The following is a 60757-nucleotide window of genomic DNA, read 5'->3' as shown; positions in this document are numbered from 1 at the left end:
CTTTAGCACTGGAAAATGGATAAACTTCAAAAAGCAAGATATTCATTACATTTATAACCACAGTCTGAAAACCAAGAAGAAGAATCCAAACAGTATGGATGTTTTCTAGATGACCTTTCGAACGTCATTTTATTTCCCTAAAATTGAAACAGCAGTCAGCTGACGAAAAGACAGGGAATATATCCTATGCATATTGTGTCGTCTATTGTCAAGGCAAAGGGATCATTGAAGTATTTCAAATAAACTCACCATGTTGTTATTCTATTTGAGTTCATTTTAATTAACATAGCATTATTTGCATTAAAGTTTATGAGTTTTGCTAACAAAATAAGCTCTGTTTAAAAGCTTTGTTGTAGATCGGTTTAAAAATGGGGACAAGACATCAGGAAAGTGTAAAGCTTTGTTTTCCAGTTTAGGAATTCCAAACGTATTAACTGGGGCCGGTTTTGGGGGTTGTCAGTTGAGATTTGTCACGATTTCCGTAAAGATGCTGTGTATATTTTCACATTAGAAACCCGAATATACATCTGAATGCTTGCAGACTGTAAAGTTTTAAAATGTTTTGACGATTCAAAGAGTTTCCAAAGATTTTCTTTGTGTTTGGGCATTAAACTACCTCCCTAAATGGGCCCTATCTTTGCCGCAAACATCTGACTGCTTTCCCTTGTTGGAAGCTGCTTCATATTTGGCAGATATATACTGTATATAGACTAGATCTTTGAATCAGTTAGTCATTCTGAAGAGTGAAGGCGGGATATTTCCTGGCACAATGAGATTTTGCAGCTGGGTCACTGATCAAATTTACCTAACCTCTGGACATAAATCGGATAAATCTGAACATTGAATAGTATTCCCAGCAGATCACTGGCTTCCCCCTATTGTCATTTAGTTAAGGGAAACAGTGGTTTATAGTTGAACTCTGAATGCAAACTATTTCACCACAGCATCATGCACTGCACTATATCTAATTTGAGGTATTTTTTCTTCACATCCACATGAAATGTTCTTCAGTATTTTGGAGAAAATGGGAGCGAAATTAAAGAGCCTATCCTGAACATTTACATATCAGCTTAAAGCCCCGACCGCCCCGACGTGGCAACTTCAACAGCCTGACCGCAGGAGAAGACGGCAGGGGAAGAGAAAAGACATTCTGGCCTTCCATCACAGTGAGGAGGGGACTGGAGGAGACTCACTGTGATGGATGTTTCTTTTTTTAATTTTGTGTTGGTTTGTGGTTGTGTGTGTAATTGCTTATTTTATTGCTCTTATTGTTGGACTGTGGGTGACGAAATCTCGTCCAAAAGACTTGTTTTTTTTGGATGGCAATAAAGGTCATTCTGATTCTGATTCTGATTCTGATTCCTATCTCTTTGGTAGAATTATTTTTTACTGATAACTGCCATGGTCTTTGCCTATTTCAGAATGGGCTTCCGTTAGTTATGCAGTTTTTTGGGAGAAAAGATGAGGACAATAGACAATAGACAATAGGTGCAAGAGTAGGCCATTCGGCCTTTCGAGCCAGCACCGCCATTCAATGTGATCATGGCTGATCATTCTCAATCAGTACCCCGTTCCTGCTTTCTCCCCATACCCCCTGACTCCGCTATCCTTAAGAGCTCTATCTAGCTCTCTCTTGAATGTATTCAGAGAATTGGCCTCCACTGCTCTCTGAGGCAGAGAATTCCACAGATTCACAACTCTCTGACTAAAAAAGTTTTTCCTCATCTCTGTTCTAAATGGCCTACCCCTTATTCTTAAACTGTGGCCCCTGGTTCTGGACTCCCCCAACATTGGGAACATGTTTCCTGCCTCTAACATGTCCAACCCCTTAATAATCTTATACGTTTCGATAAGATCCCCTCTCATCCTTCTAAATTCCAGTGTATACAAACCTAGTCGCTCCAGTCTTTCAACATATGACAGTCCCACCATTCCGGGAATTATCCTAGTAAACCTACGCTGCACGCCCTCAATAGCAAGAATATCCTTCTTGGTGTGGAGGTTAGTCAGACAGAGGACATAGGCCTGGCAATGCTGCAATACTACATACACAGGTATACTTATATCTACCTCCATTTGCAAAGGGTTCAGACATTGTGGGTTGAAGGGCCTGGTTTTATGCTGTACTGTTCATGTTCCAAAGGAAGATGACAGAATGGCTTAATTTTAAGACCATCCTCATCCCAACATTATTTGGACCAGAAAGGTGCAACAACGAAGCTATCACCATGATACCTGTGTGATTCCCCAGATTATGTTGAACATCAGAATAATAAGGTGCTGCCACGCACCGGAAAAGTAACTATTCACAGCCCTGTCACAGAGGGTTTTACATCGCTGAATTTAGCCCAGTGTGTCCACATTAATCTCAAAATAAAGAGGTGTTTGGAATAATTCCATTTCACCACTCTCAGTCTATAGACTCCTAAATGTATTGAGGATTTCTGCCTTCATGAGCCTCTCAAAGAGTGAATTCCAGAACTCCATCACCATCTAGAGGAAAATATTATTTTCCCAACAATTCTTCTAATTTTTATGCCGTCTGGTTGTTGATGTCAGGTAAGGAAAATAGGTTCTTCCTGCCCATACTATCTACGTTTCTAGTTATTTTTTACACCTGAGCTAAAGCACCCCATTGTTCTAAAAAAATCCACACAACCCATCAATTTTCCGAACTAATTGCAGCCTTGAGTCTCTGGTGCATATTTAATAATAATAATAATAATAATAATGCATTACATTTATATAGCGCTTTTCAAACACTCAAAGACGCTTTACAGGGATTACTAGAACATAGAGAAGAAAATAAATAGATAAATAAGTAAACGAACAGAAAAAGGAGACAGAAGGTGAGGTGACGGTCAGTGGTTGAAGGCAGTGCTGAACAGGTGAGACTTCAGTGATGTTTTGAATGTGATGAGTGAGGAGGAGTCTCTGACGGTTTGGGGTAGTGAGTTCCAGAGGGTGGGAACAGCGATGGAGAAAGCCCTGTCCCCCCAGGATCTGAGTTTGGTCCGGATGGGGGGGGACAGGATGTTGGCAGCACAGAGCGGAGGGTGCAGGTGGGAGTGTGCCTGTGGAGGAGGTCAGTCAGGTAGGATGGGGCCAGATTATGGAGGGCTTTGTAGGTCATGAGGAGGATTTTGTACTGGATTCTCTGGGGGATGGGGAGCCAGTGCAGCTTGTAAAGGACGGGGGTGATATGGTCACGGATCGGGGAGTGGGTGAGTAGACGGTCCAATATTGCTTCACTTACAATTCCTGTCATTCTTACCCAAATGTACTCTGATAGTGTTCTGCACGGCCCAGCATACTGCTTCACCTCACTTGTATTGAGCAACACCCTCCCTGGTATAGTTAACAAGTGTTCTTTTAACAGCTGGTGTTAGGTTCACATCAAAGGTTATGCAGCGTGACATTGTGAGAGGATAACCATCATGTGCACAAATCATTTGTCAATGTTGCTTCTGCCAGCCCAGTTCGTCACAGGCCTATTATTTTCTTCCATCCAGTCCATCCTAATGCTGTGTTGCATCAGGAAAGCTGGAAGTATTGTCAAGGATCCTTATCACCCCAGCCATTTCATTTTCTCTCTTCTACCATCTGAGTTAGAAGGTTAAAAGCTCAGACATCTGGACTTGATAATAGCTCCTTCACCATTATTACCAGACTCCTGAATCAATCATCTCTTTCACATCCCATTTCTGGAGAAGTTGCCACGTAGTGTACTTTAATATTCTTTTGCACTTCTCAGATTTGCACTACAATCTTGCATCACTCTGCTGCTTGTCATTGTATTTCTTGCTGCATTTGGCATTTCTGTCTGTGTACTGTTTAGTCTCTGACCTTCATGTGAACACGGAATTTTATCAATTGTAATATATTGTTGCAGATGAAAATTAACTAACTAATCTCATCTCATCAATGACATTCCATGCAAGGCCTTCAAGGGAAAATTGTTGCATTTGAAAATTAACTAACTAATCTCATCTCATCAATGACATTCCATGCAAGGCCTTGAAGGGCAAATTGTTGCATTTGAAAATTAACTAACTAATCTCATCTCATCAATGACATTCCATGCAAGGCCTTCAAGAGCAAATTGTTGCATTTGAAAATTAACTAACTAATCTCATCTCATCAATGACATTCCATGCAAGGCCTTCAAGGGAAAATGCAGCTGAGTGGGAAGGAATACTTCCTCTTAAATGCACCAAATTTCAAGGAAATCATAGGTGCCGTTAGTGAACAACTGGAACAGTTTAAAGCAGAGAGTTTATTGCATGTTGGAATTCTTGTGCAATGTATTACTGAAGGGATGTGTAGGAATGAACTGCAGATGCTGGTTTACACCGAAGTCAGGCACAAAATGATGGAGTAACTTGGCAGGTCAGGCAGCATCTCTGGAGAGAAGGAATAGGTGACGTTTCGGGTCAAGACCTTTCTTCAGGCTGAAGATCGGGGAGAGGGAAACTCGAAGTATGAAAAGGTACAAAGAAGAAATGAAGATTTGGGTTTAATTTGTTCTTTTCATACCTTTCATTCATTTGTTCTTTTCACCTTTCAATACCTCGAGTTACCTCTCTCCCCTGACTCAGTCTGAGGAAAGGTCTCGACCCAAAAAGTCACCTATTCCTTTTTATCCAGTGGTGCTGCCTGACCCCCCCCCCCCCCCCCCCCCCCCGAGTTACTCCAGCATTTTGTGTCTATCTTCTATTACTGAAGAAATCTACATATCACGTGTGGGTCTCCAGAGGCACTTGAGATATTTGCTCATTGTAATGGTTGGTCAATTATTCATGTTCTACAGCAGCCACCTCCCAAGGCACCTCTCCTTGTGAACTTACTGTGCAAAGAGTATCTACCTTTTCTGCTCAACTTCCTGTGCTGTAGCTGTGAACCACAAGAGACCAGACAGAAACTTTACTTTCCATGATCTTTTTTTAATGAAGCAAGATGATCATTTCTTGCTCCTTAAAATGTATCCCATGACCTCCTCCAGTATCTACAAACTTATTCCCATTTCTGAAGGATAGGGAACACCCCAAATGTTAAAATTATGCTCATTTGGACATTATAACATCCATTTGGTGTGACATGGGTTCCGCTTCATTTCTGATCAGGACTAAAAGTATCAGATATTCACAAGTTTTTTCAGCAACTGTTTAGTTTAGTTTAGAGATACAGCGCAGAAACAGGCCCTTCGGCCCACCGAGTCCATGCTGACCAGCGATCCCCGTACATTAACACTATCCTACACTCACTAGGGACAATTGACACATACACCAAGCCAATTAACCTACATACCTGTACGTCTTTGGAGTGTGGGAGGAAACCGAAGATCTCGGAGAAAATCCACCCAGTCACAGGGAGAACGTACAAACTCCATGCAGACAGCACCCATAGTCGGGATTGAACCCGGGTCTTCGGCGCTGCAAGCGCTGTAAGGTAGCAACTCTACCGCTGCGCCACCGTGGCCGCCCAACTGGTTATGGCTCCTTTCCCAATGCTGTGATCATGGTCATCTCCCTTTAGACTGTCAGGTAATTTCATGGTCATGGTGCATGCAGGGTCCCGACTTGAAATGTTGAACATCTCATTGTTTCCACAAATGATGCTTGACCTGCTGTGTTTCCCCAGTACTTTGGCCTATCTACATTTTACATCCAACAAATACTCAAGTACTCTCAATTAAATATCTGCTTCTATTGTGAAATAAATCAACAGTAAAGCAAAACTCTCTTAACGTTAGTGCTTTAAACTAAGGGAACTTGAATAAGGATGCAAACCTCTGACTATTGTAAATAAAAGCCTCAATGACTACTGCCCCATGGCACTGACTTTGGTCGTTATGAAGTGTTTCGAGCGGCTGGTCAAGGCATACTTTAACGCCTCCATCCCAAACACACTGGGCCCCCACCAATATGCACACAGGCAGAACCGCTCCACTGAGGATGCAATCGTTTCTGCCACCCATCTAGTCCTGTCTCACCAACAGAATAAAAACACTTATGCACATCTGCCGTTCATCGGCTCTAGCTCAGCGTTTAACACCATCATCTCCCAGACCCTGATAAGTAAGCTGAGCTCTCTTGGTCTGAGCACCTCAATGTGCAATTGGATTTTGGACTTTGTAAGTAACAGGACACAGATGGTCAGAGTCCACACTCGGTCATCTCTCAGTGCCACTGTGAACACTTCTCTCAGTGCTGAGCCCACTTCTGTTTACACTGCCGACCCATGGCTGTGCCGCCATACACCAGACCAACCACATCATCAAATACGCGGACCACACCACAGTCGAGGGGCTCATCACCAACGGCGATGAATCCGCCTACAGGGGTGAGGTGAGGCAGCTTGAGCTCTGGTGCAGAGACAACAACCTCTCTCTGAATGTCGACAAGACGAAGGAGATGATTGTTGACATCAGAAGGGCTGGAGCAACTCACTCCCCCTGCAGGTCGATGGCAGGACTGTGGAGACAGTGCACAATTTCAAGTTCCTGGGAGTGCACATCACAGACAATCTCTCCTGGAGTCAGAACCCCTCCTCCTTAGTGAAGAAGGCTCAACAACACCTGTACTTCCTAAGGAGGCTAAAGAGAGTTGGTCTGGGTACATCCATTCTCTCCAGGTTCCACAGATGCACCATCGAGTCCATTCTGACCTGCTGCATCACTGTCTATCATGGGACCTGTTCAGCTGCAGACAGGTAGGCCCTGCAGCGTGTTGTGAAGACAGCCCAGCACATCACTGGGACCAGACTCCCTGCTATCAGTGACATTTACAGAGCAAGGTGCAAAAGTAAAGCCTGCAGCATCATCAGGGACTCCTCTCACCCCTTCCAAGGTCTATTTGACCCGCTGCCTTCCAGAAGAAGGCTGAGGAGCATTAGCTGCAGAGCCACCAGGTTCAGGAACAGCTTTTCCCCTCAGGCTGTTTCCTCTACTGAACTGCCCCACCTGACCATTAAGAACATATTAAATTAATGTATAATTCTTCCTGACCTTTGCCTGGAGTTAATGATTTTTTTTGCTGATGCACAAGGATTCAAAGTTCCACCTAGTCAATTAGTTTTACTTCTCAGTCAATCAATGTTAAGTAATCATGAGGCTCAAAGGTCAGTCATCTGGATAACTACAGCGTTCATGCAAAGACCCTCCAGAATCGCAGAGTTACCTGGGTGTTTTTAAATAAAAATATCATACTTGCAGTAATATTGCACGTTGAATTAAATTGTGCTGCATTTAGCAGACACACCGAGAAAAATATAACTATCATGCATACAAATTACAGCGTGGTTTCTCTCTCTTTGTACTTTAATGTGTATCAGGGAATGGAGTGGCTGCTTCAGATGTTGGCTTGGTGAGTAAAGGTTGAAAGCACCTGATGATCTTTACAATGCTAGTTTGTAAAAGTTGATGGTTTCTGATGTTTTTTTACAATCCTAAGAAGTATAGCTATCCCTGCACATTTCACAATATAAGGGCGGCACGGCAGCGCAGCGAGGGCGGCACGGTAGCGCAGCGGTAGAGTTGCTGCTTTACAGCGAATGCAGCGCCGGAGACTCAGGTTCGATCCTGACTACGGGTGCTGTACTATAAGGAGTTTGTACGTTCTCCCCGTGACCTGCGTGGGTTTTCTCCGAGATCTTCGGTTTCCTCCCACACTCCAAAGACGTACAGGTATGTAGGTTAATTGACTGGGTATATGTAAAAAATTGTCCCTAGTGTGTGTAGGATAGTGTTAGTGTGCGGGGATCACTGGGCGGTGCGGACTTGGTGGGCCGAAAAGGCCTGTTTCCGCGCTGTATCTGAAATATGAAATATGAAATATGAAATATTTTAGTCCCAAATGCTCATGTTGGTACATACCACTGGATATGCTATTTATGCCATTTTGCCATTACCTGTGAACTAAGGTACTAATCTAACAAAAGTTAATTGTCCTTACACAATCAAACTCACAATCAATAACACAGCACAGCACAGAAGAAGGGTCTCGACCCAAAACATCACCCATTCCTTCTCTCCAGAGATGCTGCCTGTCCCGCTGAGTTACTCCAGCTTTTTGTGTCTATCTTCACAGCACAGAAGGTACCCATTTGGCCATCCATGTGCATGTGTCTTGTCAAAGGGCTTTATAGTAACACGCGAGTTCTATCCCCATAGTCATGCAAATATTATTGTAGGAGCCATTTTGCGTTTATTAGCTATTTTAGCATATTGTATTTCTTTGTATCCTGCTGTATTGTTTTTTAGACACCAAGAGGTTGTCTTGAGTTTAATATTAAGCTTGCGTATAATTATACCATAAACCAAGTGAAGCCTGAAACCAGTCGTATTATTTCAGGTTTGGAAATATCTAGCCTGGACAAGGATGATTTTGTTCAACTGTCTGATGTGTTTACCAATAAGACCATTCCTGTTTCGCAGTCAAACATTCCCACACAAGAAGACCTGAAGCAATGGCCTTACTTGAAGGTTGTCAAGATTTCTGAAATAGACTCGGGCATTGAACTACTCATCGGAACTAATGCTTCAAAGGTATTGGAACCTTGGGAGCTGGTCAACAGCCAAGGGGATGGACCTTACGCCGTAAAAACACAGTTGGGATGGGTTATTCATGGTCCCCAGAGAAAATACCACGACAGCAGGGATAGAAATGGCTCTCGGCTGTGGCTGTCGATCGAATATCCATTGTGAATCTGGAGGAACTTCTGGTCAGACAATACAATCATGACTTCAATGAAGGATCCGGCAAGGAAAAGGAGGAAATGTCCAAAGAAGAAGTAAAGTTCTTAGACATTATGAATCGTTCAGCAAGGATGACAGATGGACATTATTGTCTAGACTTACCTCTCAATCAGGAGAATACCAGCATGCCAAACAACCCTTGCAGAGCAGAGCAGCGTATCCAGAGCTTGAAATGCAAGTTTAATAAGAACTCGACCAAGTGGACCCGTTGGGCCCATTCCTCATTGGGTGCCCATCGTGACGTGGGAAAACTGCGTTTGTTCTTTAAAATAAATGGCATTTTTTTCTTAAAAATAAAATGAATCTTATCTGAAATGTTTTTGCTTTTTATGGTTAAAATCCTCTCTTGGCTACGGTACTGTTTCATATTTACGACTGGAAAATGATAGCAAAGAGGTGCATATTGCATTTATCATGGGAAAGGCCAGAATGGCGCCATTAAAGCAGATGGCAATTCCCAGAATGGAGCTTACAGCTGCAGTCGTAGCTGTCAGAGTTGATACAATGCTACGGAAAGAATTACAGCTTCAACTGGACAAATCCGTCTTCTGGACCGATAGCACAAAGGTGCTTACGTACATCAACAACGAAACCAAACGTTTGTCGCAAACAGAATCTCTTTTGTAAGGGATGTTACTGATGTATCACCGTGGAGATACGTTGGCCCAAAGGTGAACCCTGCAGGTGAAGCATCAAGAGGACTGACAGCAGACCGCTTCTTAAGTTGGAAGAGAAGAAGATTGAAGAAGATTCTGTCTTGTGGGCAGACTATTGGAGGCTGTACCAGATGCACAAGGTTTGGTGTGTACTGTTTGAATTCAGACTAAGAGCAACACCTTGGAAAGACCAATAACATAGATATGTCTGCACCTGGAAGCTGATACTTGAGCACAGCAAAGACTGGTGGTCTTGAAGATTGAAGAATCACTATGGTAGATTAGATGCCAATATATAGTGCATGCTTTTGATTATATATGGTTTATGGCTCCTTTTAATGTTAATCGGTAATTTTTGCGTTATACACATAACAATTAGGGGCCGGTGTGTAGGAGCCATTTTGCGTTATTAGCTCTTAGCATATTGTATTACTTTGTATCCTGCTGTATTATTTTTTAGACACCAAGAGGTTGTCTTGAGTTTAATATTAAACTTACGTATAGGACTGGGAGGTGTGGCTAGGGTTATGAGTATGAATTCTTCCAGCTCTGACATAATGCTTTAGTGTGACAACGAGGAGTCTGCTGAACACAAGGTTCAGTAGCCATACATGAAGTGCCTGCTGGATATAAGGTCTGGCAAGTCTGTGTAAGTCATGAAGGAATGACGATAAGATATTAGATTCTTACCAAGTTAATGACAACAGATATGTCAATATGTTTTATTGCAACTTCTAATAAACGACTAACTAACTGAAACGTCATGAAGATCTCTGTTGTTATTTACGTGAAGAAGTGTCGCTCCCGTTCCTTCATCATACAGTAAGCTTTGGAGCTTTATAAGGAAGACGGAAGCTGCCGTAACAATTATTCTTATAAATATTATTCTCTTCCTGTAGATCATTACCTTTCAGTGTAATTATTGAACCTGCTCTCATTATCTTTTCAATAAGTACATTCCTGATAAAAAAAACATCTCTGTAGATAGACCCAAAATAACTCAGCGGGTCAGGCAGTATCTCTGGAGAAAAGGAATAGGTGACGTTTCGGGTCGGAACCCTTCGGCAGACTGAAAGATAGAAGTGGGGGAGAGGTGGGGGATGCGGGATGAGAACTAGAGGTGAGAAAGAGCCAGAACAAATCAAACAACTTTTTGCTTTCTCTCCATTTATCCCTTACCTACAGTCACATTGCTAATTATTTTTAACTGGCGTCTCTGGTTAGCAATCCACCCATCCTTATTTCTTCTATCAAAATGACACAATTCTTTGGCACATCCATTAAATATGTCCTTAACTTTTTCTGGCCTAATAGAGAACAATCTTTACTTCTTTAGCTGCTCCAAGCAGCTAACAACTCAGCTTTGATTTTATTCTGTGCATCCGCTCCAAGTGTCTAGGTATCCTTTTTAGAGTATGCTAGAAAACTGAACATAATTATCATCTTACCTCAATCTAATCAGTAAATTATACAAAAATCAACACAAATCACTTTCTTTTTAAAACTTACTCTCAGGTTCGAAGGTGGAAGGCCAATATTTAATACTCTTACTCAGCTTGCCTTCAGGCACTGTGGAGCCTTCTTAGATTAATATAAAGATACCTGAAATTTCTGTGTTATCTCAGTGGGTCAGACAGCATCTGTGGTGGGGATGGATAGGTGACATTTTGGTTCTGGACCCTTCTCCAGTCTGGAGATTCAGGATTTCAGTATCTGCAGTTTCTTGTGTCTCTATAAAAATACCTCTTCAGTACTGGCTGTTCCACAAATTTGACACAGTAGTGTTGCAGGAATGATAAAACAGATCTAAGTTAGGATGGTGTATGAGTGGGAAAGAATTCAAACTCAATCCAGGGCATGCTGTAGTTGCTAGAACAGTAATGTGTTTCTTTTATGCTGCAATACTTTTGCCTAGTATTCAACTACTGCAGAAGCTAGAAATCTAAAGTGAAAACAGAAAACCCTGGAAAAAGTCAAATAGCAAAATGTGAGATGAAAACCACATTAACAGTTCAGGTACAAATAACCTTTCATCAGAAATGGAAATAGACAGATGAGGATGAACATTATGATGCAGAGTACGGAGTGGTGAGAAGTGCAAGGAATTAATAGTGAGAAGTGCAAGGAATGAATAAAATGTAAAGGTTTGTGATAAGGTTTAGATCAAAAGGCACCAAAATAACAAAAGGGGTGAATAATTAAAGTAAGAAAAGTGCAGAGGAGGTATAAATATAAAATAATTATTTGAAATTTCCACAGAAATTAAACAGAGAAACCTAGGGTTAGATAATCAATTAATAAGAAATAATAAGGCATTTTAATGATGACAGAGTCACAGAATCATGCAACATGGAAACAGGCTCCTTGGCCCAACTGGTCCATGCCGAACAAGATGCCGAACATCGAAGTTAGACCCATTTGCCCATGTTTGGTCCATACTGCTCTGAATATCTCCTACGTATCTGTCCAAATGTCTTTTAAATGTTTAACAACACTTAGTAGTACCTGCCTCACTACCTGAATCAAGCAGTTTGTTCCATATACTGGGTTACTAGATTAATTCCCAGAATGGCGGGACTGTCATATGTTGAAAGACTGGGGCGACTAGGCTTGTATACACTGGAATTTAGAAGGATGAGAGGGGATCTTATCGAAACATATAAGATTATTAAGGGGTTGGACACGTTAGAGGCAGGAAACATGTTCCCAATGTTGGGGGAGTCCAGAACCAGGGGCCACAGTTTAAGAATAAGGGGTAGGCCATTTAGAACGGAGATGAGGAAAAACTTTTTCAGTCAGAAAGTTGTAAATCTGTGGAATTCACTGCCTCAGAAGGCAGTGGAGGCCAAGTCTCTGAATGCATTTAAGAGAGAACTAGATAGAGCTCTTAAGGATAGCGGAGTCATGGGGTATGGGGAGAAGGCAGGAGCGGGGTACTGATTGAGAATGATCAGCCTGATCACATTGAATGGTGGTGCTGGCTCGAAGGGCCAAATGGCCTCCTCCTGCACCTATTGTCTATTGTCTATATACCTATCAACATATGTGTGAAATGGTTGCCCCTCAGGTTTCTATTAAATCTTTCCCCACTCATCTCAAACCTATGACCTCTACTTCTTAATTCCCCAACCCTGGAAAAAGACTCTGCACATTCACCCTATTTGTTCCCCTCAAGATTTTAACAAATCTCAGCAATATCACCCTTTGCCTCCAAGGAATAAAGTCTGAGCCTGCGCAGCGTGCCTCCCCCTTTGGCTCAGGCACTCAAGTCTGGCAATAACCTCGCATATCTCTCCTGCACTCTTTCCAGCTGAATGTCATATTTCCTGCAGCAGGGTGACCAAAAGTGAACCCATTACTCCAAGTGCAGCCTTAACATAGCGTCCCAACTTCTATATCCATTTCCTTGACTGAAGAAAGCCCGTGTGCTGAAAGCCTTCTCCACCACCCTGTCCACCTGAGGTGCCACCTTCAGTGAATATGTAAACGGTGGGGATCCAAGGCGATAAGTACAAAATCAAAGAAATTCAGCGTAACTTTTATAAATCATTGGCTACAACATAATTGGAATTATGTATTCACTCTTGGATGTTCAACTTTAAGAAGAATGTCAAGGCCACGGGGAGATTACAGAGGACGTTCATTCAGATGCCAAGAATCAGCCATTTTTGTTACGAGGAAAAGGGGAAGTTAGTCATTTTTCATTAAAATAAAGAGTTTGAAGATTTAACAGCGGTGCTGTTAAGTCACTATAAATTCGCCATATGTGACCTTTCTGTCCAGACATCCCGCACTGTTACAAGAGACAAGTACAAATTTGAGAACATCTTCAGTCTGGGAACATTGTAGCCTGCAGGGTGTAAATCAAGTTATCCAAGTGTACTTGTTTTTTCTGTCCGTATCAGAACTGATCATTTCCGTGTGTCATCATCTGGCCCAATTTTTTATTATTCAATTCCTCTCGTCTGACTTACTGGGCACGTCCCACAACCACCATCATTTACAGCACAATACACTGGCAAAGAAGCTTAATGTATGGTAAGTGAAAAACCAAAAAAATGCAGAATCCAGAAATCTAAAACAAAACAGAAAACGCTGCACCTGTGGGGAGGGAAATAGTCAATGACAATAAACAATAGACAATAGACAATAGACAATAGGTGCAGGAGTAGGCCATTTGGCCCTTCAAGCCAGCACCACCATTCAATGTGGTCATGGCTGATCATTCTCAATCAGTACCCCGTTCCTGCCTTCTCCCCATACCCCCTGACTCCGCTATCCTTAAGAGCTCTATCTAGCTCTCTCTTGAATGCATTCAGATAATTGGTCTCCACTGCCTTCTGAGGCAGAGAATTCCACAGATTTACAACTCTCAGAGTGAATTTTTTTTTCCTCATCTCCGTTCTAAATGGCCTACCCCTTATTCTTAAACTGTGGCCCCTGGTTCTGGACTCCCCCAACATTGGGAACATGTTTCCTGCCTCTAACGTGTCCAACCCCTTAATAATCTTATATGTTTCGATAAGATCCCCTCTCATCCTTCTAAATTCCAGTGTTTCCGGTCTGACCCCTTCGATGGAGGAGACAACAAAAGCTTTCAAATCTGCATTAAATATTGAATTCTACAACTTCAGATGACTTGATTTCTTGGTCTGCATCAGTTATTCATCTGTAATATTGGGTCAACCTCTCTTTGTATTCCTTCCTTCGGTTTTCTTCTGGGAGTGGAGGACATGCCCAGCCTGATCTGCTGGCTTGTCATCTGGTTCTGCAATTGCAACTTCCCCATTCTTTTCTCCAAGTTCACTTGTCTCCAACTTCTCCCATTCACTCATTGTCCAGATAACCTTGTTTACAACTTAACCCCGTGGTCGTTCCGGTTTACTTATCATAAACTTCCTTTGTCTTCTTTTCAGTTCAAACAATGGGTCTCCCACCGGAAACATTAACTGCGCGTTTCTCTTCCCACAAATACACCCTGACCTGCTGGGTATTTCAAACATTTTCTGTTTTTGTTAATGTGCTGGCAACTATCCTCATTAAGCCTCGTTTTATTAGAAATATTCCCGTTGTCCTACTGAAAATTATCATATCTCTCTTTCCCAGTTCTGATGAAGAGTCCCAAACTTGAAATGTTAACAGTTTTTCCTTTCACGGATGATACCTGAGTGTTTCTAGCTTTATTAGTTTGTGTTTGAGATTTCTAACATCTGCAGGACTTTTTTTCCTGTGTCGTTAAGTGTAAATTATTTGCACAAGGCATAACAGCATAGCGTTAGAAGGTCCACCAAAAGAACAAAGGGATAGACTGAGACATTCTTTACTTTCGAAATATATAAGATACCAAATGCCCAAGAGGTAACAATGGTGCACGTAGAATTTAAAATACTTATTTTCTGAATACATTCTTGGCCACCTCTGTTTGTTCCAGTCTCTGTAAATTGGGCTCATCCAAAACTCTGCCCTGGCGCGTAACTCTCAACAAACCCTGTTCATTGATAAACCCAATCTTGTTACAGTTGAGCACCACATAAAAGAATCATCTTTATTTTCATATGCCTCTTTAGAAGTTCCCTGCCTTTTCCCCATGATGTCTTCTAGGCCCAACCCCATGGGGATCTCTGTATGTCTCTACTGTAACCTCTTGATATCTTCAAATATAATTGGGATCCATTGCTCGTCTTAACTTCAGCCAAAGCACCAAGCCATGCAATTATTTTTATAAACCTCTCCAATTCCCTTTCCTCCTTTAAACTGCTCATTAATCTATCCTTTTGATGGCACTTTCATTAGGTGCCTTAAAATGTAAGTACAACTTGGTATCATATTTAATTTGCTACTGCTCCTAAGACATTGATTTTTCATTGATTACACCAGGGTAGATTGAATGTCTTTCTCTGCAGTAAAAGTTCATAGATCGACTATCACTGTACCATATACACCTCACATTCATTCTCTATTAATATTTGACATTGTCTTGTAAAGCAAGAATGAAAGAAAAAATCAAAGTGTGGCATCAAGCAGTACTTGCTTTTCAATAACCCAGTCAGCAATGAAGGTTTTGTTTCCTTCCAGAATCTGATTGTTGAGGTGAAGTGATCTTTTGACATCAGCCCAAAAATGGAATCACAAATGGTTAAATCACCAATCTGAGTGAAACCCGTGTTGTAACTGCCACAGATGGAGATGATTGTAGTCGCTGGACGTTAATTGCCACCACTGTACTGCTGCAGAAATGTATCAGGACAATGTCTGTCCAAAATATGAATGATCTTCATCTCACCGTTAAGACAAAAGGAAAGCAATTTGTTTTGCGATCACAAAGCTTCAGCTCCATTATGTCCATTAGAGAATGAAACAATCCATGTTTGTATGTCCATGTCTACAAGGTGTTGACAACATTTAGGCCTATACTAAGAATTGGCAGGTAAAATTCACACTATGCAAATAAATCTTCAACAAGTAAGCAGCTGCCTCACAGCAAAAGAGACCCGGTTCGATCCTGATCTCGGGTGCTACCTGCGTGGAGATTGGACGTTTTCCCTGTGACAGCGTGGATTTCCTCCGGGTGCTCCGGTTTCCTCCAACATCCCATAGACAAGTAGTTTCGTAGGTTAATTGCCCTCTGTAAAATTACCCCAAGTGCATAGGGAGCAGATGAGAGAGTGGGATAACATAGAACTAGTGTGAACAGCCAAGTGCTATAAATATAGCAAGATTTCCAGGTCAGGATCATCTGTGCAGGGAGAAACAGAGTTATGTTTCGATGACCTTTCACAAGAACAAGGAAAACTTTTAAATGACACATGTTGTAGGTAGGAACGAAAAGGAGGCTTGGAAAGAACAAAGAAAATTATAGGATGCAAGTAAAAGATATTAAATTCTACTAGACCAAGTGGACCTGTTGGGCCCAAACCTCTTCTGCATTGGTGCAGAACCCTATCCTTTCCCCCTCCCTCCTCCCTATCCACCCCTCCCGCTCCCCCCTCCTCCCCTCTCCTCCCCCCTTTCCTTTTCCACACAAATGGAATAGATGACGGAACAGAATGTCATCCTTCAGTGCAAAAAAAAATTAAAGTCACAAATAAATTAACACTGCGTAACATTTAAAATATAAAATCTGTCATTTATTAGCAATAGAAAATTGAGACTACAGCTTACAATAATTCAAAATTACAATTCATTAAAATGACATGCCTTACTGGTAGTAAGAATAATGATCAAATGCATGCATTTGCTTTAGTTTTATCAATTATTATTAATAAAATGGTAGACATTTAAAATGTATTTCTATCTTTGGCTTAAAAACGATTCAGTTCACATGGTGCTCAAATGAATATATATCTTTTTAAAAGTATAATTATTTATTTCAATATTGCCATTAATATGAAAATAAAATGCAAGATATTAAATATTTCAATGTTCATGGACGCTCAGCGCATCTCAGCAATCACAGCAAAGGAAGTTGAATACGGTGTTGTATAATTATTCGCAAATTCTTGTATGCCAAGTATAAAGTAATGCCATCCAGCACGAAGCACTTTAACAACATTCTAAAGAGATTAAGAAAAATAATTATTTGGGTGAGTGAAATATGAGAATAACTGAAAAGCAAGTAACGTGTGAGTATTATTCCTTTTTTAAATTAGCAAATGTCTAACTTAACAATCACTTCAATTCATACTCCAGCACAATATACCACAAATAGTGTATTTATGACAACACATAAATACCAAGAAGGCCCCAGGTCCACAGGAAATTATAAATACAGGCATCTCGTCTTTTACATGGGGCTTTCATTTTTGTTATTCCAAACATATGAGCACGTAAATCAGGCTTTGGTATTAAACGAACAAGTGCATTATTCTGAAAATGCATGATTCAAACACGCATAAAGTGTGAGGTGCCTATACATAAATAGGCATAATGCTAATAGATCAATTTAGCTGAAGTTTTTTTTCATTTACTCCGTAGATAGTAGGGTAGCAAGAAAATTTAACAGAACAAACACTATAAAACGTCAACTCTCTCAAAAGCTAAAAGGGGTGTAGGTGGTAATTTTTAATGCTTTGTTTTTAAGTAGATTATGAAACAAAACACAACTATGCCTGCAGTGCCAATTAATGTTATTTTTGCAAAATGATGGAGGCTGGGTTTGGACAACTTCTGTTAAATGTGGTAACACCAATCAGCACCAAAATATCTGTTACCCTAGATACTCTAGCTTTACCCTCAGGATAAACGAAAAACACATAACTGTACAAGTTGTCAGAAATCAAATGCTAGATACTTCCATCAGAACCCCTGGGAATGTCCTGTTTCACTGGCATGAAAAACCCACCAGAGGAAATGGTGCAGTGGTGTGTGGACAGGAGATGATAGTCCTGGAAATATTAATGCCAGACCACATTAAATCTCCTGGCATCTAGTTAAATGTGGGGGGGGGGGGAAAGCATCTTGAATATCACCTGCCTCCTCGCTCAGCTCATGAATCTGTGCAATATTAACATGCTTTGTTACATAAAACAGAAAGTTAAAAGAATTTAGCAGATTAAGAAGCATCTGTGGTTGCACTTCCAATTTGCATTGTTCTCACCATGACAAAGGAAAAGACAGGTCAACTTGGGAGTGGGAAGGAGAGTTAAATTGACATGACCGGAAATTCAAGATGGCCATGGCAGACAGAGTGCAGGGCGCTGCAGAACGAGCATGGTGGCAGTGGTAGAGTTGCTGCCTTACAGCACCAGAGACCTGGGTTCGATCCTGACTATATGTCTTGTATGTTTGTATGTTCTCCCTATAACCACGTGGGTTTTCTCCGGGTGCTCCAGTTTCCTCCCACATTCCAAAGACGTGCAGGTTTGGTAGGTTAATTGGCTTCTGTAAATTGTTCCTAGTGTGCAGGATAGAACTAGTGTATGGGTGATCGGTTGTCAGTGTAGACTTGGTGGCCCGAAGGGCCCATTTCCACGTTGTATCAATAAAATAAACTATACTAAAACATTAATTAACCGAAGTAGTGATACAGAGGAGGCCACATCATGAGCAGCACTAACCAAACAAGCAACCTCACTTCTGAGGATTAAGGCAGCAGAAATAGGAACTTGCAAGTTTCCTTTCAATTCACACTGCAAGCTGACTGGGTTGTGGACCATTTCCTCCATTGTTGCTGCCTCTAATACCCTTACAGTCTGAAGAAAGGTTCCGACCTGAAACGTCACCCATCCTTTTTCTCCAGAGATACTGCCTGACCTACTGAGTTACTCCAGCACTTTGTATCCCTCTTACTCTCTACATATCTAACAGCATCGTGAGAGTATCTTCAGCAGAAGAATTATAAGAATTCAGGAAGGTGCCTCACTATTATATATTCAAGGACAATTAATGATATACAAAAAATACTGACAAGGCTGTTCCCATTATAACTCAAATGTGGAACAATTAACTTGTTCACCATATAAATCTGTTATTACCAAACCTGGCAGCCAGATTTGACCCCAAGTCTCTTATTGCCTGGACTCCAGGGACCCAGGAGTCTGGGATCTATTTTTGGCCCTTACTCATCTCTTCTCATGATTTAGATCTAGATTAAGATTAGTTTATTGTTATGTACATCGGGGAGCAATGAAAGTCCATGTTTGCATGTGGCTCATAGAGTAAATAGAGAGCTTAATGATAAATACAACAATAAATATAATGATAAGTACAAAATAGCACCCAGGTCTCTGGTGCTGTAAGGCAGCAACTCTACCACTGCCACCATCCTCGTTCTGCAACGCCCTGCACTCTGTCTGCCATGGCCATCTTGAATTTCCGGTCATGTCAATTTAACTCTCCTTCCCACTCCCACATTGACCTGTCTTTTCCTTTGTCATGGTAAAGACAGTTGTAGAAAACAAAAGTAAATACTATAACAGAATAAGCGAATGAGGTAGAGTTAAGAGTAAGAGAATGTGGCAGCCCCTTTATCAAGGGGATATGAAAGAGGTGATTGGTTCAAGAGTCTGATAGCAGTGGGAAAGAAGTTGTCATTGATTTGGACATGTGGGCTTTCACACTCCTGTATTTTCTCACATAAGGTTATAAGATATTATGGCTTCAGCGTGTAGATAGAAACAAGCACAGGTTTTCAGTACATGCGGTTGTTTTAAACTACAGTCCCATGCTTTGAAAGATCTGCAGCCTATCATATCCAGTTCGCAAACAACTGTGACACAGCTTCGTATTTGCTGTTTAAAATGTTAAACGATACTGCATATTGCAAAACAGTCCTGCACTGTATTTAACTGTTCACAAACTCTATCCGATCCTCGTCGCCATTGTAAGATACAGTGCCCTCCATAATGTTTGGGACAAAGACCATTCATTTAATTATTTGCCTCTGTACTCCACAATTTGAGATTTGTAATAGAAAAAAAAATCACATGTGGTTAAAGTGCATTGTCAGATTTTAATGACGGCCATTTTTATACTACCAGGGCTACATTTTGGTATCACCATGTAGAAATTACAGCAGTGTTTATACATAGTCCCCCCATTTCAGGGCACCAGAATGTTTGGGACACAGCAATGTCATATAAATGAAAGTAGTTATGTTTAGTAATTTGTTGCGTATCCTTTGCATGCAATGACTGCTTGAAGTCTGCGATTCATGGACATCACCAGTTGCTGGGTGTTTTCTCTGGTGATGCTCTGCCAGGCCTGTATTGCAGCCATCTTTAGCTTATGCTTGTTTAGGGGGCTAGTCCCCTTCAGTTTTCTCTTCAGCATATAAAAGGCATTCTCAATTTGGTTCAGATCGGATGATTGACTTGGCCACTCAAGAATTGACCATTTTTTAGCTTTGAGAAACTCCTTTGTTGCTTAAGCAGTATGTTTGGGATCATTGTCTTGCTGTAGAATGAACTGCCGGCCAATGAGTTTTGAGGCATTTGTTTGAACTTGAACAGATAGGATGTGTCTATACATCTCAGAATTCATTATGCTACTACAATCAGCAGTTGGATCATCAATGAAGATAAATGAGCCAGTACCTTCATCAGCCACACATGCCTAGGCCATAACACCCCCACCACATGTGTTTCACAGATGATGTGGTATGCTTTGGATCTTGGGCATTTTCTTCTCTCCTCCATACTTTGCTCTTGACATCACTCTGATACAAGTTAATCTTCGTCTCATCTGTCCACAAGACCTTTTTCCAGAACTGTGGTTGCTCTTTTAAGTACTTCTTGGCAAACTGTAACCTGACCATTCTATTTTTGCAGCTAACTAGTGGTTTGCATCTTACAGTGTAGCCTCTGTATTTCTGTTATGAAGTCTTCTGCGGACAGTGGTCATTGACAAAACCACACCCGACTCCTGAAGAGTGTTTCTGATCTGTCGGACAGGTGTTTGGGGATTTTTCTTTATTATGGTGAGAATTCTTCTGTCATTAGCTGTGGAGGTCTTCCTTGGCCTGCCAGTCCTTTTGCGATCAGTAAGCTCACCGGTACTCTCTTTCTTCTCAATGATGTTCCAAACAGTTGATTTTGGTACGCCCAAGGTTTGGCTGATGTTTCTAACAGTTTTATTCTTGTTTCCCAGTCTCATGATGACTTCTTTGACTTTTATTTCCACAACTATTGTCCTCATATTGAAAAACAGCAATAAAAGTTTCCAAAGGTGATGGAAAGACTGGAGGAAAGACTAGGTGCTGAGAGCTCTCTTATACCCGCATTAAGGAGGCAATTAAACACACCTGAGCAATTACAAAGACCTGTGGACCCATGTGTCCCAAACATTATGGTGCCCTGAAATGGGGGGACTATGTATAAACACTGCTGTAATTTCTACACGGTGAAACCAAAATATACAATGTGCACTTTAACCACATGTGATTTTTTCTATTACAAATCCCAAATTGTGGAGTAGAGAGGCAAATAAATAAATGATGGGTCTTTGTCCCAAACATTATGGAGGGCACGGTATTACGGCTTTAGCATGTAGATAGAAACAAGCACAGGTTTTCAGCACACACTGTTGCCAGTGTGGGTCTTCTTTCGTTTCTGGTTGGCCTTGTTTTGTGCTCTTACCTGCACTTGATCATCATCCTCTGTTTCTTCAGCTTCAATAATGTGATTGGCAACAAAGAAAGAAAAGGGAATGGCCTGGGTAATGGGCATCCTTAACAGTACTTCCAGCCGGGAATAGCCTGGGTAATGGGCATCCTTAACAGTACTTCCAGCTGGGAATAGCCTGGGTAATGGGCATCCTTAACAGTACTTCCAGCCTTCCTGATGCAACGCACCATGAAGATGGACTGGATGAAAGTGACAAACCTATGGTGGGCAGGCCTGTGTTCCAAATCCAAATTCCAAAATAGCTTTATTTGTCATTCGTTCAGAACAAGATTACTTAGCCAGCAGTACAAAAAACACAAGACACAACCCCAACACAAACATCCATCACAGTGACTCCGAACACCCCCTCACTGTAATGGAGGCCAAAAACTTCCCCTCTCTCTTCCCCCATGCCCCTCCCACGTACAGACAACTCAACCCCTACCGAGGCGACCGACCCGCACAGCCCCCGCAAGGAGATGGAAAGTCCACGCGGCCGAGCCGCACCGGGCGCTGTTCAATCCCGCGGCCGAGCTGCACCGGGCGATGGAAGGCCCCACGGCCGAGCCGCACCGGGCACTGTTCAGTCCCATGGCCGAGCCGCACCGGGCGATGGAAGGCCCCGCGGCCAAGCCTCGCCCCGAGGAAGAGACCTAAAAAAAGAAAGATTTCTCCAACCCCCCCCCACATACAACCCCCCCCACACATACCCCCCCCCCCCCCCACACATACACAACCAAAAACAAAACACCCCAACACCAACACACAAACAAAAAAAGGACAAAGGACAAACAGACTGCCAGCGAGCCGCAGCCGTTAGGCGCAGCCACATCACTCCTCCTTCTCTCCACTCCCCAGCTTTCTTAGGTCAACAACCATCTACTCTGTCCTGCTGATGTTAAGGGCTAGATTGTTGTCCTGACACCATGACACAATGTTCCCAATCTCTTTCCTGTACTCTGTCTCACCATTGTTGTTGATCTGTAAGACCGTAATGATATCACTGCGAACTTAAAAGATCAAGTTGCTGCTGTACTTAGCCACACAGTCATGAGTGTAGAACGAGTAGAGCTGCACTCTACTAAGTGTACTGAGCACACAACCTTGAGGGACACAAATGTTGTCGGTCAGGTTGGAGTAACTGTTCTGACCAAGGAAGTCGAGAAGCCAGTTGGACGTGGAGGTCCCAAGGCAAAAGTCCAGGAATTTAGAGATAAACTTATTCGATACTATGATGTTGAAGGTTATACTGTAAACAATGAAGGTAGAGCTGCAACCTGACAGAGATGGTCTTATTGTCAAGGTAATGCTGAACTGAACGTAGTGCAAGTGAGATGGCGTTCTCTGTGGACTTATTTTTCCAGCATGCTAAATTACAAGGGGTCTAGATTGTCGGGGTGACTGATGCTAATGTGTCCCATTGCCTGTGTTTAGAATGACCACCAAGCCAAAGAGTGGTGATGGGTGTATCACTTATTTAAACAAGCCCACCAGCAGCCACTCACTCTGGGCGTCTGGGAAGTAGGAGGGATGGCCATTTCCTGTGTGCCTGTAGCATGTGTAGGAAAGAACTGCATTTGCTGGTTTAAATCAAGGGTAGACACAAAATGCTGAAGTAACAGGTAGCATCTCTGGAGAGGAGTGGGTGACGTTTCGGGTCCAGACCCTTCTTCAGACTGATGTCAGGGGAGTGGGCGGGAGATCGAATGTAGTCGGATGGGGGAGGGGGAGCAAGAGCGGAGATTCGGGATATCAAGGAGACCCTAGTGAGAGCCTAATCTATAATGGAAGATTATAATGACTCCCATAACTATCCAGACTACACTTCTTCCCACCCTGCTTCTTGTAAAGACTATCCCATACTCCTAATTCCTCCATCTATGCCGCATCCGCGCCCAGGGTGAGGTGTTCCATACCAGGACATCGGAGGTGTCCTCATTCTTTAGGAAACGGGGCTTCCCCTCTTCCATCAGAGAAGTGGCTCTCACGAGGGTCTCCTCTATATCCCGCAGCTCCACTCTTGCTCCTCCACCCCCCCCCCCCCCCCATTCATACCAAGGACAGAGTCCCCCTTGTCATCACCTTCCACCCCATCAGCCGTCACATACAGCATACAATCGTCCAACATTTTCACCACCTCCAACGGGATCCCACTATTGGCCACATCTTCCCATCTTCATCCCTTTCTGCTTTCCGCGGAGACCGTTCCCTCTGAAACTCCCTGGTCCACTCGTCCCTTCCCACCAAAACCACCCCCACCCCAGGTACTTTTCCCTGCAACCGCAGGAGATGCAACACCGGTCCATTTACCTCCCCCATCGACTCCATCCAAGGACCCCGACAGTCTTTTCAGGCGAGGTAGAGATTCACTTGCAGCTCTTCCAACCTCATTTACTCTATCCGCTGTTCCAGGTGTCAACTTCTGTACATCGGCGAGACCAAGCGCAGGCTCGGCGATGGTTTCACTGGACACCTCCGCTCAGTCCGCCTTAACCTGCCTGATCTCCCAGTTGTTCAGCACTTTAACTCCCCCTCCCATTCCCAATCTGACCTTTCTGTCCTGAGCCTCCTCCATTGTCAGAGTGAGGCCCAGCGCAAATTGGAGGAACAGCACCTCATATTTTGCTTGGGTAGCTTACACCCCAGCGGTATGAACATTGACTTCTCTAACTTCAAATAGCCCTTGCATTCCCTCTCTCTCCATCCCCTCCCCCTTCCCAGTTCTCCCACCAGTCTTACGGTCTCCGACTACATTCTATCTCTGTCCCACCCACTCCCCTGACATCCCTTCTCTCCAGAGATGCTGCCTGACCCGCTGAGTTACTCAGTCTGCCTGTAGCATGTGTAGCATGTGTTTGGTTAAAGTAAAAACTTTCAGCTATATTTTTACTTCAATTATAAAGATATGGTCTTAAATTAGCATAAAACGTAACAGTGTTTAAAATACAGAAAATGAAGAATGCATTGACATCAATGAAACTGAAGGGGCGTTTAATCATGGAGATTAGCAATGTCTAGCAAGCACTGAAACTCTAGATTAGGATGTTTAAAAACTTTTTACAGTCTGCACTGGCTCCAGGGAACCGATTCTTCACGTCGTTAAATACAATAGATAAAGTTGTTAAGGGGATGTTAGCGATCCGAATGAGAACAAAAATCTGATAAGTTCAATGCAAAATGTTCAATTTTATACACTTTGAAACATTTTCTTAATCTATCATTCAAATCAAAGAATCTCACTAGTGTGCACAGAAACCAAACTAGTACAGAATTTTGTCTAACTAATGAATGTATATATTTGAATTAAAAGTTCCATCTAACTATCTCACCTGTCATTTAACTCATCTTCGTCCACCCAATTTAAGGGAAAGGTGTTTAGCCAAGAGGTAATGCAACAATTTATTTGTGTACACATCATTCCAAGACACTTGAACAAAAACTCTGGTGCCAGAATGCTGATTTCGAAACGTTAAAGGGTTAACATTCTGCACACTTTCTTTGCTCACCTTCCTGCATTTTTTAAGCTTTTGTTTTCTTTTGTACTTTTTGTCTGCCACGCTCTCCTCGTTCGCACTCTCGGCCGCACACTCGACCAAAGGCTCGTATTTGTCAGGGAGGAAAGCAAGATGAACCTTTTTACAATTCGGCCTTTGGATTTCTTCTGGTTCTTGGATGTTTTCGAGTGGATGCCCCTCTGCTTCCTGAACCTCGTCCACAGTCGGCAGAATAGTGACCTCTCTGGGCTGAGTTCTGGGGCGCTTTACGTTTCTCCAGGCAGTTGCCCTTTCAATTGATACCAGGTTTTCTCGGTCCGAATTGTCCCTTTTGGCCACAAAGCTGGAAACCCCAACAAACGGCAAGTGGCCTTTAACCATGTTTTTCCTATTTTCTGAAGGCATTGCTGCAATTCAATAAAACCCGACCTTTTGCACTGTCGTTTAGATAAACAATGTAACAGCGAATCTCGTGGAATCCTAACCCTTGGACACTTCATCAACTTTATCGCGTTGACATTGTGTCAGACTGAAGCAATCGACGAGACCTGTATTCACAACATTCCTGCAGAGAACTTTTGGCAAAACACCGTCCAAGAGCTCAAGAGATCGAGTTAATAATATTTCTGCTGAACAATGCAAAAAATATGCAAAGGGAACTGGTCCTGAGTAGAAATTTCCCTCTGAATGAAATTTTTTCCTGCATCTAGCTTGTCCAGTCCTTTTATCATTTTAAATGTTTCTATAAGATCCCCTCTTATCGTTCTAAATTCCAGTGAATACAAGCCCAGTGTTTCCAATCTTTCCTCATATGTCAGTCGTCCCACCATCCCAGGCATTAACCTCGTGAACCTACGCTGCACTGCCTCAATAGCAAGGATGTTCTTCCTCAAATTATTAGACCAAAACTGCACACAATATTCCAGATTTGGTCTCACCAGGGCCCTGTACAACTGCAGGAGCTCTTCACTCCTCTACTCAAATCCTCTCGTTATGAAGGCCAACATGCCATTAGCTTTCTTCACTGCCTACTGTACCTGCATGTTTACTTTCAGTGACTGGTGTACAAGGACACCAAGGTCTCATTGCACTTCCCTTTTTCCTAATCTGACACCATTGAGATAATAATCTGCCTCCTTGTTTTTCCCGCCAATGTGAATATCCTCACATTTATCTAAGTTATACTGCATCTGCCATGCATCTGCCCACTCACTCAACCTGTCCAAGTCACCCTGCACCTCCTAACATCCTCTTCGCAGTTCACACTGCCACCCAGCTTTGCATCATCTGCAAACTTGCTAGTGTTGCTTTTACTCCCATCATCTAAATCATTAATATATATTGTAAATAGTTGCGGCCCCAGCACTGAACCTTGCGGCACTCCACTCGCCAATACTGCCTGCCATTCTGACAGGGACCCGTTTATTCCTACTCTTGGTAACTGTGGCGGGCCGAGCCACTGATCTCGATCCGTCGTTCGTCAAGCTCGAGCACTCGCGTGGACCTGCCGTGATCTGGGCCGACAAATCAACACCGACCTGTGTGGTCTGCTGGCGGTGTGCAGCAAACGACGGAGCTAGTCTTCACCTCACAATCAACACGTTAACACACACCTTGCCCTCTTGCACTAATTGTTGAGCTGTATCGTTTAAATATTAAACGGAGTGTTTATACAACATGTGAACCTCTACAGTGGTGACCCCGATGATCCAAAACGGCCTCTTTTGGATTTCATCATGCCTGGAGGAGACAACCCAGATCAGCAGAATGCAGTTTCACTCAAACTGCCCACCTTCTGGACATCACAGCCCCAAGTGTGGTCTGAACAAGCCGAAGCCCAATTCCACATCCACCAGATAACTGCCGACTTCACCGAATACTACTACGTGGTCAGTGCGCTGGACCAGGACACCACTGGGCGCCTGATCGATTACCTTCGCCAGCCACCAGCCGACAACAAGTATGAAGGGATCAGAACGCTCCTCAAGCCGACAGGGCGGCAAAACTCCTGCACACCGATGGCCGAGGCGACCGCACACTGTCCGTGCTCATGAACGATATGCTCGCCCTGATGGATAGACACAAGACCTGCCTCCTTTTCGAACAGGTCTTCCTCGAGCAGATGTTCGAGGACATCCACCTACTCCTCGCAGATGACGATTTCACCTACCCCCGACGGCTGGCAGCCCGTGTGGATGTGCTGTGGCAGGCCAAACAACAGGGTGGAGCCACCATCAGTCGGGTTGCGGCGGTGCCTCAGCAGGTCATGCGGCCCGTCCCAGCCTCTACGGAAGGAGCGGCAGTGACGTCAGCCACAAACGGTGCCAGCAAGGACAAGTGCGCTACTATCATCAAAGGTGGGGCTCTTAGGCCCACCGATGCCGACCACCCTCCACGCATCCGGGAAACGCCTCGGCCGGCCATCAGTTCTGGCAACTGCGGCCGGCCAAAAATATCGCCTTCTCTACACCTGGCATCGTCATTCGGGGTGGCGTTTTCTCATTGACACGGGAGCAGAGTTCGGTGTTTTGCCCCCCTTCAGTTTTTTGCCCCCGACACACATTCCGGAAAGGGGCCTCCCCTGACCGCCGCCAACAGCAGCAACATCAGAACATACGGGGTCCGCACGATCCCGCTCAACTTCAACTCCTATCGCTTCAAGTGGACCTTTTGCATCGTCGATGTCTCACAACCGCTGCTGGGCGCCGACTTTCTCCGGGCACACTCCCTGCTGGTCGACGTGAAAGGACAACATCTTGTTAATTCTGAGCCGTTCGAGTCGATTGCCTTGCGCCACGCCGCATTAGCTGCGCCCCACCTCGGCTCGGTGACCTTCTCCGACAACGAGTACACCAGGATCTTGGCCGATGTCCGTGACATCATAACTCCCCAGTTCACAAAGGCCAGCCCCAAGCAATGGCCAGCCCCATGCAATGTAACTTTAATGTGTCTAAAAGCAAAATGACCCATAAAAGTTGAATTGATGGCAGCGCTGTTGCCCAGAGTAAGTGAATCGAGGACCAGAGGGCATAGGTTTATGGTGAAGGGGAAACGATTAAATAGAAATCTGAGGGGTAACTTTTTCACACAAAAGGTGGTCAGCAGAAGCCAGTACAATAACCAAGTTAGTAGAGCTGCTGTCAATGACCCAGGTATGGAACAAGCTACCAGAGGAGGTAGTTGAGGCAGGGACTATCCCAATGTTTAAGAAACAGTTAGACAGGTACATCGATAGGACAGGTTTGGAAGGATATGGACCAAATGCCGACAGGTGGAACTAATGTAACTGGACTATGTTGGCCGGTGTGGGCAAACTGGGCTGAAGGACCTGTATCCACGCTGTATGACTGTTACAATATTGCACACAGCGATCACAAATAATTAACTCCCGTACTAAATAAATGATTTACCAAGTCTGCTTAGTCTGGCTTTTGTAAAATGATAGCAGTTCTCGTATAGATTAATGCTGTTGTCCAGCATGATTGGAAATAAGCACCCACCCTGAATGTCCTTGGGGAACTGGTGCAAACTACTATTTGGATACTATGATGTACATTTTGCAAAGCAGTTAGATAATGCATTCCAGGAAACTGTGCCAGCAACAGTTAAGAAATGGCAATATATTTCCAAATCAGTATGGTGCGTGACCGGAAGAGGAACTTGCAAATGTTGATATTTCCAAAGGACAATGTTTATTATAAAGGTTGGAGTTTATAGCTTTTGAAAATTGCTGCAGTTAGTTTGTAGAAGGTACTCACTGCAAGTGCAGTCGATGCCCTGTGGTGACTGTGCTGGGTGTGCAGATCAAAGATGTGGCATTCATTTGGATGGCTTCCAACCCCTTCAGTGTTGTGGAAGCTGCACTCACCTAATTATTCCAATTCCCTCTTGTCTCTTGCCTTCTAATTCCAGACAGACTTAGAAATTCAGGAGTGAGAATGAGGTACACCATACCATTCATTGAACTCCCTTTGAAAAATCATTTTAGAAATTGTATCTGCGAAATCACCATCAAATATTCCTTCTTCGAACATTATGATAAATAAAACAGATAAAGTAGCGAAAGATGGTTTGGCCCAGTACACAATTCCCTGCAGCATTATTCTGATTCTGAAATGACTATCCACCATATTCCCTGATGCAAATTGTGGGAAGAGTTTCCAGCTTCATTCTCATTCCAAGCTTGTACCTTGCGTGGAGTTTTGGACGTGTACCCAGGAAAGAGAGCACAAATGAAAGAGCACAAAAAGGGAATAGACACAAAATGCTGGAGTAACTCAGAGGGTCAGGCAGCATCTCTGGAGAAAAGGAGGTGGCGATATTTTGGGTCGGAACCCTTCTTCAGACTGAAAGTAGAGGTGGGTGGGGGGTTGAGGGTGCAGATAAACTAGATGGGAGAAAAGGCCAGAACAAATCAGGGCCGACTACAGATGACCTCAGGAAAGGTGGAGCCCATAATGCATGGGGAAGGTATGATAACAAGAGGGATGCAAGGATACGACCAGCGGACCAGGTAGGACAACTAGGATTGGGGAGCAAGGGGGAGGGGGAATGCAGGAGTTACTTGAAATTTGAGAAATCAATGTTCATACCGCTGGGTTGTAATGTGCAGGAAAGAACTGCACATGCTGGTTTAAATCAAACGTAGACACAAAGTCTGAAGAAGGATCTCGACCCGAAATGTCACCCATTCCCTCTCTCCAGAGATGCTGCCTGCCTGCTGAGTTACTCCAGCATTTTGTGTCTACCCGCTGGGTTGTAAGCTGCCCAAGCGAAATATGAGGTGCTGTTCCTACAATTTGCATGGAAAGAAAAAGCACGCAAGGGGGTCATGATAACATTATATAGAGAGACATGTGACTGTCAGCAATGCTGTGCCAAGAACATGAGGAGAAACACACCCCTCCCTGCTGCTGCACACTGCATTGCTGGAGACACCAGGAATTTGGCACCAACCTCTCACCTCCCCATTGCTGTGTGCTGCTGGGCTGGGAACCTGCTTCAAACCCTTGTTCTCCAATGGTACTCCAGAAACTATGAACAGCCTATAACTCAATTCTTGGAGGCTCCCCATTGCTATTGATTTAGGGCAGGCTGGGGCAAGTGGTGCAGCTGCCCAGCATTGATTTGAGGGCCTCATGATTGCACTCTGGCCAGCATGGAAAGTGAGGACCAGTGCTTTGGGTTAACAGCTCCATGGCTGCGCTATCTGTTAGATGAACAGAATCTCTTGCCCAGAGTAGGGGAATCGAGAACCAGAGGACAAAGGTTCAACGTGAAGGGGAAAAGATTTAATAGGAATCTGAGGGGTAACTTCTTCACACAAATGGTGGTGGGTGTATGGAAAAAACTACCAGAGGAGGTAGTTGAGGCTAGGTCTATCCAGGCGTTTAAGGAAGTTGACAGGTACATGGATAGGACAGATTTGGAGGGATATGGAGCAAATGCGGGCAGGTGGGACTAGTGTAGCCGGGACATGTTGGCCGGTGTGGGCAAGTTGGGCCGAAGGGCCTGTTTGCACACTGTATCATTCTATGACCCTGTGACAGGTTGCTAGGGACTAGGGTACCAACTTCCTCACTCCCAAATACGGGGCAAGGTGACGTCACCCAGCCAGCAGCCACGTGCGTGGCCAAGGTGATGTCACCCAGCGTCCCATGTGACCTCACCCAGCCAGCGGCCACGTGCTCCCGCTCCACCAATGGCAGCCGCCCGGCCCGGCCCGGCAATCAATGATGGCACCGACCGACGTTCATGCCGCGTGGGATTGGCAGCTGGCCCCGCCCCTGGTGACCACATGTGTCTCCGCCCCAGATGATTGACATTCCCCAGTCATCACAGTCTGATTCAGTCTGAAGAAGGGTCTCGACCCGAAACGTCATCCATTCCTTCTCTCCTGCGATGCTGCCTGACCTGCTGAGTTACTCCAGCATTTTGTGATACCTTCGATTTGAACCAGCATCTGCAGTTATTTTCCTACACAACACGCCCCTTCTCGGTGAGCATATGCCCCCTCTCGGTGAGCATATGCCCCCTCTCGGTGAGCATATGCCCCCTCTCGGTGAGCATATGCCCCCTCCTAGTGATCACACACAGGCCCTGTCCCCAGTGATCACAGGCCCCGCCTCCAGTGACAACAGGCCCCGCCTCCAGTGGTCACAGGCTCCTCCCCAGTGACAACAGGCCCCACCCCAGTGAGCATAGGCCCCACCCCTGTGACAACAGGCCCCGCCTCCTGTGGTCACAGGCTCCTCCCCAGTGACAACAAGCCCCACCCCCAGTGATCACAGGCCCCGCCTCCAGTGGTCACAGGCTCCTCCCCAGTAACAACAGGCCACACCCCCAGAGACAACAGGCCCCGCCTCCAGTGGTCACAGGCTCCTCCCCAGTGGCACCAGGCCCCGCCCCTAGTGGTCACAGGCCCCACCCCCCAGCAGTCACAGGCTCCGCAGCAGTGGTCAGGCCCCGCCCCAGTGGTCACAGGCCCCGCCCCAGTGGTCACAGGCCCCGCCCCCAGTGACAATAGCCCCCCAGTGATCACAGGCCACGCCCCCAGTGATCACAGGCCCCGCGCCCAGTGATCATAGGCCTCGCCCCCCCAGTGGCAACATGCCCCGCCCCCAGTGACAACAGCCCCCAGCGATCACAGGCCCCGCCCCCAGTGATCACAGGCCCCGCCCCCAGTGATCAGGCCCGCCCCAGCGATCACAGGCCCCGCCCCCCGTGATCACAGGCCCCGCCCCAGTGATCACCGGTGGCGCCGCCGGCCGGAGAGTGACTGCGGCAGGTAGGAAGGGGAAGGGGAAGGGGAAGGGGGGACTCGGGGTCTCGTCTGAGTCGGGGTGGGGGAAACCCGCGATCCTCCCTCGGATCCCTTCCCCGCCGACATGGCCGGTCCGACTCTCCGTGGAAGGTGCTAGGCCCGAGCCCCGGCCCCTGGTGCAGTCCGGCGGCCTGGGCCGAGAACCGGGCCCTCGGCAGAGGTGGTGTATGATGGCGCCTCTCCCTGGAGCCCAGGGGGTCCGCTCCCCTCCCCTCCCCTCCCCTCCCCGCGCACACTCACTCACACACACACACACACTGTCTCACACACTGACCCTCACTCACACACACGCTGTCACTCTCACACACACACGCTGTCACTCTCACACACACACGCTGTCACTCTCACACACACAGGCCCTCACTCACACACACACACTCAAACACACACTCAGTCACTCACACACAGACACTCAGTCACTCTCACACACACACTCAGTCACACACACAGACACTCAGTCACTCTCACACACACACTCAGTCACTCACACACAGACACTCAGTCACTCTCACACACACACTCAGTCACTCACACACAGACACTCAGTCACTCTCTCACACACACACTCAGTCACTCACTCATCCTCACACACACAGTCACTCTCTCTCACACACACACACATAGAGACACCCAGTCACTCACACAGACACTCAGTCACACACACGCAGACACTCAGTCACACACACAGAAACACTCAGTCACACACACAGAAACACTCACTCTCTCAGATAGTCAAACCCCCTCACTGAGTCACACTCACACACACAGACACACTCACACAGACTCACTCAGTCACACTCACACACACACTCAGTCTCACAGACACTCACTCCCACACTGACTCGCACTCTCTCACTCACTCGCACAGACTGTCACACTCTCTCACCCACTCTCCCTCACACAGTCACTCACTCACTCTCCTGTGCAACCCCCACAGATCTCACTCAGCTGCAGTTGACAGGTCGGTGATCCTAGCATCTTGCTATGTCAAAGACATTGGTGTAGGTAAAGTACATTGCAACTGCGTTATTTTTTTAAAATCAACGCAGTGCAGTGCCAGTGAGGATGGAGAGAGTAATCGTAACAGTACTCTAAAGTGTACTGGTTTGTGCATTCAAATAATCTTGTCCCTGTTGAAGTGATCTATTCAATCGATGCAACAAATACAGTGTTAGAGTAACTCAACGGGTCAGGCAGCATCTGTGGAGGGAATGGAAAGTATCGGGATGTGTCCCCTCCACTGATGCTGACTGAGTTACTCCAGCACATTGTGTTTTGCTCAAAATTCCAGTACCTGCAGCTCCTTGTATCTCCAGTCTGCTCTGTAGGTGGCTTGATGTCTGAAATTCCCACAGATTCCCTGTTTTGCAAAGCTGCTGCTGTGTATTGTGGAATATGATTGTGCTGGTGTATTTTGCACTCAAATTGTGAAGTTCCAATTTATGTGAAGATTTTTTAATAACATAATTTGTGTAGTTTATCATGGAAGATCGGATGGAGAGCGGCAGAAAGATAAGGCAGAACCCAAGCACATCCTCAATGGAAGAAAAAAGAAGAGACACAGGTACTGGTTGTTCTGTTAATGCTAGAGACAAGGTTACGCATGATAGGCTGTTCTGAAAGGATAGATCGCATGGGATCCGAGGAGAGATAGCTGAATGGTTAGAAAATTGGCTTCATGGAAGATAGTAGAGGGTGATGGTGGAAGGTTGCTTCTTGGACTGGAGGCCTATGGACCTGTCACTGTTTGTCATCTATATCAATGATTTGGATGAGAACATGCATAGCAAGATTAGTAAGTTTATTGATGATACAAAAGTGAGTGGTTTTGCCGCTCGTGGAGTTGGTTGTGAAAAATTGCAGCAGGATCTTGATCGATTGGCCAGGTGGGCTAAGGAATGGTTGATGGAATTTAATAGAGAAATGTGAGGTGTTACATTTTGGAAGTCTAACATGGGCAGGACCCACACAGTGAATGGTAGGGCATTGGGGAGTGTGGTAGAGCAGAGAGATCTAGGAGTGCAGGTGCATGGTTCCTTGAAGGTAGAGTCGCAGGTAGATAGGTTGGTCAAAAAGGCTTTTGGCGCATTGTCCTTCATCAATCACAGTATTGACTATAGAAGTTGGAAGATCCTGTTGCAATTGTATAAGATGTTGGTGAAGCCACATTTAGAGTATTGTGTTCAATTCTGGGCACCATGTTATAGGAAAGATGTTGTCAAGCTGGAAAGGGTACAGAGAAGATTTACAAGCATATTGCTTGGACTAGAGGCTCTAAGCTACAGGGAGAGGTTGAGTAGGCTGGGACTGTATTCCTTGGAGCACAGGAGGATGAGGATTGATCTTGTGAGAGTAATAGATCGGGTAGATGCTCAGAGTCTCTTGCCCAGAGTAGATGAATCGAGGACCAGAGGACATAGGTTTATGGAGAATGGCAAAAGATTTAATAGGAATCTGAGGGGCAACATTTTCACAGAGGATGGTGGGGGTATAGGACAAGCTACTGGAGGAGGTAATTGAGGCAAGGACTATCCCAACGTTTAAGAAACAGTTAAACAAGCACATAAATAGGACAGGATTGGAGGGATATGGGCCAAACACGGGCAAATAGGGACTAGTGTAGCTGGGACATGTTGGCCAGTGTGGCAAGTTGGGCCCAAGGGCCTGTTTCCATGACGTTTCATTCTATGACTCTAGAAACCTTAATTATAATCACTTAAGGATGGTTGGATTGTTCAAACAATTTCCAATGATATTTCATGACCCACTTAAATAAACTAAAAGGTATGGTGTCAGGATCTTGAAACTCACTAACTTGGCTTTGGAGGATTCCCTCTCATTTATTCCCATTTGGAATCTATGCCAGATTTTTGGATTATGCCTGCTTCTAAAAATAGGAATAAGAATGGCCTTGATAATCTTTTGATCCCCAATCTTCCATTCAACAGCAAGATAGCTGAAATAAAAGCAGAAAAATACTCAAATCTGAGCAGAACAGGCAGCATCTCAGGTTGGTGAAAATGAAACTTACCATATGACCTTTTTTTTGCCTTATTTCATGCTATCTTTTTATGTGGATTATTCTCAATTGTTTGATTGTGGTCATGTGAAGCATCTTAAGCACTTTGTCAGTTCAAAGGTGCAAATTGCTGATACTTCAATGGAAATTATACAAAATCCTTATTTCAAGCACGTTGGCTTGCTTATCAATAGCTTACCCTGTTTTATGCTATTGAGTCGTACTGTTCTGGACACCTGCTGAATGAATTGGTCTCAGTTAGTCAAGTGTTAATGGAAGTAGATAGTTAAATGATTAGGCATCAGTATCCAGTAATTAATATAAAATAAAACATAGGAGCACTTCATATTTAGAACATGACTTATCAATGATTAGAGTCAGAGTGTCTTTTGGTCCAACATGCCCAAGCCGTCCAAGGTGCCCCATCTGCGTTGGTCCCACTCGCTCCATATCCCTATAAACCTCTCCTCTCAATGTGCCTGTCCAGATGTCTATTAAACATTACAGTACCTGCCTGGATTACCTCTTCTGGCAGCATATTCCATATGCCCTCTCTCTTCGACGAGAGTTTAACCTTTGAAGAAGTTCTCCTCCTCTCTTCGACGAGAGTTTAGCAACATCTTCTCTCACTGCTCCCCCTCTGCGATTCCTCCTGCCCTCCTACTCTACGACCACGTTTTGATCCAGACTCGCTACCACAGCCACGTCTGTTTTCTCGGGACTTGCCTGCGCCTCCATCTTCTACCTCGTGGTTTCCAGCTCCGGTTCCAGACCTCCCAGTTTGGACCCAACCCGGACTACAGGTTCCGACAGTCGATCTGCCACTTTTCCCAACAATTCTCCTTCCGTGCCCTGCGTTCTGCACTGGCTGCGATGTGATACGCCGGCACCACCAGGCCCTCGCTCTGACCCACCTGCAGCTCCCGGCCTCACTCACCCACACCTGCAACGGACCCCAACTATATCCAACGCCGGATCCACGCCCTCAACAAACGCTTCCTTTCCTACCTGAACTCCACTAAGGATCAGAAACTTGCTCGCCTCCAGACCGGTCCCTCCACCGACACACCTCGGCAGCGACTCGACCGCCCGCCCGCAGGCCCGGGGCTCCACTGCCGGTCCGCGCCGCCTGCCCGAACACCACGATGCCGAGACCCGCAACGCCATTGCTGCCACGAGGAGCAGCACCGATCCTCAACACCACCCCGCCCGATCCCAGGCCCGGACCACCGAAGCTGCCGTTGCCGACCTCCACTGCCTCCCCAGGGCCGCTGCCGCCTCCACCGCCTCCCCAGGGCCGTTGCCGCCGACTTCCACTGCCTCCCCGGGACCGCTGCCGCCGACTTCCACGGCCTACCTGAGGCTACAACCGCCGACGTCCACAGCCTCCCTGAGGCTACAACCGCCGCTGCCACCGACTTCCGAGGCCTCTCCGTGGCCGCTGCCACCCACCTTCGCCTCCTTGGGGTCCGTTGCCGATCCTCGCTTCCTCCCCGGCCATCCGTGGTCTGACTCCGCTGGGTCCTACTGCCGCCCCCCCCCCCCCCCCCACAGGGAACCTCAGCAGGGGTTCCACTGGGTCTTCCCGTTCCCCCTCTAGCCAGGCAGCCCTAGCTACTCCCCACCCTCACAATGGTCCTCATGCCCCTTTCCTCTCTGTAAACCAACCATCCCCCCTCCAGACATCGCCTCGACCTCCACCTGCCCCCCTGCCTCCATCCGACCCCAACCCCCACCCTTGCCGGGTGTTCACCATCCCCCCTGACCTTCCCCTTTCAGATACCAAACGGTCGGTCCTCAGCAGAGGCCTCACCTTTGTTCCCCTCCGCCCCCACATCAACGAGTTTCGGGTCCGCCACGATGTGAAGCTCTTCTTCCGTCGCCTCTGCCTCTGAGCCTTTTTCCATGGGAAGGAGTCCTCACCCCCCACTGATGACCCCTTCTCCCGTCTCCAGCGGATCCCCTCCTCTTGGACTCCCCTGGCTGGCCATCTACTTTCACTAGACCTTTTCATTTCTAACTGCCGGCTTGACAATAACCGCCTCAGATTTTCCACTCCCCTGACTAACTCTAACCTCTCCCCTCCTGAACGTGCAGCCCTCCACTCACTCTGCAACAAACCCGACTTAGTCATCAAACCCACTGACAAGGGAGGTGCTGTGGTAGTCTGGCGTGCTGACCTCTACCGGACCGAGGCCAGACGACAACTCTCAGACACCTCCTCCTACATATCCTTGGACCATGACCCCACTGACGAGCACCAGACCTTAATCCCTAACACTATCATTGATCTCACCTATTCCGGCGCTCTGCCCTCTAATGCCTCCAACCTTATCGTTCTCCAGCCCCACACGGCCCGATTTTACCTTCTCCCTAAAATCCACAAACAGAACTGTCCTGGCAGACCCATTGTTTCTGCCTGCTCATGTACCACCGAATTCATTTCCACCTACCTCGACTCCATCCTATCCCCTCTGGTCAAATCCCTCCCCACCTATGTCCAAGACACCTCACGTACTTCCGTGTCCTCAATAACTTCCGGTTTCCAGGCCCTCCAATCCCTCATCTTTACCATGGATGTCCAGTCACTCTACACCTCCATCCCCCACCGGGATAGTCTTGAAGTCCTCCGTTTCTTCCTCGATTGCAGAACCAGCCAATCTCCATCTAATAACTCCTCCGCCTAGCAGAGCTGGTTCTTAACCTCAACAACTTTGACTCCTCCCACTTCCTCCAAACCCGAGGCGTAGCTATGGGCACTCGCATGGGCCCTAGCTATGCCTGCCTCTTTGTCGGGTACTTCGAACAATCCCTGTTCCAGGCGTACACTTGCCCCATTCCCGAACTCTACCTCTGCTACATTGACGACTGCAATGGTGCGACCTTTTGCACCCATGCAGAACTCACTGACTTCATAAATTTCACCACTAATTTCCATCCTGCTCTTAAATATACTTGGACCATCTCTGACATCTCCCTACCTTTTCTGGATCTCACCATCTCCATCACAGGAGACAGACTTGTGACCGACATCTACTACAAACCTACTACTGACTCCCACAGCTATCTTGACTACACTTCCTCCCACCCTGTTTCCTGTAAAAACTCTATTCCCTACACCCAATTCCTCCGTCTACGCCGCATCTGCGTCCAGGATGAAGTGTTTCAAACTCGGGCATCGGAGATGTCCTCGTTCTTTAGGAAACGAGGGTTCCCCTCTTCCATTATAGATGAGGCTCTCACTAGGGTCTCCTCTATATCCCACAGCTCCGCTCTTGTTCCCCCTCTCCCTATTTGTAACAAGGATAGAATCCCCCTTATCCTCACCTTCCACCCCACCAGCCGTCCGTCGTATACAACAAATTATCCTCCAACATTTCTGTCACCTTCAACGGAATCCAACTACTGGCCACATCTTCCCATCTCCACCCCTTCCCGCTTTCTGCAGAGACCGTTCCCTCTGTAACTCCCTGGTCCACTCGTCCCTTCCCACCCAAACCACCCCCTCCCCAGGTACCTTCCCCTGCAACCGCAGGAGATGCAATACCTGTCCTTTTACCTCCCCCCTCGACTCCATCCAAAGATCCAAACAGTCTTTCCAGGTGAGGCAGAGGTTCACCTGCACCTCATCCAACCTCATCTATTGTATCAGCTGTTCTAGATGTCAACTTCTCTGCATCGGCGAGACCAAACGCAGGCTCGGCGATCATTTCGCTCAACACCTTCGCTCAGTCCGCCTTAACGAACCTGATCTCTCGGTGGCTCAGCAGTTTAACTCCCCCTCACATTCCCAGTCTGACCTTTCTGTCATGGGCCTCCTCCATTGTCATAGTGAGGCCCAGCACAAATTGGAGGAACAGCATCTCATATTTCGCTTGGGCAGTTTACACCCCAGTGGTATGAACATTGACTACTTCTACTTCAGATAGTTCCTCTGTCCCTCTCTTTCCCCTCCCCCTTCCCAGTTCTCCCACTTTCCTGTCTCCTACTAGTCAAGTCAAGTCAAGTCAATTTTATTTGTATAGCACATTTAAAAACAACCCACGTTGACCAAAGTGCTGTACATCTGATTAGGTACTAAGGAAAAAAAATGAAACATACAATAGCACGCAAACAGTTCACAGCGCCTCCTCAATGAGCCTCAAACGCTAGGGAGTAGAAATAGGTTTTGAGCCTGGACTTAAAGGAGTCGATGGAGGGGGCAGTTCTGATGGGGAGAGGGATACTGTTCCACAGTCTAGGAGCTGCAACCGCAAAAGCGCGGTCACCCCTGAGCTTAAGCCTAGACCGCGGGATAGTGAATAGCCCCAAGTCGGCCGACCTGAGGGACCTGGAGTTAGAGAGGGGGGTTAGAAGATTTTTGATGTAGGGGGGAATGTCCATTTAGGGCTTTATACGTGAATAGGAGGAGCTTGAAGTTGATTCTGTACCGTACAGGGAGCCAGTGGAGAGAGGCCAGAATCGGGGTGATGTGGTCCCTTTTACGGGTACCTGTCAGGAGTCTCGCTGCGGCGTTTTGGACCAGTTGCAGGCGGGACAGGGAAGATTGGCTGATCCCAGTGTATAGGGAGTTGCAGTAGTCTAGGCGGGAGGAAATGAAAGCGTGAATGATTTTTTCTGTGTCGTCGAATTGGAGGAAAGGTTTGATTTTAGCTATGGTTCGAAGTTGGAAGAAGCTGGCTTTTACCACAGCGTTGACTTGCTTATCAAATTTTAATGCAGAGTCAAATATCATGCCGAGGTTTTTGACATGCGGTTTGACTAGGCAGGATAGACTTCCAAGACTGCCTGTTATCGATTTGATGGAGTCGGGGGGGCCGAATAGGATGACCTCAGACTTGCTCTCATTTAATTGGAGGAAGTTCTGTGCCATCCAATATTTTATGTCCTCAAGGCAGTGTAAGAGGCTGTTTAAATTTGACTGGTTGTTGGGTTTCAAGGGGAGGTAAAGCTGAGTGTCATCGGCATAGCAGTGGAAAGAAATGCCGTGCCTTTGAATGATTTGGCCAAGGGGGAGCATGTATAGAGAGAAGAGAATGGGGCCTAGGATGGAGCCTTGTGGAACTCTGCAGGAGAGGCTAGCTGGAGCAGAGGAATAACTGCCTATGTTGATGGCGAAACTCCTATCTTGGAGGTACGAAGCGAACCAGCTCAGGGCAGTGCCATCAATGCCAACCGCGTACCGGAGACGGTCAATAAGGATGGTGTGGTCCACTGTATCGAGCGCTGCGCTGAGGTCGAGAAGGAGCAGGATTGCACAGTCGCCGGTGTCAATGGCGAGAAGCAGGTCGTTGTGTACCTTCAACAAGGCAGACTCTGTGCTGTGGTGGGCTCTGAAACCTGACTGGAAACTTTCCAGGATGGTGTATTGGTGCAGGTAGGGCACTAATTGGTTTAGAATTGCCTTTTCAAGGACTTTTGACAAGGACTTACTACATCCTATCTTTGTCCCACCCCCTCCCCTGACATCAGTCTGACGAAGAGTCTCGACCTGAAATGTCACCCATTCCTCTCCTGAGGTGCTGCCTGACCCGCTAAGTTACTGCAGCATTGTGTGTCCACCTTCAATTTGAACCGGCATCTGCAGTTATTTTCCTAATCATATACCCACCACCTTTGGTATGGAAAAAGTTACTACTCAGGTTCCTATTAAATCTTTCCCCTCTCTCCTAACTGATCTGCATTAAACTCCATTAGCCATTCCACTTGCCCAGCTGATCAAGATCCTTCTGTAATTTTTTATTCTAACTGTTGACATGATAATATGACAAAAAAGGCTGATATTGTTCTTGAAATGGTATTCACTGTTCCAAATATGTTCCTTTTATCTTTTACAAAGGAAAAGATAAAAGAAAAAGAAAACGGAGTAGGAGTAGATCTTCTTCTGTGACTTCAACAACTTCGTCATCCTCATCATCGAATTCATCATCAAGTTTGTCATCATCCTCGTCGTCTTCAAAAAGCCGAAACAGATCAAGCAGTAGAGGTGAGTGTGCAAAACATTGTTCCTGGATGAAACTTACACTGATATATCCCAGAGCAAACCTGAGCTCATCCTCTGGGTGTGGGAAGGAACTGCAGCTGCTGCTTTATACCGGACGGACACATAAATGCTGAGTGACTCAGCGGTCAGGCAGCATCTCTGGAGAAAAGAAATAGGTGACCCTTTGGGGCAGAACCCATCTTCTACCTTGTCAAATTCTCCAAGTCTGAAGAAGGGTTCCGACCGAAAACTGTATCCAATATTTTTCTCCAGAGATGCTGCCTGACCCGCTGAGTTACTACAGCATTTTGTGTCTCTCCCTATCAGTGCTGTTTCCTTTGTCCTATGTAATTCCACTCCCCTCGCCAGCACCACCGCAAATTAAAACTTACTTCTAGCCTCTTTCCCAGCCCTAACAAAGAGTCCACTATTTGAAATGTTAACTTTTCTTTCCAAACATGCAGCCTGACCTGTGGAATCTTTTCAGTATTTTTTTGTTTTTATGTCAAATCTGAGGTTGCTTTCCCTTTTGTTAAGGTCAATACAGATCTTTTACATCAACTGTCTGTTACCAATCGCGTATCCCTTTATTTCCTCCAGTCCCCAAAAATGATTTTGATTTGTGTCTTTAATTTACTTATGGTTATTGAGCATCCTCTGCCTTCGAGAATGCCTAGGTTTTACAACCTCTAGTAAAGAAATGTATTTCTCTCCACTTTAAGTAACCGATCCCTTATTCCAACACCATGCTTCCATATTGTAGACACTAGCAAAGGAAGAAAAGTTGTGATTTTCTACCTTGTCAAATCCTACTAGTACAATGTGTAGGAAAAAATTGCAGATGCTGGTTTAACCGAAGATAGACACAAAAAGTTGGAGTAACTCAGCTTCTGGAGAGAAGGAATGGGTGACGTTTTGGGTCGAGACCCTTCTTCAGACTGGAATCCTCAACCCGAAACATCACCCATTCCTTCTCTCCAGAGATGCTGCCTATCCTGCTGAGTTACTCCAGCTTTTTGTGTCTACCTCCAAGTAAAATATTTATGTTCCCCTAACTCAGTAATTTGTTATTATTGGTTGTTTGTCATCTTTCATTCATCCTTACAATATCCTGCCCTTTTTCTAATGTCTTTAAATTTATTCTCTCTATGGTTCCTAGAATTGTATGTAGCATTCAATTTGATGGTTAGCATGTGTGATTCTTTACTTTTATATTCAATTTTCTGTTTATAAACCCCAAATAACCCAAATATTGTTTAACCGCATTTAAAGGTTTTGGGAAATACTGAAAATATTTTTTTACATGGGACACAAATGTCACTTTGCTCATCTGCAATATTCAATATTATGCCATATATTACAAAATGAAATGAGCATTAGCTTAACATAAAACTGCAGATGATAGATTTTAGTTTTTCATTGTTGTGTATTTATGCAGTATTACCAAAACAGCTTCAAATGGATTTGATTTTTTTTAGTCATTCAACCAAGAGTGTTCTGTTAGAAACTGAGACCTGATCAGGTATGAAATATGAATGTGCAGAAGATCGCTTATTTTATTTTGGACTCATCTTTGTACAACATTTTCTCACAAAGCAATGTGATGATCCTGTCCTTTTGCGATGACGTGGCTAGGAGGATTAGAGTGTATAGATATTGGCTCTGTAAAAGAAGGCTGGACAACATTCAGGTTGATGCATTTTGATCATGTGTTGAGTTAGACTGACACCATGGTGAATCTGACCATTTGGCTCCAGCTGCGGTTGAGGGGCTCTCTTCCTTCTCACCCATATCTCTGGGTCGGGTCTCCGTTCCTGCTGCGGCCTACCATCGGCCCAACTCCTGGAGCTGGCGGCCCCCAGGGCTCTGGTTCGCAGAGGCCGCGGATCGGAGTTACCATCAGCGGAGCCGGCCGTCTTCGGAGGCTGCGGGAGCGGCTGCGACTCACCTTAGGCTCGGGCCGCGTGGATGCCGACATCGGGAGCTCCGGCAGCGGCAGCGTGTTCGCCCGCCCTGGGTCGCGGGGCTTGGGTCGCGGAAATTTCACCGTCCGGCGCGGCCTAAAATAGGCCGCGGGATTTTTCTCTGCTGGGCGGGGGCTTCAATGTCGGGAGCCACGACCGCCCCGACGTGCAGCAACAGCGGCAGCGGCAGCGTGTTCGCCCGCCCCGGATCGCGGGGCTTGGGTCGGCCCGCTGTGGACCGTCCGGCGCGGCCTGCAACCACAACAACCTGACCGCGGGAGAAGACGGCAGGGGAAGGGAAAAGACATTGTGGCCTTCCATCACAGTGAGGAGAGGACTGGAGGAGACTCACTGTGATGGATGTTTCTTTTTTTGTGTGTTTTTGGGGTTGTGTAATTTGCCTATTTTAATGCTTTATTGTGTAATCTGCCTATTTTAATGCTTTTATTGTGGACTGTGGGTGACTGAATTTTGTCCAAAAAAATCGCTTTTTTTGGATGACAAATAAAGCTATCTTGAATCTCTCTTGAATAAGACAGCAACTTTTGCAAACAATATGGACAAGAAGTAGCAATCGGGTGGAAGTGCAAATCAAAAGATCAGAGAACTTGAAAAAGTGCAGTGGAACGAAAGGAGTGTAAGAAGCTAAGGTGGAGGACCAAGCGCAGGCTCGGCGATCGTTTCACTGAGTACCTCCGCTCAGTCCACCTAATCTCCCGGTTGCTAAACACTTTAACTTCCCCTCCCATTCCCACACTGACCTTTCTGTCCTGGGCCTCCTCCATTGTCCGAGTGAGGCCCCGCACAAATTGGAGGAGCAGCACCTCACATCTCGCTTGGGCAGCTTACACCCACGTTGTATGAGAATGATTTCTCTAACTTCAAGTAACCTTTGCTTTCCCTCTCTCTACATCCCTCCAGCTTCCTAGTTCTCCGACCAGCCTGACTGACCCCCTGATTAAATTTATTTCTGTATGCTTCGTTGTCACCTTCTCCTAGTTTACAATGATCTATTCTACATTTTCTGTGATCCCCACCCCTTTTGATGTCTCGTTCTCACACCTTACACTTCCTTATCTCTGTATCTCCCACTCCCTTGATTCTCAGTCTGAAGAAGGGTCTCGACCCGAAACGTCACCCGTTCCTTCTCCCCAGAGATGCTGCCTGTCCCTCTGAGTTACTTTAGCATTTTGTGCCTATCTAAGGTGGAGGACGAGACTGCTTTCATAGATATGTAAATGTATACTTCAAAAGAAAAATATTTATAGTGTTACTTTTGAAGATTATCGCAAAAAATACTGCATTTAATTCAAAGATTAACCCAAATTGCACTCAAAAGAAGTCAAGTTCATGAAACATACTTCAAACATGAGATATGCATTCTACTCTATATCTAGGGCTGTGCTTATTATACTGTGATAAAATTGTACAACATTTAACCACAGTTCTTTGAGTGTGATTTAGCAAAGCTGCACAATTGTCCATACTTCTGCATGCTTTCTCTCAAACATGTTCAATGAAGTATGTGTAGGAAAGAACTACAGATGCTGGTTTAAATCGAAGGTGGACTGAAGAAGGGTCTCGACCCGAAGCATCACCCATTCCTTCTCTCCAGAGATGCTGCCTGTCCCACTGAGTTACTCCAGCATTTTGTGTTCTATGAAGTATTTGATCAGAAAATCAAAATGTTTGCAGAAGTGTTTTATTATTTTTTATCAACACTTGTGTCAATACTTCCTCTAGAAGCCTTGTTGGGTGTGTTGCAAATGATCTTTTTAATGGTTTGAACGAAATGAGAAAATAATTGAAATTTGATAAATCTCCCTTTAAAACAAGAAAAAACAGATGCTTTTTAAACAGATTTCTTTTAAGAGGTTGGCATGTTTAAATATTGAACACAATTTACCACACATTACTTTTGTCTGATCCTGTAACTGCTTTGACAGAATCACAGAAAAAATCAAAAATTAAAAAAGAGAAGAAAGAAAAACAGCATAAAAAGGTGAAGAATTTTATTTTTCATTTTTAAATATTTACAAGAAAATGACGGATGAGCTATATGCAATCTTTTAATACATAGCTACTAATTCAATCCATGAAAAATAATTATCTTAGTTTTATCTATAATGTGCTTCGTTTATTCATTTAGAGAGGCAAAAAGGAGAAAAAGAAAAAGCAAAAGAAGAAAAAGGATGCATCTTCAGGGCCTGTTCAGATTTCTAAGGTAATTCAACGTTCAATTGATAAATTTAAAACATTTCGAACAAAGCTGCAACAGCTAATTCACTTTGTTAAAAAGGAGAATACTAGTAAGATATTAGCACTTTTGCATAATTTCCATTAACGAAGCAGATCACACATTAAAGCAGATAATAAACATTTGTACATCTGATGTAAAAATATATATCACCATATCTCTTACTGCGGGTATGTTACATGTTATCAGTCGTGTAGAATATTTCCCAAAATGACACTTTTAGATCAATAATGGTGTACATGGTCCCAGCAATTTCCACCTTGAAATGCCAATCTGTACTGTTCTGAAACTGTTCAAAATATTATTCTTTGAGTATGTACAGACACGCCTAACTTACATATGGCTTGCATTCTGTAACCCCTTACATGAATCAGATTTTATGCAAGTTGGAATCGCCTTAAAGCTAGGTAGAAACGAAGAACTGCAGATGATGATTAATACACAAAACAACACAGAATGCTAGAGCAACTCGGCAGGTCATGCAGCCTCTCTGGAAAACATGGAAAGGTGATGTTTCTGATCCAAACCCTTCTTCAGACAGGGTCTTGACCCGAAAGGTCACCTGTCCATGTTCTCCAGAGATGCACCCTGAAGAGGTGCTGTCGGCCAGAGGCTATAATGTGAGCCGCAGCAACAGCCGCATTAACCTGGTGAAGAGGGGCTGGTTGGTGCACCTTGTGGAACATGTCGGCTTTCTGCTACAAGTTGCTTGCCTTCCCAGTGTTGCACCAACAGTGACCAAAGCTGTAAGAGCAGCAAGCCCGGGTGACAATTTTATATCTATGAAGCAGATTGAAAGCCCTCGCTCTCCTGAGGGCGTGCAGCGTAGGTTTACTAGGTTAATTCCCGGAATGGCGGGACTGTCATATGTTGAAAGACTGGAGCGACTAGGCTTGTATACACTGGAATTTAGAAGGATGAGAGGGGTTCTTATCGAAACATATAAGATTATTAAGGGGTTGGACACGTTAGAGGCAGGAAACTTGTTCCCAATGTTGGGGGAGTCCAGAACAAGGGGCCACAGTTTAAGAATAAGGGGTAGGCCATTTAGAACTGAGATGAGGAAAAACTTTTTCAGTCAGAGAGTTGTGAATCTGTGGAATTCTCTGCCTCAGAAGGCAGTGGAGGCCAATTCTCTGAATGCATTCAAGAGAGAGCTAGATAGAGCTCTTAAGGATAGCGGAGTCAGGGGGTATGGGGAGAAGGCAGGAACGGGGTACTGATTGAGAATGATCAGCCATGATCACATTGAATGGCGGTGTTGGCTCGAAGGGCCAAATAGCCTCCTCCTGCACCTATTGTCTATTGTCCTCCTGTTGCAATATCACAGGTCATTCAGGAAACAGGACCACTTATTATTAATTGTTTACGCAAGTGCAAGTTAATGTAAGTCGCATATATCTAATTTAAAATAAAACTCTTTTATTTATAATAATAATAATGCATTACGTTTATATAGCGCTTTTCTAGAAACTCAAAGACGCTTTACATATTAGATCAAACATAAAAATAAATAAATAAACGAACAGAAAAGGAAGAATAAGGTGGAGCGACGGTCAATGATTGAAGGCAGTGTTGAACAAGTGAGACTTCAGTGATGTTTTGAATGTGAGTGAGGAGGAGTCTCTGACGGTTTGGGGTAGTGAGTTCCAGAGGGTGGGAGCAGCGATGGAGAAAGCCCTGTCCCCCCAGGATCTGAGTTTGGTCCGGATGGGGGGGGGACAGGAGGTTAGCAGCAGCAGAGCGGAGGGTGCGGGTGGGAGTGTGTCTGTGGAGGAGGTCAGTCAGGTAGGATGGGGCCAGGTTATGGAGGGCTTTGTAGGTCATGAGGAGGATTTTGTACTGGATTCTCTGGGTGATGGGGAGCCAGTGGAGCTTGTAGAGGACGGGGGTGATATGGTCACGGGTCGGGGAGTGGGTGAGTAGACGGGCAGCGGAGTTCTGGATGTATTGGAGTTTATTGATGATTTTTGAGGGTGAACCTCCAGACGGGTGGTGATGAAGGCGTGGATGAGGGTTTCTGTAGCTGTGAAGGAGAGGGATGGACGGAGACGGGTGATGTTTTTGAGGTGGAAGAAGGCTGTCTTGGTGATGTGTTTAGTGTGTTTGTCGAAGGAGAGGGTTTGATCAAAGATGATTCCAAGATTCCGGATGTGAGGGGAGGTGGATACTGAGAAACCGTCGATGTTGAGGGTGAAGTTGTGGGTGGATTTGGTGTGGGTTTTTGGTCCGATGATGACGATTTCGGATTTGTCACTGTTTAGTTTGAGGAAATTGATTTGAAGCCAAGATTTTATTTCAGTGATGCAGTTTGTCAGGATAGAGTGTGTGGCGGTGGAGATTGACTTGGTGGAGATGAGGAGCTGGATATCATCGGCGAAGCAGTGGAATTGGAGACCATGACGGCGGATTAATTGACCAAGGGGGAACAGGTACAGGATGAAGAGGAGGGGGCCGAGAACTGAACCTTGGGGGACACCTTGGGGGAGGGGAGCGGTGGGAGATTTGCAGTTATTAATGGAGATGAACTGGTGCCTGTCGGAGAGGTATGATTTGATCCAGGAGAGGGCAGTGCCGGTGATGTTAAAGGTCATTGGTTGATAACAACGGGACATTATCTCAAAATCGAACCTTGTCTTTGGGAGCGAAGTTAGAAGTTTCTGCCACCTGCAGAGGATAGTCGAGGTGATTTGTGTATGGCCAATAATGGGTAAATTCATTTAATTTGAGATTGATTCTTAAAAATCTGTGAAAAAAAAATAATGGTGAGAAGATGGGTATGCAAGCTTGGGTTGCTGATCTATCCTGATCTTATTGAGTGATGGAGCATGTTTAATGGTCGAAGAGAACATTGCACACAAAGGAAGCATTTTAAAGAGGCTAAGGGTTTAACTCGTGGGTCCTACAGTCAATATTTTAAAATTATACATTTTTGAGCATTTCTGAGCCCCGTTTTGTAGCAGATACTTTCCAGTCTTTCTAGTCTCCAGCACAATTGAGATTGAATTTCAAAAATAAATTATTTGCAGACAACTGAAGGGATTTTGGACAACACGTTGTTCAGACATGGGAAGTTCTTAAACTTATGAACGTGTGTTTTTTTTTAGTGATGTGAGAGAAGCACAGATGTACTGTACAGTATAGGGAAAGAAAGTAATCCATGTAAGCGTGGGGAAAACATCAATAAATATAAAATGGAAACAAAAATATGCAGAGTTGGAAAGAGGAAAATTAAAAACGTACTTTGAAGTATCTCTTTCTCGCACATTAGAGTTGGGTTTACTTTTACTTATTTTCAGCTGTAGGTCAACTTTTTAATATTGCAGAATGCTTATGAGGCCATTCTGGCAGATAGTTTTGTTCTAGCCATTCTTGACGAGAATAGTTAGTAAAAATTAAGAATTTAATCATTGAAAGGAGAAAATCAGCAGTTCATGTAAATGAGATGGACGAAACTAAGGTTGCTAAATTTGCAAATGATACAAGGTAGGTAAGAAAGTCTGTTGTGGAGAGGTTATTGGGGTACAATTGAATACAAGGTTTCATGCATGGTGGGCAAAGATATGACAGGTGAAATCTGCGGCAAATGTCATTGTTTATTTTGACAAGAAAACCAGCATGTATGGAGGGAGAAACAATGTTAACATTTCAAGTCAATGACCTTTGCTCAGCACAATTCCTGACCTGTGTATTTCTAGCCTTAGAAATATAGAAAAATATGTGCAGGAGTAGGCCATTTGGCTCAAAGGGCCAAATGGCCTACTCCTGCACATATTTTTCTATGATTCTATTCAATATGATCATGGCTGATCATCTAAAATCAGGACCCTGTTCCTGCTTTTTCCCCATATCCCTTGATTCCATTAGCCCTAAGAGCTAAATCTAACTCTCTTGAAAACATCCAGTGAATTGGCCTCCACTGCCTTCTGTGGCAGAGAATTACACAGATTCACAACTCTCTGGGTAAAGAAATTTTTCCTCATCTCAGCCCTAATGGCCTACCCCTTATTCTTAAACTGTAATCCCTGGTTCTGGACTCCCCCAACATCGGGAAGACTTTTCCTGCATCTAGCCTGTCCAATCCTTTCAGAATTTTATATGTTTCTATAAGATCCCCTCTCATCCTTCTAAATTCCAGTGAATACAAGCCCAGTCGACCCATTCTTTCATCATATCTCAGTCCCGCCATCCCGGGAATTAACCTGGTGAATCTATGCTGCATTCCCTCAATAGCAATAATGTCCTTCCTCAAATTAGGAGACCAAAATTGCACACATTACTCCAGGTGCAGTCTCACCAAGGCCCTGTACAACTTCAGTAGGATCTCCTTGCTCCTAAACTCAAATCCTCTCGCAATGAAGGCCAACATACCATTAGCTTTCTTCACTGTCTACTATACCTGCACGCTTACTTTCAGTGACTGATGTACAAGCACCAGGTCTTGATGCTCCTCCCCTTTTCCTTATCTGATACCATTCAGATAATAATCTGACACCATTCAGATAATAATCTGCCTTCCCTTTCCACATTATACTGCATCTGCCACTCACCCAACCAATCCAAGTCACCCTGCAGCCTCACTGCATCCTCATCACAGCTCATACTGTCACCCAGCTTTGAGTCATCCGCAAACTTGGAGATGTCGCATTTAATTCTCTCGTCTAAATTGTTAATATATATTGTGAATAACTGGGGTCCCAGCACCGAGCCTTGCGACACCCCACTAGTCACTGCCTGCCTTTCTGAAAAGGACCTGTTAATTCCTACTCTTTGCTTCCTGTCTGCCAACCAGTTCTCGATCCATGTCAATACCTTACCCCAAATACCATGTGTTCTAGTTTTGCATACTAATCTCTGGTGTGGGACCTTGTCAAGGGCTTTTTGAAAGTCCAGATACACCACATCCCCTGGCTCTCTCTTATCCATTCTACTTGTTACATCCTCAAAAAATTCCAGAAGATTAGTCAAGCATGATTTCCCCTTCACAAATCCATGCTGACTTTGCCCGATCCTGTCACTGCTTTCCAAATACGCTGCTATAACATCTTTAACAATCAACTCGAGCATCTTCCCCACTACCGATGTCGGGCTAACTGGTTTATAATTCCCAGTTTTCTCTCATTTCTTAAAAAGTAGGGTTACATTGACTACCCTCCATCCACAGAAACTGATCCAGAGTCGAGAGAACATTGGAAAATGATCACCAATGCATCCACGATTCTAGGGCCACCTCCTTGTGTACTCTGGGATGCAGACCATCAGGCCCTGGGGATTTATCTGCCTTCAGTCCCAACTGTTTACCTTACCTAACACCATTTCCTGACTAATGTGGATTCCCTTCAGTTCCTCCCACTAGATCCTCGGTCCCCAAGTATTTCTGGGAGATTGCTTGTGTCTTCCTCAGTGAAGACAGAACCAAAGTACTCGTTTAACTGTTCTGCCATTTCTTTGTTTCCCATTATAAATTCACCTGACTCTGATTGTAAGGGACCTACATTTGTCTTCACTAATCACTTCCTTTTTACATATCAAAAGAAACTTTTAGAGTCAGTTTTTATATTCCCCGCAAGCTTTCTTTCATGCTCTTTTCCCCCCTCTTAATTAACCCCTTTCCTCCTCTGTTGAGTTCTAAATTTCTCCCAGTCCTCCAGTTTGCCGCTTCCTCTGGCCAATTTATATGCCTCTTCCTTGGATTTAACACTATCCTTGATTTCCCTCGTTAGCCACAGTTGATCCGCCTTCCCCGTTTTATTTTTTCACCAGACGGGGATGAACAATTTCTGGAGTTCATCCATGCGGTCTTTAAATCTTTGCCATTGCATCGCTACCATCAACCCTTCAAGTATAATTTGACAGTCTATCCTAGCCAATTCCCATCTCATACCTTCAAAGTCTCCTTACTTTAAGTTCAGGACCCGAGTCTCTGAATTAACTGTATCACTCTCCATCCTAATGCAGAATTCCATCATATTATGGTCACTGTTGCACAAGGGGCTTTGCACAACAAGATAGCTAACTAATCCTTCCTCATTACACAATACCCAGTCTAGGATGGCCTGTCCTCTAGTTGGTTCTTTTACATATTGGTTTAAAAAACCATCCCGTATACATTCCAGGAAATCCTCCTCAGCGCTGCTACCAATTTGGTTGGCGCAATCTATTTGTAGATTAAAGTCTTCCATGATAACCGCTGTACCTTTGCTACACACATCCCTAATTTCCTGCGTGATGCTATCCCCAACCTCCCTACTGCTGCTTGGTTGTCTGTATACAACTCCAACAAGCGTTTTCTGCCCTTGGCTATTTCGCAGTTCTACCCTTACCGATTCTACAGCATCCAAACTAATGTCTCTCCTTGCTATTGCATTAAACTTCTCTTTAACCAGCAATGCCACCCCACCTCCTCTTCCTTTCTGTCTATGCTTCCAAAATATTGAATACCCCTGCATGTTTAGCTCCCAGCCTTGGTCACCCTGGAGCCATGTCTCCGTAATTCCAACTATATCATATTCCTTCACTAATTGCACATTCAATTCATCCACCTTCTTACGAATGCTCCTCGCATTAAGACATAAAGCTTTCAGGTTTGGTTTTTCTTATCTCCCTTCTACCTTTTGCTTCTGTCCTTTTATGGTCCTCTGTCTTGCATTGGTTCCCATCCCCCTGCCCTGTTAGTTTAAACGTGACCTTTCCTACACTCTCTTTCCCGTTAACTGCACGCGTACGCTTCCACGTTCTTGACTCCACACCCCCACTGATTAGTTTAAACCCACCCGTGTAGCACTAGCAAACCTGCCTGCCAGAATGTCGGTCCCCCTCCAATTAAGGTGCAACCCCTCCCTTTTGTACAGGTCACCCCTGCCCCAGAAGATATCCCATTGATCTAAAAATCTAAATCCCTGCCCCTGCACCAACTCCTCAGCCACATATTCAGATCCCCTATCTCCCTGTTCCTACCCTCACTAGTACTGGAAGCAACCCAGAGATAACCACCCTCGAAGTCCTGCTTTTCAGCCTCTGCCTAGTTCTCTACTCACGTTGCAGAACTCTTTCCTGTTCTTACCCACGTCATTTGTGCCTACATGCACAACTACGTCTGGCTGTTCACCTTCCCTCTCGAGGATGTTCTTAAGTCTGTCTGAGACATCTTGGACCTTGGCACCAGGGAGGCAACACACCTTCCTCGAGTCTCGCCTGTCGCCACAGAATCTCCTGTCCGAACCTCTGATAATGGAGTCACCCACCACTGTGGCTCTGCCTGACGTCGGTCTCGCCGGTCTTGCCTCAGCGCCATGATTCGAGTCACAAACCTTCCACCGCTCAGACTGGAAGCGTCGTCTGCCCCGACAGCTCCCCAGAAGGTGGAGTGGTCAGTGACACCATCAGTGCCCCTGACTTCCCACATCCTGCACCAAATGCACTGCGGTAATATTCCTGCCATCACGCCAATAAGCCTTCTCTTTCATTTCAGATTTAAACCATTCATATACTTTCCACTTACCTTGTCCAGGCTCTTTAATTATCTCCCCTCAGAATTTTTAATGGTGTAGGAATTTTGTTTTTCCTGTTGGTATTGCAATGGAGACAAACTGCGTGCAAATAAATTACCTCAATTTCACCTCTGTTAGATGTTGAAGCAGGTTGTCGTAGAACATTACAAATCACCCAGATAGGGGGACGTGGCTAGACACAACATCAGACAGCTCCGCATATAACCGATTTAAAACATAAGGTTTTTTTTCACTTTCCGACCTAAATTCTTTACGCAATGGCTCCTAAATCTATAACCAAAAAGACTGAGAAAACGGCACTGAAAGGGACAACAGCAGACTCCTGTTTGAACGAAGAAACGCTAGCTGCAACCCATGAGGCTAATCCGGCATTTGTTGAGGGGCTCGACAGTGCCATCAAACGAACCTCGCCATCAGATCTGCTTCTTGCAATCACAAATTTGAATTAAAACCTGGAGGTCAAATTTGTCAACTCAAATTCAAAGGCTCCAGTCAGATGTCACGGAGACCAGAGAACGACTCCAGTCACTTGAAACCGGCGTAAACAATCACGACAGCCGGATCGATGAGCTGGAGTCTCTTTGCAGCCCCCTCCAGACGGACAACAAATATATGAAAGCCAAGCTGGAGGACCTGGAATCCAGGTCCAGACGTCAAAACATCAGAATCGTCGGGATCCCCGAGGGTGCCGAGAGAGGACGACCGACCGAGCTCATCACGGAGCTGATACCCACTGTTCTGGGAAAGGAATACTTCGGAGCGGATTTCAAAGTCGACCGCGCTCACCGTTCCCTCGCTGCCAGGCCCGGTGAGGGTGCTCCCCGGAGACCATTCATCGCCAGGCTACACTATCCACAATCTCGGGGCCTCATCTTGAGACAGGCCAGCGAGAACCATCCCACCTATCACGACAACAAAAGGATCTCCTTTCCGGACCTGACCCAAGAGACCAGGCGCCAACGTAAACTATTCGACTCCGTTTGGGAGAAATGTAAAGCGGCTAAAATCCGCTTTGGGTTTATCCATCCAACTCGCTTCAGGGTGACGGTGGACGGCTCGTCCAGCTCCTTCACCGACCCTACTGTGGCCGAATGTTTCCTTGCCTCCCAGCGTGAGTCTCCACACCAGTAATAGACTGTGCCAATGTGCTTTCTGTCAGATAGAACGATTTACATTCTATGTTATTCCCGTGTGAGGGAAGTCTAAGTACTAATAAGTTCGCGATCGTGAAAGTTAGAAATACAATCTGTTATCACTTCTTGGGAACAATATAACACATTTGTTGTTATACTTACCAAAATACTTCCTGGGATTGAAAGTTATCTGTGTAGCCACCTAATGTTATACTGTTATGCGGAGCTGGCTTACTTTAGAGCTGGTCTCTCTAGATTACTAGTGTATTAGTCACCATAAGATTGTTTGTGTGGTAAGGTACTACGTCTGGGGTAGTTACCTAGTCATGCTGGGGCTGTTATTTTTTTGTTCGTTTTTTGCTTGGTTTCTTTTTCTTTTTCTTTGGCAACCTGTTTTTTCTATACAACATGCTTTGTGACATCACATAAGATGCAAGTAAGTCAAACACATTGGGTGGGGTATAAAGTGGTGAGCTGGAATGTGAGAGGTCTAGGCCATATAATGAAACGTGCCAAAGTTTTTTCATATTTAAAAGCATTGTCAGCAGACATACTGTTTCTACAAGAAACACATGTGAAACATAAATTTAAGGATAAATTAGAGGTCAACTGGATAGAGCAGATATATCAGTCTAACTTTAGTGCCAAAGCAAGGGGAGGGGCAATATTGTTTAGGAAGAATGTCCCTTTATTCATTCAACCACAATTTCTGACCCTGAAGGGAGGGAGGTTATTGTATCGGGCTCCTTAAACTCTGTACCAATTACACTTGTGAATGTATATGGCCCTAACTTTGACAACCCAATCTTTTTTCAATGCCATACCAAAATTTTCTGATAATATTGTGATTGGCGGAGATTTTAATTGTACAATGGATCCTCTCTTGGATAAACAATTTTCAAAAACGCTTCAACAATCAAACTCCAGCATTCGCCTAAATACACTGATGGAAAGTTTAAACTTAGTGGACATATGAAGGCTCTCACATCCGACTTACAGAGATTACTCATTTTTCTCTCCAGTCCACGAAACATATTCCCGAATAGATTACTTTCTGCTAGATTCCCCACCCCATTCTGATATCAGACCATGCCCCACTATCCATGATGCTAAAGTTAGTTGAACAGAGATGTAAGAATAGTCAATGGCGGTTTGATGCAATGCTGTTAAAAGACACTTGTTTTCTGAGAATGACACTGGAGATGTTAATGATTCAACCCTGTGGGAATCACTGAAGGTCATGACTAATCTAAGGCCCCTCTCGGTCATGGCTGACCATGGGTGATGCATCCTGGTTGTTAGCTGCTTGCTCCAAACCTCGGCTGGAGCAGCGTCGATGTGTGGCCGGATGCAAGCCTGGGCGATGTCATATGAAGGACAGGCTGTTGCCCATGCAGCACGTCCCCCCCTCTCCACGTCGCTGATCGATCCAAAGGAACAGCAGAGCAGTTATAGTTTGGCACCAGCGCTGTCGCAGGAGCTGCCAGAACGAGGTTGTAGACAACAACGAACTACCTTAGGGACTCCGACTCCGGATTTTACTCCTGGAGTCTTTTCCGTGATTGGATATGGCCACAAGGCAGTGGAGGTTTAGATCAGAGTTTTCCCTCTCCTCGATGGACTGCCTTCCCAGGCTGACGAGCCTCATCTGCCCGAGACTTGTGGGGGCGGGAGCGTCTACCTTCCCGTCTATAGCACCTGCCCACAGCAGCCTTCATCCATCCGCCTTCCCAGCCGTTGTGACGCTCCACTAAAGTCAGCCATCATCCCCCGCCTGTTTCACCATTGAGTTCTTGGTTGGATTGCTCTTTGTCAGGGACCTCCCCCTCGACCTTACCGCCATGGGTGACCCTAGTCGTTACTAGTGGTCATATAATATCATACACAGCTAATAAAAAGAAAGAAGAGAATAATCGCCTTAAAGAAATAAACCTGGATCTAACAAATCTTGAAAATTCATATAAAGTAAACCCTGCTGATGCAACTTTAGAGGCAATTACCAAATTGAAATTTGAACACCATACTATCTTGGCAAAACATGTTGGCTCTATACTCCACAAGACACAACAAAAGTATTTTGAGTTTGGAGATAAGCCACATAACCTATTAGCAAGTCAACTAGGACATATACAAGCCTCCCCCGCCATCCACACAATTAGAGATAAGAATGGCAAGTCTACAACGTCCCCAGGTGAGATTAATAATAATAATAATAATAATAATAATAATAATAATATTCATTTATTGTCATTGCAACGAGTACAACGAAATTAAAAAAACAGCCAATCCTGACGGTGCGTACAAACATATATGCAATAAATGCAAAAACAAATAAATACATAAATACAATTAAATTAAGTACAAGATTTTTTAACGGTGTTGCCTAGTGCACAGGTAGTGTTCAGTTCTCGTATGGCCCTGGGGTAAAAACTGTTCTTAAGTCTGTTTGTTCGGGATTTGATTGACCTGAAACGTCGACCAGAGGGCAGATGAACAAACAGACGGTGGCCGAAATTCTACCAAGAATTATATCAATTGATTTGTTGTGTCAACTCAGAAACTATCATTGAATTTCTGGCGAACAGTAGGCTTCCTACGCTAGATGCTGAGGCAGTACTGGCTCTAGATGCGGAGATAACCCTAGAAGAGATGGAGACTGCTATTATGCAATTCCCAAATAATAAAGCCCCAGGCCCAGGCGGGTTTAGCATTGAATTTTATAAACCATATCTGTCTAATATTAGAAAGAAACCTCGGTGCGGCCATACTTGCTCTACCAGGCAAATATAGCCATTATGCTGAAAAAAGACAGGGACCCTTTAAATATGTCTTCTTACCGCCCCATATCCTTGCTCCAGATGGAAATGAAGACCCTGAGCAACAGATTATGTAATCACATTCCTAAATTAATACACCCTGATCAATCAGGATTTGTACCTGGCTGGCATATTTACTCTAATCTACGCTGTCTTTTCAATATAATGTATCACCATCACAAAGAGGAATGTGTGGTCATCGCCTTAGACGCAGAGAAGGCATTTGACCATATAGAATGGAAATTCATGCTAGCCGCATTAAACCACTTCAGTTTTGGTAATACGTTTATAAATTGGATTAATATCATTTACACTCAACCCCAAGCCTCCATTATTACCAACGGGGAGATATCATAGCCATTCTATCTAAATAGAGGCGTTCGACAAAGCTGCTCCTATAGCCACATTTATTTAATTTATGTATCGAAGTGCTTGCCAGTCAAATTAGAGTAAACCCAGATTATAAGCCTATTCAAATACATGAAACAGACCACCACCTGTCACTATTTGCGGATGATATAACATTGTATTTATCGCACCCTAAAATGTCTCTTCCCCCTTTTTTGTGTTTAATTGAAACTTTTGGTAGCCTTTCGGGATACACTATTAATTGGGAAAAGAGCGAATTGCTTCCAATATCAGATAAGGTAGACCTAGAGTTTCTACGCACAATGCCCTTTAAGATTGTAGATAAGCAAATAAAGAGTTTAGGTATTATTGCTACGCGTAAATATGGCGGTCTCTTAAAGTCTAACTGGGAAAGCAAGACCCAACAGTTGAGCCATAATATTGAATTCTGGAATACGTTACCAATCTCTCTAGTCGGCCGCATTGCCATAAAAATGGTTACGATCCCTAGATTCCTGTACATGTTTCAGTGCCTACCGGTCTACAGATCATTATACTACTTCAAGAAATTGCATTCTATCATCTCAACATTATTTGGAACAATAAAGTGGACAGAATATTTTAAAAAACATCTATATAAGGATAAGTTAACAGGCGGTTTTGGCCTCCCTCGAATTCAATTTTATTACTGGGCTGCAAACTTAAGAATTTTGTCCTTCTGACACAAAAGCCTATCAGCAGACCACACTCTAATAAAAAGACCCCACTCTAATAACCAGACCCCACTCTACTAACCAGACCACACTCTAATAACCAGACCCCACTCTAATAAAAAGACCCCACTCTAATAACCAGACCCCACTCTACTAACCAGACCACACTCTAATAACCAGACCCCACTCTAATAACCAGACCCCACTCTAATAACCAGACCCCACTCTACTAACCAGACCCCACTCTACTAACCAGACCCCACTCTAATAACCAGACCCCACTCTACTAACCAGACCCCACTCTAATAACCAGACCCCACTCTAATAACCAGACCCCACTCTAATAACCAGACCCCACTCTACTAACCAGACCCCACTCTAATAACCAGACCCCACTCTAATAACCAGACCCCACTCTAATAACCAGACCCCACTCTAATACCCAGACCCCACTCTAATAACCAGACCCCACTCTAATAACCACGGCCTCATGGCTCCAAATTGAACAGGCAGACTGCGTGTACACATCTCTTCCTGCTCTTTTGAATAATCCCGTCAAGGTAAAGATTCCATCATACGTAACCAGCCCTGTTATTTTGAACTCGTTAAGAACACGGAGGCAAATTCAATCTTTCCTGAATTTGCCCAAAGTTTACATGGATAGTCCTATCTGCAAAAACCATGCTTTCCCCTCCAGGTTTAGATGATTCTGTTTTCTCCGTCTGGAAAAATAAAAACATAGTCACAATCGGAGACTTATATTTTGAGGGTAACCTGTCATCCTTCCAATAATTGCAACAATCCTATAGCCTATCATCAACACACTTTTTCAGATACCTCCAAATAAGGAACTATGTTAAGACTCACCACATTATGAACATATGCCTGCACGTACCGTACTTGACAGCCTTGTTCGCCATGATCCTAACAGTAAGGGGTCAATCTCTTTTCTGTATTCATTCTTGCAAGCCCATGTGGTACTGTCTGATGCCAAGTTAAGGAACACGTGGGTAGAAGAGCCGAGTACTGAAATCACTGAGGATACATGGAAGGCAATTCTTATTAAGATATACAACAGTTCCATAAACGTTAGACATAGATTTACACAATTCAAGATTGTATGCAGACTCCACTACACAAAATCGAGGATCAATGCTATATATCCTAACGCCTCTCCCCTCTGCGATAAGTGTAAACAGGACACAGGTAAGCTCACCCATCAGCTTTGGCTTTGCCCCAAGCTCCACGCCTTCTGATCTCTTATATTTGATTATATATCAAAGGCTTATAGTACAACAATAACACCAGACCCCTTTCTCGCGATATTTGGGTTAGCTGTGAACGCTGTCTTAGATAATCTTACTACTCAGGCCATCTCACTCTGCACTCTGCTAGCGAAACGCCTCATTTTACAACAACGGGAATCTGAGTCTTGTTCCACATTCCACCAATGGCTGAGGGCGTTGGGAAATGTGATTCGCATGGAAGGCCTCTGTTATAAACTTGCCAACAAGGAAAATGTCTTCCTGAAAATCTGGAAACCGCTTCTCGACAAATGGTCAATAACTCAGCAGAAATTAACCTCATGTGCTTGACAGGATGAGATAAGGTCCTATTCATGGTGTATCACATCCACATATTTTTGGGCCCACACTTGTTGCCAATGTTAGTTTTTGTTTTGTTTTGTCTTCTGTTTTTTGTTTATTTCCTTCATTTCCTGAATAATATTTAGTATTTCTTTTAAAAAGGTAACTTTTTTTTCTCTTTGTTTGCTGTTTGTTATACTATACTTTGTTTCAATCCTTATGCTTTGTTTAACTGGACATTACTTTATCTTGCCTCTATATTTAACACTGAATTGGGCCATATTTAAAAAGAAAGCCTTGAGTCCAACTCATTCTCCTTGGTGATACAAGGAACTGCAAATGTTGTTTACAATAAAAGATAAAGTGCTGGAGTAACACACGGGTCAGGCAGTATCTCTGTATCTACCTATTCATATTCTCCAGAGATGCTTTCTGACTCGTCAAACGGAATAGGAGTAGAATCCTAGCCCATCAAGTCTACTCTGCCATTCAATCATGGCTGATCTATCTCTCCCTCCTAACCCCATTCTCCTGCCTTCTCCCCTTAACCTCTAACACCTGTACTAATTAAGAATCTATCTATCTCTGCCTTAATATATCCACTAACTTGGCCTCTACCGCCTTCTGTGGCAAAGAATTCCACAGATTCACCGCCCTCTTGACTAAAGAAATTTCTCCTAATCTTCCTAAAAGAACGTCCTTTAATTCTGAGGCTATGACCTCTAGTCCTAGACTCTCCCACTAGTGGAAACATCCTCTCCACATCCACTCTATCCAAGCCTTTCACTATTGTGTTTGTTTCAATGAGGTCCCCTCTCATCCTTCTAAACTCCAGCAAGTACAGGCCCAGTGCTGACAAAAGCTCATCATAGGTTAACCTACTCATTCCTGGGATCATTCCTATAAACCTCACCAGGACTCTTTCCAGAGCCAGCACATCCTTCCTCACATATGGTGCTCAAAATTGATCACAATATTCCAAATACGGCCTTATCGAGCCTCAACTTTACGGTCTGTGCGGAAAGCTGAAAGGGATGGAGATGGGAAGACAGGAAATGGGGGGTTCCCTTCTTCCATTATAGATGAGGCTCTCACTAGGGTCTCCTCGATATCCCGCAGCTCCGCTGGCTCCCTCTCCCACCATTTGCAACAAGCATAGAGTCCCCCTTGTCCTCACCTTCCACCCCATCAGCCGTCACATACAGCATATAATCCTCACCCACCTCACCTTTGTCTATTATCGCTTGCCAGGTTTTGCTTCTGGTCCCATTCCCAGCTTTCTCTTCCCTGACTATCAGAAAGGGGGTTCCTAACCCGGAACGTTCTGTCCATTCCCTTCACAGAAGCTGCCTGACCCACTGAGTTTGTCCAGCACTTTGTTTTAATGTTTAAAAATTAAATTCCCCCAAATTGTAAACAAATTTGATAGGAATAATTCCAACCATTTGCAGTTTCATCTACAGGCACAAGAGGGCGATCTGTGCATTGTTATTTTTGCGGCGTATGGATTTGTGTTTACCAAAAATGTTCTCCTTACAGTTTCTGAAAGACCGTGACAAGGATGGTAAATATAGCACGATTACAGGAAAGAAAATAAA

General features: G+C 44.7%; 1 protein-coding gene across 1 annotated transcript; it reads right to left on the bottom strand.

The window, feature by feature from the left end:
• Window positions 1–16619: 16619 nt before the first annotated feature.
• Window positions 16620–25532, bottom strand: LOC144596905 (uncharacterized). Its single transcript, XM_078405780.1, has 2 exons — window positions 25019–25532; window positions 16620–16964 (listed from the first exon to the last, which is right to left on the bottom strand). Exons 1-2 carry the CDS (start codon window positions 25409–25411, stop codon window positions 16845–16847), a joined length of 513 nt encoding a protein of 170 aa, XP_078261906.1. The 5' UTR covers window positions 25412–25532; the 3' UTR covers window positions 16620–16844.
• Between the last annotated feature and the right edge of the window lie 35225 nt (window positions 25533–60757).

This window comes from Rhinoraja longicauda, chromosome 9, assembly GCF_053455715.1.
Source record: "Rhinoraja longicauda isolate Sanriku21f chromosome 9, sRhiLon1.1, whole genome shotgun sequence".
Taxonomy (NCBI): Eukaryota; Metazoa; Chordata; class Chondrichthyes; order Rajiformes; family Arhynchobatidae; genus Rhinoraja; species Rhinoraja longicauda.
This window is presented reverse-complemented; position numbering and strand designations above follow the sequence as displayed.

What these genes read in the sequence shown, in the direction of transcription:
- LOC144596905 (XM_078405780.1), bottom strand. Translation starts at nt 25,411, where the DNA reads ATGCCTTCAGAAAATAGGAAAAACATGGTTAAAGGCCACTTGCCGTTT. An exon ending in AGCTTAAAAAATGCAGGAAG is followed by an intron (nt 16,965 to 25,018) that starts GTGAGCAAAGAA and finishes TAATCTCTTTAG; the next exon opens with AATGTTGTTAAAGTGCTTCG.